Source organism: Nerophis lumbriciformis, linkage group LG34 (assembly GCF_033978685.3).
Source record: "Nerophis lumbriciformis linkage group LG34, RoL_Nlum_v2.1, whole genome shotgun sequence".
NCBI lineage: Eukaryota > Metazoa > Chordata > Actinopteri > Syngnathiformes > Syngnathidae > Nerophis > Nerophis lumbriciformis.
In genome coordinates, this window is record NC_084581.2 from 9,290,001 (window position 1) to 9,352,500 (window position 62,500).

Here is a 62,500-nt window from a genome sequence, read left to right on the forward strand (position 1 = left end):
AGTAACTAGTAACCGTAACTAGTTACTGCTTTTCAGTAACTAACCCAACACTGTATATATATATATATACTCACATACATATATACATATACTGTATACACACATATATGTATATATATAGATATATATATATATATATATATACATATACACATACATATATACACATACAGTATATATATATATATATATATATATATACTCACATACATATATACATATACTGTATACACACATATATATGTATATATATATATATATATATATATATATATATACATATACACATACATATATACACATACAGTATATATATATATATACATATATATATATATATATATATATATATATACATATACACATACATATATACACATACAGTATATATATATATATATATATATATATATATATATATATATATATATATATATATATACATATACACATACATATATACACATACAGTATATATATATATATATATATATATATATATATATATATATATATATATATATATATATATATATATATATATGTATATCTAATGTTAAACATTATTCCAACTGACCTCTTTTGTAACACGATTAGTGAATGAAGCGTACTTTTGTAATTATTTCCCCATATTTCTACAATAACTCAGATATGGTAACATAATACTATTAATACTAAATACTATATATCTTTATTCATTATTGACATATTTCTTGCCACCGTATGCGGTATGTATTTTTTTTAGATTTGAAGTTCATTTTATCAATTAATATTCCACCCAAAAATTTGATTTATTTCACTCATGTCGACACCGTCTATTTGTATTTGTATTTGTGTTTGACTTTTTCTTCTGATGTTACTGAATAGCATTATTTTTGTTTTACTGAGATTCAAAGATAGTCTGTTTTTGTCGAACGATCTCTTTAATTTGTTTATTTCTTCTGTGTGTTCTCTCCTGAACAAAACACAGCCGTGTTATCTACAAATAATACTAACTTTAAGTCTTCATAAATCTAAAAATGTCCTTAATGGAGAGATTGAACAATTTTGGACCCAGATTCCTGGCAAAATATACAGTATTTATCTCTGTAGTAGACATATGTTGGCCTTGCTTCATGTATTGCTTCCTATTGGTTCAGTAGCTTCTTACCCAGTTCAAGACCAGCCTTCTGATGCCATCCATCCATCCATTCATTTTCTTCCGCTTTTCCGAGGTCGGATCGCGGGGGCAGCAGCCAAAGCAGAGAAGCCCAGACTTCCCTCTCCCCAGCCACTTCGTCTAGCTGCTCCCGGGGGATCCCGAGGCGTTCCCAGGCCAGCTGGGAGACATAGTCTTCCCAACGTGTCCTGGGTCTTCCCCTTAGCAGGCGGGAGGCCTTCTGATGCCATACTGTCTAATTTGTTAATTAAAATATTATGATTAATTGTGTCAAATCCTTTTGTTATAGCCATAAACATTGCATTTGCACAATGCATACTTGCCAACCCTCCCGATTTTCCTGGGAGACTCCCGAAATTCAGCGAGATCGCTCGCCAGGACAAATTTTCTCCTGATTTTCTCCCGATTTCCAGCCGGAGCTGGAGGGGGCGTGGCCTCCATGCGGACGAGGAAGATACAGCAATGGCGACGCCGACGACGAGTAAGATGAAGAAATATGCTTGTAAGTTCCAAAACGAATGGAAACAATAATTTCAGTTTATCCAGGGCAGTTCGAAGGGGAAGGGGTATGCTGCCTGTAAATTTTGTAGAACAGACTTCTCCATTGAACACGGTGGCCGAACGGGTATACTCAGTCATGAACGGACAGCGAAGCACAAAGCGGCGTCAGCGCAGCACCTGTCCCAGCCCAGTATTATGGGCCACCTCGCTAAATGGAGATCCGATGGTGTAACTTATGCCGAGACAAAGATGGCTATGCTGATAGCTGGAAGCAACATCCCGTTCTCATTTGCGGATGTCTTCAACAAATCCGTGAAGGATATGTTCCCGGATTCAGAGATCGCTCGCCAGTACGCAAATGGCAGAACAAAGGCTACGCAAATAGTGAAAGATAAGTGGTGGTGTTTTTTTTTAGTAAGTAAGCAGCAAGCACAGTACAATTAGTAGAACAACTGTGTTTTCATTACTGTGTATTTAGTATGTATGTAGTATATAAGGCTGTGCTTCTGGCTGCAAAGCATTGCACTTTCAAGTACAACAATGAGTAGATGAGTGTTATGTGTCTGTATATGTGTAAATAAATGAACACTGAAATTCAAGTATTTCTTTTATTTATATATATATATATATATATATATATATATATATATATATATATATATATATATATATATACATATGAATGAAATACTTGACTTCTGGTGAATTTATTATTATTATTATTCTAGCTGTAAATATACTCCTCCCCTTTGACCACGCCCCCAACCACGCCCCCGACCACCCATCTCCCGAATTCGGAGGTGTCAAGGTTGGCAAGTATGGCACAATGTTTACCATTAATTGCATTAGTTATCACTTCAGTTATTTCCATTAATGCCATTGATGTCGAGATGCTGGCTCTCTATCCATATTGGTTTTTGAATTTGTCCAATCTGTTGTTAAAATCGTTTTTCAATGATTTTAGAAAATTGTGGAAGTAATGATACAGGTTAATAGTTTGTAAAGTGGTGTTTTGTCTCCAGTCTTAAAAATAGTACAACTTTTGCTATTTTCATTTAGTTAGGGAGCTGATATGCATTAAAGGTTCTGAAATATCTTCAATTACCATTGTTATTGTTTGCATATCAATGCCTTTACAATCAGTTGAGGTCTTAAATGTACATTTATACACAATTTTGATGTTTTCCTTTTTCTGTCATGTCCGTGAGGAACATCGAGTAGGCATTTCGGTCTTTAGTATCATTCAGGTCCTCAACTGACCTCCAGATTTGGTCCAATATTAATGAAGTAGTTATTAAACTTTCAATTACTTTGTTCTTATTGTAATTTTGTTACATTTTGGTCTGGGAAGTATTGAGGGCAATCCTCCTCAGTTTTTAATGATGCTGATTAGGATGCCTCATGTTGCTCTCATGTTAATTTTGCTTTTGTCTAATAATTAACTTAATATTATTTCCTACATGTTCGTAGTATGCTAGTCATACTTGCTAACCCTCCCGATTTTCCTGGGAGACTCCCGAATTTCAGTGCCCTTCCCGAAAATCTCCCGGGGCAACCATTCTCCCGAATTTCTCCCGATTTCCGCCCGGACAACAATTTTGGGGGCGTGCCTTAAAGAGACTGTCTTTAGCGTCCTCTACAACTTGTCGTCACGTTCGCTTTTCCTCCATTCAAACAGCGTGCCGACCCAATCACATAATATATGCGGTTTTTACACACACATGAGTGACTGCAAGGCATACTTGATCAACAACCATACCGGTCACACTGAGGGTGGCCGTATAAACAACTTTAACACTGTTACAAATATGCCCCACACTGTGAACCCACACCAAACAAGAATGACAAACACATTTCGGGAGAACATCCGCACCGTAACACAACATAAACACAACAGAACAAATACCCAGAATCAATCAATCAATCAATCAATCAATCTTTATTTATACAGCCCTAAATCACAAGTGTCTCAAAGGGCTGCACAAGCCACAACGACATCCTCGGTACAAAGCCCTTGCAGCACTAACTCGGGCGGTATAGCTCGGTTGGTAGAGTGGCCGTGCCAGCAACTTGAGGGTTCCAGCTTCGATCCCCGCTTCCACCATCCGAGTCCCTGCCGTTGTGTCCTTGGGCAAGACACTTTACCCACCTGCTCCCAGTGCCACCCACACTGGTTTAAATGTAACTTAGATATTGGGTTTCACTATGTAAAGCGCTTTGAGTCACTAGAGAAAAAGCGCTATATAAATATAATTCACTTCACTTCACTCTTCCGGGACGCTACAATATACACCCCCCGCTACCACCAAACGCGCGGCCCCACCACCTCAAACCCCCGCCCTCCATCTCCCAAATTCGGAGGTCTCAATGTTGGCAAGTATGATGCTAGTTAGCCTTTTTATATATGTGTTGTACAATATTTGTATGCCTGTGTGGCTTTTTGTGTTATAAATATTCTATACAATGTAGTATACTTGTTATCAATCATTTTTAAATAATTTAGTCAACCATGGTTGACTGTTCTTCTTCTTTTGCTTTTTACTAAGTTTTTTCCATACACAATATTTCTCATTAAGCATCATGAAAGTCTATATCATTGTAACGTAGGCTCCAGCCACCGATAGAGACAAGCGGTAGAACATGGATGAATGTATGGATGTACACATTGTCCCAATTTTGCTTTTCTAGATCATTCTTAAAAGCATTCATTCTTTGCTCCATACTTAGTCTTTGGAAATGTCTTTTTATCATTATTATTCCTCTTCCTGGAGTTTCTTTCATAGATTCTGGAAACTGGTAGATGATCACTGATATTGGTTATTAGCAGACCACTTTGTAGTATAATTATCAAAATCCATCAATGGATGTGGCACAGTGTCCTGGGATTCTGCCTGTCATGAATGTGTTTTTGTCCAAGAGGTCAACGTTGAAGTCACAACATAAGACAATTACTTTTTGACTGATTTCAGTCAAACTTTCCGTAATCAAATCCTCAAACATTTCAATACTTGACTTCTGTGTTCTATATACACAGCTGATCAATATGTTATTGCTTTTTTCATGACTGTTTTCAATGATTATACATTCTAAAATATTATAAAATGGGTTGTACTTGTATAGCGCTTTTCTACCTTCAAGGTACTCAAAGCGCTTTGACACTACTTCCACATTTACCCATTCACACACACATTCACACACTGATGGAGGGAGCTGCCATGCAAGGCGCTAACCAGCACCCATCAGGAGCAAGGGTGAAGTGTCTTGCTCAGGACACAACGGACATGACGAGGTTGGTACTAGGTGGGGATTGAACCAGGGACCCTCGGGTCGCGCACGGCCACTCTCCCACTGCGCCACGCCGTCCCTTATTATCAATAGCAAATGACATGTTTTTCACCACTTTGTAGTTCAGGTTCTTATAATTATGCCGGTACTCGAAAATGTTATTTGGATTTCATTTTCCAATTACTGGCTTTCATGTTCTATGTTGCAAAAGCTTTCAAATTCCATATTTTCCTGTTCAGCAACCTTTTGATCTTTTGTGTTGCTTCAATAATGTCCAGGAGTGTCGATGAATGTGGTCCTAAAATCAGATCTTCTTTTTCAGTAATCTCTTACAACATTGTAGTGTTGATGTGGAATGTAGATGTTAGTTTCCGTCAGACTTCATTATTGTTGTTGTTGTTGTTGTTGTCAAAGCTTGGCAAACTTTAATATTTGTCCAGATCCTTGATGTCTTTGACAGCAAGTACTCTTGCTTCTGGACCGCCAATCAGCTTAATGTAGATTTAATGTAGAGTTTGCAGTTGGTGCTCCGAGTTCCCTGTATTTTCCCCTGCTTTCTCAAGTCGTGTGCTTTCTTGGCGATGTCATTGCGTTTAGTTAGGTGGTCATTCATGTACACGTTTGTACCTTTCAGCTTCTTTTCCTGTTTCAGCTGTGCAATTTTGGATGTCCTGTTGGTGAATTTTACAAAGATGACCGGAGAGGTGGTATGTTTCCTCCATTCAGTGCATGTGTTGATGTCAACATCACTTTTCTTTGATTGCAGAAAGTTACCATATGTTGCTCTGCTGAGGCGACATCCATTTCATTTTGATCTACTCTATTAGAATAGAATAGAATATATCTTTATTGTCATTGTACATTGTACAACGAAATTGTAAGCAAAACTAATTGACTAAAACTAATTAAGCACAGCTATGGCATAGGAACTAGGAACGATATGCAGCTCTGTCATGATTATATAATTAATTAATTTATCCTGATCCATACCATTTATAAAATTATTTAGAGTGACGTTATCTTGTTGCAGAACCTTCATTTTGTGACGCATTGCTACATTTTCCTATCAGAGAACCTTTATCTCTTCGTATTTCTTTGAGATCACAAATCTCCCTTATCAATCTGTTATGCAGGATTTGCAGGCTTTCTACAGTCGTGGTCAAAAGTTTACATACACTTGTAAAGAACATAATGTCATGGCTGTCTTGAGTTTCCAATAATTTCTACAACTCTTATTTTTTTGTGATAGAGTGATTGGAGCACATACTTGTTGGTCACAAAAAACATTCATGAAGTTTGATTCTTTTATGAATGTATTATGGGTCTACTGAAAATGTGACCAAATCTGCTGGGTCAAAAGTATACATACAGCAATGTTAATATTTGCTTACATGTCCCTTGGCAAGTTTCACTGCAATAAGGCACTTTTGGTAGCCACCCACAAGCTTCTGGTTGAATTTTTGACCACTCCTCTTGCCAACATTGGTGCAGTTCAGCTAAATTTGTTGGTTTTCTGACATGGACTTGTTTCTTCAGCATTGTCCACATGTTTAAGTCAGGACTTTGGGAAGGCCATTCTAAAACCTTAATTCTAGCCTGATTTAGCCATTCCTTTACCACTTTTCACGTGTGTTTGGGGTCATTGTCCTGTTGGAACACCCAACTGCACCCTAGACCCAATCTCCGGGCTGATGATTTTAGGTTGTCCTTAAGAATTTGGAGGTAATCCTCCTTTTTCATTGTCCCATTTACTCTCTGTAAAGCACCAGTTCCATTGGCAGCAAAACAGGCCCAGAGCATAATACTACCACCACCATGCTTGAAGGTAAGCATGGTATTCCTGGGATTAAAGGCCTCACCTTTTCTCCTCCAAACATATTGCTGGGTATTGTGGCCAAACATTTTAATTTTTGTTCCATCTGACCACAGAAATTTCCTCCAGAAGGTCTTGTGTTTGTCCATGTGATGTCAGAAGTAAAAAAAAAAAAAAAGAGTTGTAGAAATTATTGGAAACTCAAGACAGCCATGACATTATATCCTTCACAAGTTTTTGTACACTTTTGACCACAACTGTATGTGTGCTTGTAGGCATATCATATCTGTTTTTTTGATCTGATCTTAGACTTGCTGTATATGATCTTAGACTTTCCACATGACTTGCCACATCTGCTTTCAAGGGAGACATGAAGAAGTGACATGGCCTAAAAGCGTTGTGCCTGGAGGCCAATGAGCGTCCTCATAGCTCCTAAAAACCAGCGCTTGGCACGGAAGGATTTCAAAAGGAAAAAGCGAGAAGTGAAAAGTTATGAGGACATACAGATGCTGCAGTGCATTACTTCTAAAGTGTCAAGGTTGAAGAAGTACAGATTTATGTCGTGGTGGTGGTAGTACATCTACTAATTAAAGGAAGCTCCTTATAGGAGCAGGTGCAGACAGCAAAGTAGTCGTAAGTTATGAACATGAAAGAACATCAACATGTACAAAACGAGGCAAGAAGGACCAAATGACCGAATATTGATTCAAACATGCTAAGAAATAAAATGGTGTCCAGGAGAGTGCAGACCTTCAGCTAGGCTACAAATTGCTAAACTCAACACCTTCAAAGATACATACTGTACTTCCTGCATATGCTTCCGTTTGTCATTCGTATTTGTGCATTGTTCGCTGAGAAATTATTAAGCAAGTTGTTTAACAATCGATTTTTTTGTAATTTGTTAACCAGCAGCAATTAATATCACTCTCGTTTTGACCGCATAATGAAATGCAGAGTATCATCTTGTGATAATGATATATATCTTGAAATATTATATGGCTTATGATATGATAAAACAATCATTTTAAAACCAGTTCTAAAGTTTCCTAATTTGTTTACCGTATGCTGTGACATATTTTCTCAAAAACATTACTAATTTGCCAGCTAACTTACTGTTCATAGTTGGTTACTTTCTGTTGTAACATGGTAACCAGCTATGAACAGTATATTAGCAAGAAGATTAATAATAGTTCTGACCAAATAGAACAACTGGAAATGACGCAATATGTAAACACATATGTCGGCAGCTAAATTAGGAACATTTGTAATCTGTTTTGAAATGTTTCTACAGTAGTACTACAACTTACAAGCTCAATTGGATCTTTGGTGGAGCTCTTCATTTAAAACACTTGTATCTCAAATCAGCATCTCCCATTGAAATTCATTTAAACCAACTTATTCAGTGAAGCCCCAAAACAACAAAATTTGTAACATGTATTCAGGGCCTTAATGCACGGGGCTTATCTGGGCTGAAGCCCAGGGGCCCCCCACCCTAACATGGGCCCCCAACTTTGACGGCGGAATGCAATGATTGGTGTTTATAGCTACCTGAAGCGAATGTGTACTCTTTTTCTTGGCTGCGTTGTTTTGTCCTACTGCTCCGAGCGCGGCGTGAACCCAGGTCGCCAGTGTGAGAGGCCAGCGTGCTGACTGTTGAGCTAAAAATGCGGGCAATCGCCATGTACAGCCATGTGGCCAGCGCGAAGGAGGTGTACTCATGGACAAAATCATTTTTAAAAAGGATGATATGTTTGAATTGCTGCTTTTCTGTTAAGTCGTGATTTTTTTGGGGATGTTTAAATCTAATCAATCATGGACTTTGCTGCTCAGTGCTTTTGAGCAAATGTGCTAACAGTTACTGCACACTTCTGAGAACGTTAGTATGCTAGCTTTTTTGCTACTTTCTATGTTTACGCCTACAGATAGTGCATTTTGGATTTTCTTCTTAACCAGTCATGTGCTAGCTTTATAACATTAGCATGGTACCATGCTAGCATGCTAACATTAGCATGCTAACTTTTTCAGCTAATTTTTACACTTTTTTCTTTAATTCCGCAGCCATATACCTTAGAGTCATATAACTTGGTATTTGACACATGCTAACTGTTAGCATGTTAATGTTAGCATGCTAACTTTTTCAGCAAATTTTTACACTTTTTTCTTTAGTTCCACTGCCATACACCTTAGAGTCATATAACTTGATATGTGACACATGCCAACTGTTAGCATGCTACCGTTAACATTAACATGCAGCATGCTAATGTTAGTATGCTAACTTTTTCAGCTAATTCAACATGGATTTCTCTAATTCCACTGCCATACACCTTAGTCTAGTCATATAACTTGGTATGTGACACATGCTAACTGTTAGCATGCTAACTATTTAAGTTAATTTTCCACTTTTTTCTTTAATTCCACTACCAGACACCTTAGAGCAGGGGTCGGGAACCTTTTTGGCTGAGAGAGCCATGAAAGCCAAATATTGTAAAATGTATTTCCGCGAGAGCCATATAATATTCTTTAACACTGAATACAACTAAATGTGTGCATTTTTAAGTAAGACCAACATTTTTAGAGTATAATAAGTCTCTTTTTCTTTTTAATAACATTGTTATTCTGAAGGTAACCAATAATAAATAAAATACTTCTTACCATTAATGCGACTTCTGGTGCTGTATGGTTTTGCTGATGGCTTTGTAGTCTGGTTGATACGTGGTTATTTTTAACACTGTGATTACCAGCAGAATTATTCATTACTTATCGTGTTAAGCAATGTCAGCTAGGATTTATCTGAGAGCCACATGCCGTCATCAAAAGAGCCACAGGTTCCCTACCCCTGCCTTAGAGTCATATAACTCGGTATGTGACACACGCTAACTGTTAGCATGGTAACGTTTTAGGCTAACTCTTTAGCTCAGTTCGTACGGTTGCTTATTTTAAGACCGTTTACTCAAGAGTCCTGTAACTTGGTATGCGACACATGCTAAGTGTTAGCATGCTAATGTGTAAGCTAGCTCTTTAGCTCATTCTGTACAGTTACACTTAAAAATCACGGATTCGGACACTCAACACCATCTTAAAAATAAGCTGGCTCCCACCGACCACCAGCCAGAGGACCAGGGTACAGATAGCAGACGTATCAAAATTTCCGTGGAAATGTTCTAGTTCAATTAATATCATCCGCTCCTTATCCTCAGTAGTCTTTCACACTCACTTTCTACCTTCCCATGGTTGGAAAATAAAGTTAGGTCCATCTTTAGCTATTGAATAAGACCAGGAGCCTCATGTATTAAGTGTGCCTACACCCAAAAACCTGTCATACGCCGTTGTTAATGGCAAAGTAGAGATGTATCAAGAGTAAACCTATCATAATAATATGTGGTGCCTCACGCCAACTTCAGGGCTGTCGTACGCAAATTTCCACAAGCTGTGGATACTTTGGAGACACACAGGTGATGCTGGGTAACTGTTCAAATAAGGAAATGTGGAAAAAATGACTCCTCAAAATGTTTGATATGCACATCAGAGACATATGAACAATTAACACACCCCATGTGAGCAATTGCAAGAACTTGCAACAACAGTGGAATAGAGTACCAACTCAATGTCGGTGAAGTTTTATTTTTATTTTTTTTGCCGTCTTAATTATTATCTTTGTGTTTTCACGCAGTTCGAGTGGGAAATCTCAGGCACCTGGCTAATTTAAATATACTTTGGTTATTTAAATAGGGGCGTGGACAAAGAGTCGCCCAGTCATTCCAACATGTGCGCTCAATTCCACTTTGACTGGGATGTACAAAAGATAAAGATTTGATTAATAAGTGCGCACACTTTAATGCATCTCAATTTTTTTTATGTAATTTGAGCGTACACCATTTTTTTGTGGGAAATCCACGCAAGTCTTAATGAGGCCCAAGATGTTTTGGACACATCTTACAGTGACATTTGCTACACCAAGTATTTTTTGCTAGCAACTTAAAGCATAACAATTAGCCAAGAGACAGCTTTTATCTCCAAACACTCTTAAGTTGGGGCACTCTTAAGACAGACTTAGACTTAGACTTGTTTTTATTGTCATTCAAATTTGAACTTTGCAGTACAGATAAGAACGACATTTCATTGCATTAGCTCATGGTAGTGCAGGATAAAAGAGCAATAAGGTGCAGATATAAATAAATAGATTACTGTACAGATAAATATATTGCACTTTTGCATATACATCCACGTTTATGGATGTACAAACGTATGTTGTCTTTATATTCTTTTTATATTTTTATATATACTTTTTATATATACTTTATATTAAGTAAAGGTACTTCTGTATTATTATTTATATGCAAAAAATTAAATGTGAAATATATCGTTATCGCAAGGGACTGCAATATATACAGTATCGCGATTCAATTTTAGGCCATATCGTCCATCCCTAATACAAACATCACGTTGGGGTGTAGGGTAGATCTTACCGTTGGTTCATGGTTGAGACCAGGGATCTTGGGCTTATGAAAAAGGTAGGTGAACACTTTAGAAACTACAAAAACAAACGCACATGCTATCGTTAGCTTAGTGCAAGGTTGTCCAAAGTGCTGCCCGAGGGCCATTTGCGGCCCGCAGCTTATTTTTTCTTATTGGCCCGGGGTACATTTTAAAGACAAAATAAACACATTCCAGCTTACAACACAACACAAAAAACAAAAATTTAGTTTGCAATTTCAGGATAAATTGCCTGTGGATGCTGAAATGTGCAAGCCAAACTTAAATGCTAACGTTACCATGCTGACATTTTTATTTAGGTCAAGTGCCAAGCTACGTGACTATGAAGCATATACATGCAAAATTAAAACATTAAAAAGTTGGCATGCTAACAGTTAGCATGTGTCAAGTATAAAGTTATATGACTCTGAGGTGTTTGGCTTCAAAATTGGCTAAAGAAGTTAGCATGTTAACAGTTACCATGTATCAAGTACCAAGTTATATGATTCTGAGGCGGTCGGATGCAAAATTGGCTAAAAAAAAGTTAGCATGGTAATGTTAGTAACGCTGCCTGAGGCTGAGCTAATCAGTGGCCACGATACTGAACAGCGTGGGCGGATTGTTTTGGTCTCATCTAGTGGCCAATACTGGAATATTGATAATTTTTGTTCACTTAGCCATTTTTGTGCTTGAAAATCCATCATTTAGGACAGAGTTACATAATATATGTTTTGTTACTGATAACGCAAAGACGATATGAATGTTGTGCCCAGATACTTCAGCAAATACTGATTGACCTATATTGTATTGGTTGTAGTACCTTTAAAATGTACAAAATTGATCTAAGTGGCCTCCGCAGCCGTCAACTTGTATGTATGCAGCACTCACTGGTAAAAGTTTGGATACCTCTGGCTTAGGCCCCTTCTACACTAAGGTTATCCAGGGTAAATCCAACCTAACCTTATCCTTGTCCACACACACACAATGGTCGTTTAAGGCCCCCGCCCCCCTTCTTCCGCCGGCGCAACGCGACCTAGTACGCATGCACGGAAAGTGCGCGCGTCATCTCCAGTGTTGCTTTGTGTGCAAGTTCTTAAATGTAACTTATCTGAACAATATCCAGTGTTGTGGTATTTCAATTAACTGGAATCCAGTGTGCTGTGGGGCCCTATTGTAGTGAATCACACTTGAGCCATCATAAATGAATACAATTTTTAATGGACACGTGAAAGTAAACAATGTGATAAAGAATATTTTACAACAATCAATCTAGGGATCTAGATATCTGGTCCAAACACTCCTCACTCTTTTGCCTTCACCTTCATTGTCCGTTAGTTTTTGGTGACTTTATATACTCTGGACCTAGACGTTAAGTCCGCAACATACATGGCAGACAATAACTGATACAGTCTGCTTTGCCAATCGTTTTCCCTCGACAGCCAGGTAATACAAAGCACACGCTACCTTTTTTTAATCACATCCACGTGAGCCCGCATTCTCGTTTTCTCTTCTTCGATAAACAGACAAAATTTTTCAGTAAGTAGAATCACAGCTTACGTAGACATTCGAAAGTTCTCTTGCCGTCTGAGAAGTGTTGTATCCAAAATAGCTGCAATCGCGCGTTTTTTTCTCTTAAGGTATTCATGTGTGATTTCCACAAGCGTCTGTACAGAAACACGGGCATGTCTGGATGACTCGCCTCCATATTTCCAGTGGTTAGCTCCGAGTTACTAAACCCCTTTATTTTGAAGCTGGCTGTGGCGCTCGTTCTGACGTCACTTCCTGTGTAGGGCGTGCTCTTTTTGACTTCACTTCCTCTCCGAACTCAGTTTGTAAAGATCAATGAGTCCATAAAAAGCTAAGAGTCGGAGATTTAAGAAATAGACGGCACTTACCCTATTAAAAAATTATCCAAGGAGGAGGACCGTAAATGATGAATTAGTGGGGCGAAACAAGGCTTAGGCTAAATAATTATTCATTTAAGTGTAGACATAGCCTTGGCAAGGCAATGCAAATGGATATGGTATCAATTTATTCCGAACATGCATACATTTACAATGTGATACATCATATATTTTGCTAATTCTTATTTGTTTTTACAACATGTCCGAAAAGGAGTAGAAAAAGCAACGATAAGATTTGCTTCCCTCACTTTTAAACCAAGCTTTCCCAAGTTTGTACACTGACAAGGGTTTCCGCAAATGTGACCGACCGGCCCCTCTGCCGTAAAAATCAAGCATGATGCATGTAAACGTTCTGTCTTTCCAGTGTGGGAAAAGCTATAGAGGCGCTTGTTTTGACAGAGCTGCATTTCACTTGAATGGTGTTTCCTTGAAGCATGGAGAAGACAAGGCTGCAAGAAAAGTAAATCACTCCGAAACCCTTAACTTTTATAGCCCCCCCGCCCGGCCCCCCCAGTGTGACCTTATGTTTCGGTGCGGGGAGGGCGAGGAATATTTGTGGATCTCATATACAAACAAATGCAAGCTGGAAGGGGAAAATAATCACAGCAGCGATGGTGGCGGTAGGCCCGAGTCACAGTTTAACCTCCTGGAGCACTCCTCGCGAGGTCGTTCATTTGTGTCACAGATAAGATATCAGCGCCGCCTGCCCTGGCTGCCACAGTCTGCTCTGAAATGTTGCTCTTTCAATCAGCGTGTAATTAGATCAGCGGGGGAGAAGACTAGATGAGTACTGTATATCTGACATAGAAGAAGTTCACTGAAGACAACGGCATAATCTCCTCAAAAACACACTGGTGCTTTGTGATCAGGTCCCTCATCCTGGCAATGGACTCTTGTCAGGTGCTCACATGGCGATATACGTAGCGGCATGTCGATAGCATTCAAATCAGACTCACGGTCGAGAAGAAAGGCTAAGATAAAGCACCTTTCGCTTTCTTTTGGTCATTCAAAAGGTACTCACTTCACACGTTCTTAACCACCAAAATGTAAACTAAAGCAGTTATACTTCCAGAACACTAGTTTTATGGTAACGACGCTAGAAAACAACACAGTAAATCAACGCAACAATTTTAACTCAAGTTGGATTAAAACTTTTAGTATAGCCACCTGTTTACGTGACTGCATAGCGTTTTGTAGTTAATCTGAGTGCGGTAGTAAACAAGTTTTTCAGAATACAAGCTGTCTATTGGCTAATATTTATGCTTTAGGTTGCGAGCAAAAATGTGTGTTATGAGCCTCCCCTCCACTAGTTGGTGTAGCAAATGTCATAGTGAACCCTAAAAGATTCCAAGTACATCAAGCTGCGGCCGCAGACTATCTAATGCCCCTTCTACACTAAGCCAGATAAGGTTATCCAGGGTATATCCCACCTAACCTTATCCTTGTCCACACACAACAATGCCACCGTTTAAGACCCCCACCTCCCTCCGTCCGCCGGTGCAACACAACCTAGTACGCATGCGAGGAAAATGCACACGTCATAGTCACCTCCAGTGTTGCTTTGTGTGCAAGTTCTTAAATGTAACTTATCTGAACAATATCCAGTGTTGTGGTATTTCAATTAACTGGAATCAAGTGTGCTGTGGGGCCCTATTGTAGTGACTCACACCTGAGCCATCATAAATTAATCAAATCTTTATTAGACACGAAAACAATGTGATAAAGAACATTTTACATCAATCAAACTTGGGATCTAGATATCTGGTGAGGAAACTCCTCACTCTTTTGCCTTCACCTTCATTGTCCATTCCTTTTTGTTGACTTTATACACTCTGTACCTAGACGTTGAGTCGGCGACATACATGGCGGACAATAACTGATACAGTCTGCTTTGCCAGTCCAAATGCATAGTTTTCCCTCGACGGCCAGGTAATACGAAGCACACGCTACCTTTTTTTTTTATCACATCCACGGGAGCTCACATTTTCATTGTCTCTCCTTCGACAAATGGACAAATTTTTTCGCTAAGTAGAATCACAGCTGACCCGGACGTTCGAACGTTCTCTTGCCGTCTGAGATGTGTTGTATCCAAAATAGCTGCAATCGCGCGTTTCCTTCACTTAAGGTATTCAAGTGTGATTTCCACAAGCGTCTGTACATGTAGAAGAAAGAGAAACACGGGCATGTCTGGATGACTCACCTCCATCTTTCCAGTGGTTAGCTCCGGTTGTTATGAAGCTGGCTGTGGCGCGGTCTTTCTGACTTCACTTCCTCTCTGAACTCAGTTTGTAAACGATCAATGAGTCCATACAAAGCCAAGAGCCGGAGATTCAAGAAATATACGGCGCACTTACCCGTGTAAACAGTTATCAAAGTAGGGTTTCCTTAAATGATGGTTTAGTGTGGCTGACACGAAGCTTAGGCTAAATAATTATTCGTTTAAAGGGGTTATCCGGCTTAGTGTAGGCAGCCTAAGTCGCGCCCTCTTTAAGTTGTGTCCACTTTAAGCCACGCCCCCCTAAAGACGTGCCCACAGGGGTGACAACAATGGCAGTGATGCGTGTCTAAACGGAAGTGAAGCTGGAGAGTAGGGATGATGTTTGATAAGAAATTATCGAGTTCGAGCCCATTATCAAATCCTCTTATCGAACCGATTCCTTATCGATTCTCTTATCGAATCCAGAAAGGTTGTTGTACATGGAAAAAAACACAATATTTGATTTAACAAAAGCTCACTTTTATTTTATAAAAAAATAAAATAAATAAAATGAATAAATAAATATTGACTGTTACCCCTCTAAAAAAAATTAAAAAAAATTGACTGTTGTTACCCAAAGTATATTAAGTGGGATTTTTCAGAAAAACAAATATAACACAAAAACAACCTGTCTCTGTGATCACTATAGGTGTATAAATAATATTATAGTGTTAAATAAAATCAGTCCCTTGGGCACAAAACTGAAAATAATACAGCTCTCCAAAAACTGCACTTCTGCTGCTATTGGAACATACTAACTACACACACTATGACACTAAGAACACCACAGTCATCAATCAACAATTCTTCTTCCAAAAAATTAGCATGTCTGCTTTTTCAGGATCAAGTCTGACCCGCTCTTCGCTAATCGTGTTGCCAACGGTGGAAAAAACACGTTCACTTGGCGTGGAACTAGCTTGGACACACAGATAGGTTTGACGAAATCCTCCTCCAGTCTGTATCTAAACCTTCTGGGGTCCATCAGTGTGGCCTCCTCCAGGAATGACTGCACGTCCTTGTCCTGGAGGGAAAATGAGGGACAGATAAACCATAGAATTAGGGGGAAAATTAGCTGAATGTGAAGACAAGGGTGTCTGTTATTAAGTCTTTAGCATTGGTATGTGGAATTAAATGATGGACTGGATTAAGTCATGAAGTTAAACATTGTACTGATATGATCCACTTCAAGAGGTTGTTCAAATTAATAGTGCTTACAAAGTACAAAGAAGAATTATGAGAAATACTTTCAACCTTATTGAAAATAAGATTCTTCATCTCAGTATATTAATAATGATTGAATTAATTAATTACATATTACACAACTGTTGTATATACTAATTCACAGATGTTATTTTATTATAAAAAGGTCAGTAAATGATGTATATATTTGTAAACGCTCTAAAGTGGGAAAGGGGTAGGATTAAATAAGCTTCACTTCTTCCTACTCCTTTTCGGACATGCTGTAAAGTGAAATGATATGAAACTGTGATGTGTTATGCTGTAAGTGTGTTCATGCACAAAATAAACTAAAGAAAGAAAGAAAGCACTAGTTTATTAGACAGACCTGCAAACTCTGGAGTGGTGTAGGCTACAAGATAACGTTAACGTTATCAGACACATACAAAAAGGCTAACGTTAACGTTACCGTTAGCCACTGACTATGCTTAGGTAACGTGAGTCTAGCTAACATTACTGCAGTCCTGGTTGACATAAGAGGTAACCTTATTTTAGCCTAAAGGCTACGAGTGAGCAAATATGGAAATTAACCGGCAACAGTTAACGTTAGTTACTCACCGCCACTATCACTGGAGCTGGGGCTGCAGGTTTGAAGCAGAGGAAGAGGGGCGCGCTTCGTCATCTCTGTCGCTGCTTCTCCATGTGTCGAAGACACGACACGGTTCTCGAATGTTCAGGTTATGTGCAGCCTGAAAATGTTTCAACATGCTTGTTGTACTTCCCCCCTTACATGAGAGTGAAGCCTGGCAATAATTGCATATTGCCGTTTCCTCGTCGTATTTTTTTGTAAAATGAAGCCAAGCCTTGAGGCGTTTTTTCCGGTCCATTATTTTTGCTGCTTGTGTGACATCACAGGAAATGACGTAGCTCAGTCATTAGACTGAGCTACGTCATTTCCTGTGATGTTCCACAAGGGCATTTCCTGTGGAATGGGATTCGTTCCCAGGGATTCGAATAAAGAACCAACTCTTTTTCTTTACTATAGTGGCCTCGATAACGGGAACCGGTTCTCAAAAAGGGATTCGAGTCCATGGAATCGGTTCTTTTCTTATCGAACAACCGGGAGAACCGGTTTTGAACGTCATCCCTACTGGAGAGACAATACATAACATGGAAAACAGAATACAATTTTTAAAAACTGCTTAAAATAAGTTAGGGTCAGGGTTTGGCTTAAGTTTTTGTTAGGGTTAGGGCTGCATATAATCAGCCGAAAAAGCAATTCAGTCAACAACCGAAATAATAACAACAAATGGCGTGTTGCATTAGCCATCTTGGATCATGATACAACACTCTCGCGTTGTCAGCGCTTCTGTGGTCACGTCTTTAAATCACGGTTAACGACATAGAGTATCGGCGGCTACAGCTAGACCCTTCTCCAAGGTCCACCCAAAAGCATCAGGTCTTACTCACCAGCATTAGCTTATAGCTAGAGATGGATCTAACTTTATTTTTCCAAGCATGAAAAGGAAGAAAGTGAGTGTGAAGGACAGTGCTGAGAAGAAGTGGATGATATTCATTGAATTAAAGAAAGAAATCATCAAAACATGACAGAACTTAAAGCTAGCTAACTTGGTGAAGCAGATTGAGTGTAGCACTGACTGCTCGTCTGCACCATACTGCAGCAGAATGAGTCAATAATGCTAGGCAAGGACATTAAATAGATATCTAAACGGCAGACATTTATCCATGAAAATATGGATAAGCTGCTGATAGTGTGTTTGACGTAGGGGCAACTGGAAGGATATTCCATGTAAGTCCACCCTCAAAGGTAAATGCTGTTCATTATTGTTACATTACTTCATAAAACTACTATTGTTTGAACTACATTCTATTGTATTGATTTTGATGCACTACAGTATAAGCTTGTTTTTCTTTTTCAAACCAAGCACTGTTTGAATTAATTTCAATTAATTTCAATGGGTGACGCTGTTTCACAATACAAGTTTTTCACTGTACAAGCCTCATCACAAAACAAATTAAACTTGTAACCTAAGATACCAAAGGGTTTTTTTAATCTTGAGAAAAACCTAATACATATGTATGTGTGTTTATAGTTCAGTACAGGCAATTCATGTCTATGTTGCACATACTAACAGATGGCAGACAATGCCATTTTTTTTTTGCACTGTTAACTACACCACATTTAATGTGAGGCATTATAAACAGGTTCAAAAGCCATACATACGTTGACAAAAATTATTGCACTTATTGTGCAAACACACATACATATGATACATTATACAAATTTGTCCACATCATTTAACTTACTGCGCTTGACAGAATTGTGGAAACTAGGTGTCGCCAAAAAAACAACACCACTCCACTTCAACTTAAAGACAGCATAAGTCCATTCCAGACTGTACATAATATAAATAGGGTAGTGTTTTTCATACCTAACATTGTTGTCAGGAGTAATTTCACTTGATCCAGCCTTTTCTAACATTCAACACTACAAAATAAAAGTATGTATACGATAATAGAACGGATTAATATTTGTATCTGCCAATACTCAAGACTCCAATACCGGTAACGTATTTGAAGTTAAGAAGTTGTATCGGGACACGATACAACTAGTTACTAGTTTGTAACTCGTAATTTAATGTTTTAAACACTATTGTTGGCAATTACATTTACTTTAGGGCTCTTGACAGATAAACAATGTATGGCTAATTTGTATGCATTAAAAATTGACACAGTGACATTTTATTAAGGGAGATCAATAATCTACAAACTTTTGTGGCAACTGAATACATTAAAGCGAAATAAACATTGTTGTTGCCGTCCAATCAAAAACCCATAACCCCAACGCAACTTTGATTTTTGTTTTATTCCAAAATATGTGTTGTTTTGGATTAAAAAGTAAAGTTAAGATGGTTTTGTTTTTGTTGGCCAATATCTAAGGCCATGTCTACACGAAGTCGTTTAACCCCTTAAATGAATAATTATTTAGCCTAAGCCCCGTTTCAGCCACACTAAACCAGCGTTTAAGGTCCCCCTCCCCGGACAGATTTTTACACGTGTAAGTCAGCCGTGTAATTCTTGAATCTCTGGCACTTAGCTTTGTATGGACTCATTGATCGTTTACAACGTGAGTTCGGAGAGGAAGTGACGGCAGAAAGACCTCGCCCACACAGGAAGTGACGTCAGAAAGAACTTGCCACAGCCAACTTCATAATAAAACGGTTTCGTAACTTGGAGCTAACCACTGGAAATATGAAGGCGAGTCATCCAGACATGCCCGTGTTTCTCCTTCTTCTACATGTACAGACGCTTGTGGAAATTACACATGAATACCTTAAGAGAACGCGATTGCAGCTATTTCGGATACAACACTTCTCAGACGGCAAGACAACTTTCGGATGTCCAGGTCAGCTGTGATGCTACTTAGCAAAAAACTGACATTTGTCGAAGGAGAGACAACGAGAATGTGAGCTCCCGTGGATGTGATAAAAAAGATAGCATGTGCTTTGTATTACCTGGCCGTCGAGGAAAACGGCGAATGCTTTTGGACTGGCAAAGCAGACTGTATCAGTTATTGTCCGCCATGTATGTCGTCGACTCAACGTCTCGGTCCAGAGTATATAAAGTCACCAAAAACGAATGGACAATGAAAGTGAAGGCAAAATAGTGAGGAGTGTCCTGACCAAATATCTAGATCCCTAGATTGATTAACGTTAAATGTTCTTTATCACATTGTTTACGTGTCTACGTGTCTAATAAATTAATTTATGATGGCTCAGGTGTGATTCACTACAATAGAGCCCCACAGCACACTGGATCCCAGTTAATTGAAATACCACAACACGGGATATTGTTCAGATAAGTTACATTTAAGAACTTGCACACAAAGCAACACTGGAGATGACTATGACGTGCGCATTTTCCGCGCATGCGTACTAGGTCGCGTTGCGCCGGCGAACGGAGGGGGTGCGGGGGTCTTAAACAGTGGCATTGTTGTGTGTGGACACGGATAAGGTTAGGTGTGATTTACCCTGGATAACCTTATCTTATTTTAGTGTAAACGGGGTCTAAGACATAACAAAAGTAGTTAGGACCTGTCTGTAGAAGGTCTAACACTCCGGTGACTAACGGTATGCAACCGCAAGGTCTCTCTGTATTTTAATTGCTAAGTGGATGATCTGGGATTATCCCTCATTAAATGTTTTTGTCCTGGAAGGAGACAAACATATCTTGTGATCTCTTGGAGCTTTAATCTATTGTCATCACTAAGGATGAAAACACAGAGGGCTGCTTTGGCCAAAACAGTGCCTTGCCTGGCCCGACCATCATGGCCTAATGGACACCACTAAGGGGGATCAATGGAGGCTTTTCTTATGGAGATGCCCCAGCAAACAGTTAACACCCCATAGGTTCAGCTCAATGCCGGTGACATTCTCACCTTGTAGTAATCAGTCCCTCCAGGATTTTGCTATGGGGCCAATTCACGCAAATTCAACCAATCCCTGCAAATTATGCGTGGCCTCGCAACTGTGTCTAATGTCCACAACTATTCTACCCCTTTGGGCCAATCAAATTTGTCCCTTAAACATGCACGTTGACTGTCTAATCAAAATTTATGTTGGCTTCTTCTGTAGATGAAGCAGGAACGGCAACAAGTAACAATATCAACTATTTACTGCTCAAACTGCACAATTGCTGTTTCGGGCAAGTTCAGGCCAACTTCCGGATCCTGTCTATAGCACTGAACCTTCTGGGTAAAGTAGTATAAAAACATTTACATCCTAGTTTACATGTATCAATACAGGTAAAAGCCAGTAAATTAGAATATTTTGAAAAACTTGATTTATTTCAGTAATTGCATTCAAAAGGTGTAACTTGTACATTATATGTATTCATTGCACACAGACTGATGCATTCAAATGTTTATTTCATTTAATTTTGATGATGGCAACAAATGAAAATCCAAAATTCCGTGTGTCACAAAATTCCGTGTGTCACAAAATTAGAATATTACTTAAAGCTAAATAAATAAATAAATGGGTTGTACTTGTATAGCGCTTTTCTACCTTCAAGGTACTCAAAGCGCTTTGACACTACTTCCACATTTACCCATTCACACACACATTCACACACTGATGGAGGGAGCTGCCATGCAAGGCGCTAACCAGCACCCATCAGGAGCAAGGGTGAAGTGTCTTGCTCAGGACACAACGGACATGACGAGGTTGGTACTAGGTGGGGATTGAACCAGGGACCCTCGGGTTGCGCACAGCCACTCTCCCACTGCGCCACGCCGTCCCTAGACCCCAAACCATCACTGATGGTGGAAACTTTACACTAGACTTCAGGCAACGTGGATCCTGTGCCTCTCCTGTCTTCCTCCAGACTCTGGGACCTCGATTTCCAAAGGAAATGCAAACTTTGCATGGTTGGGTGATGGTTTGGGGTGCCATGTCATCTGCTGGTGTCGGTCCACTCTGTTTCCTGAGATCCAGGGTCAACGCAGCCGTCTACCAGCAAGTTTTAGAGCACTTCATGCTTCCTGCTGCTGACCTGCTCTATGGAGATGGAGATTTCAAGTTCCAACAGGACTTGGCGCCTGCACACAGCGCAAAATCTACCCGTGCCTGGTTTACGGACCATGGTATTTCTGTTCTAAATTGGCCCGCCAACTCCCCTGACCTTAGCCCCATAGAAAATCTGTGGGGTATTGTGAAAAGGAAGATGCAGAATGCCAAACCCAAAAACGCAGAAGAGTTGAAGGCCACTATCAGAGCAACCTGGGCTCTCATAACACCTGAGCAGTGCCAGAAACTCATCGACTCCATGCCACGCCGCATTAACGCAGTAATTGAGGCAAAAGGAGCTCCAACCAAGTATTGAGTATTGTACATGCTCATATTTTTCATTTTCATACTTTTCAGTTGGCCAACATTTCTAAAAATCCCTTTTTTGTATTAGCCTTAAGTAATATTCTAATTTTGTGACACACGGAATTTTGGATTTTCATTTGTTGCCACTTCAAATCATCAAAATTAAATGAAATAAACATTTGAATGCATCAGTCTGTGTGCAATGAATAAATATATTGTACAAGTTACACCTTTTGAATGCAATTACTGAAATAAATCAAGTTTTTCAAAATATTCTAATTTACTGGCTTTTACCTGTATATTTATTTAACATTTAATTATCCAAGGTAATGCAATTAAGAAAATATTTAAGTTTTCAATGCTAAACGAGCAAAGAGGCAGCATTTATAGGACAGAGATGTTAACGTGTGAAGATAACAAAATAGTCTCTCTCTTTTTGATGAAATAACAGAGGAACTATTACAGCGTGTAAGTGGGATAAAACAAACAACATGTTTACGTGACCCACTTCCTGGGAAACTTATCAAGGAGCTTTTTGTATTATTAGGTCCATCAGTGCTAAATATTATAAACTTATCACTTTCCTCTGGCACTGTTCCCCTAGCATTCAAGAAAGCGGTTATTCATCCTCTGCTCAAAAGACCTAACCTCGATCCTGACCTCATGGTAAACTACCGACCGGTGTCCCACCTTCCCTTTATTTCGAAAATCCTCGAAAAAATTGTCGCACAGCAGCTAAATGAACACTTAGTGTCTAACAATCTCTGTGAACCTTTTCAATCCGGTTTCAGGGCAAATCACTCTACGGAGACAGCCCTCGCAAAAATGACTAATGATCTACTGCTAACGATGGATTCTGATGCGTCATCTATGTTGCTGCTTCTTGATCTTAGCGCTGCTTTCGATACCGTCGATCATAATATTTTATTAGAGCGTATCAAAACACGTATTGGTATGTCAGACTTAGCTTTGTCGTGGTTTAACTCTTATCTTACTGACAGGATGCAATGCGTCTCCCATAATAATGTGACCTCGGACTATGTTAAGGTAACGTGCGGAGTTCCTCAGGGTTCGGTTCTTGGCCCTGCACTCTTTAGTAGTTACATGCTGCCGCTAGGCGACATCATACGCAAATACGGTGTTAGCTTTCATTGTTATGCTGATGACACCCAACTCTACATGCCCCTAAAGCTGACCAACACGCCGGATTGTAGTCAGCTGGAGGCGTGTCTTAATGAAATTAAACAATGGATGTCTGCTAACTTCTTGCAACTCAACGCCAAGAAAACGGAAATGCTGATTATCGGTCCTGCTAAACACCGACATTTATTTAATAATACCACCTTAACATTTGACAACCAAACAATTACACAAGGCGAATCAGTAAAGAATCTGGGTATTATCTTCGACCCAACTCTCTCGTTTGAATCACACATTAAGAGTGTTACTAAAACGGCCTTCTTCCATCTCCGTAATATCGCTAAAATTCGTTCTATTTTATCCACTAGCGACGCTGAGATCATTATTCATGCGTTCGTTACGTCTCGTCTCGACTACTGTAACGTATTATTTTCGGGTCTCCCTATGTCTAGCATTAAAAAATTACAGTTGGTACAAAATGCGGCTGCTAGACTTTTGACAAGAACAAGAAAGTTTGATCATATTACGCCTATACTGGCTCACCTGCACTGGCTTCCTGTGCACTTAAGATGTGACTTTAAGGTTTTACTACTTACGTATAAAATACTACACGGTCTAGCTCCGTCCTATCTTGTCGATTGCATTGTACCATATGTCCCGGCAAGAAATCTGCGTTCAAAGAACTCCGGCTTATTAGTGATTCCCAGAGCCCAAAAAAAGTCTGCGGGCTATAGAGCGTTTTCTATTCGGGCTCCAGTACTATGGAATGCCCTCCCGGTAACAATTAGAGATGCTACCTCAGTAGAAGCATTTAAGTCCCATCTTAAAACTCATTTGTATACTCTAGCCTTTAAATAGCCCCCCTGTTAGACCAGTTGATCTGCCGTTTCTTTTCTTTTCTCCTATGCTCCCCTTTTCCTTGAGGGGGGGCACAGGTCCGGTGGCCATGGATGAAGTGCTGGCTGTCCAGAGTCGGGACCCGGGGTGGACCGCTCGCCTGTGCATCGGCTGGGAACATCTCTACGCTGCTGACCCGTCTCCGCTCGGGATGGTGTCCTGCTGGCCCCACTATGGACTGGACTCTTACTATTATGTTGGATCCACTATGGACTGGACTCTCACAATATTATGTCAGACCCACTCGACATCCATTGCTTTCGGTCTCCCCTAGAGGGGGGGGGGGTTACCCACATATGCGGTCCTCTCCAAGGTTTCTCATAGTCATTCACATCGACGTCCCACTGGGGTGAGTTTTTCCTTGCCCGTATGTGGGCTTTGTACCGAGGATGTCGTTGTGGCTTGTGCAGCCCTTTGAGACACTTGTGATTTAGGGCTATATAAATAAAGATTGATTGATGATTGATTGATAACCTCTCACGGATTCTCATTTACCAATAAAAATCAGCGCTATAAATCGCTATCAACAGTTCACAGATGCTCTTTAAGGAGAACTGCGCTTTTTGGGGAATTTTGCCTATCGCTCACAATCATTATGAAAGACATGACGACAGATGGATTTTTTTTTAAACATTCTAAATTCTAAATAAACGTAAATAAAAGTTTGCTTACAGCTAAGCCGATGGAAGCTCCATTATTCCGCCCATAAAATTTGATAAATAACCATTTAAAAAGTGCCAACTCCATTTACATTTCATGATTTGAATATCAACCAAGTATTAGTGATATTGTTATTATTAGGGCTAACGCAGACAAACTATTTAGAGCGGCGCCGTGATCACTTCCGGGTGTGCCAATGTTTACATCATTCAGTGGTCTGCTGTTTCCTCGCTTCCCTGCTCTCTGTAAATTTATTGTAGATCACAAATCCTGCCTCTCACGTTAAAAGGAGATGGCTAAGAATATAATCCGACAAATTGGGACACTTTGACAGCCATTAGACACCTGGAACTGGCAAGAACGACACTAAAAGTGCTTGTTCCACTCTGCCTCCCTACCCCGTTTCTTCGTGAGGATTATGAGACATTCTTCACCTAAATGGGAATATACAAACATCCGAGCAGTCAGCATCCTAATGACAGAAACTTTTATAGAGTAAGTGATGTTTCAATATGTTTGTTGGCTCTCATAAAGTCTGCAGTGAGCAGAAAGCAGTGATGAAGAAAAGTTTTATGCGCCACAAATGCTTAAAATGATCAAAATACGTAAATATCAAATGTTATTATAAATGTGTCCATTACGGCATTACATATATACTTACATCATGTACAAAGCCTGTTTCCATATGAGTTGGGAAATTGTGTTAGATGTAAATATAAACGGAATACAATGATTTGCAAATCCTTTTCAACCCATATTCAATTGAATGCACTACAAAGAGAAGATATTTGATGTTCAAACTCATAAACTTTTTTTTTTTTTGGCAAATAATAATTAACTTAGAATTCCATGGCTGAAACACGTGCCAAAGTAGTTGGGAAAGGGCATGTTCACCACTATGTTACATCACCTTTTCTTTTAACAACACTCAATAAACGATTGGGAACTGAGGAAACTAATTGTTGAAGCTTTGAAAGTGGAATTCTTTCCCATTCTTGTTTTATGTAGAGCTTCAGTCGTTCAACAGTCCGGGGTCTCCGCTGTCGTATTTTACGCTTCATAATGCGCCACACATTTTCGATGGGAGACAGGTCTAGACTGCAGACGGGCCAGGAAAGTACCCGCACTCTTTCTTTTTGAAGCCACGCTGTTGTAACACGTGCTGAATGTGGCTTGGCATTGTCTTGCTGAAATAAGCAGGGGCGTCCATGAAAAAGACGGCGCTTAGATGGCACCGTATATTGTTCCAAAACCTGTATGTACCTTTCAGCATTAATGGTGCCTTCACAGATGTGTAAGTTACCCATGCCTTGGGCACTAATGCACCCCCATACCATCACAGATGCTGTTTTTTTAACTTTGCATCGACAACAGTCTGGATGGTTCGCTTCCCCTTTGGTCCGGATGACACGATGTAGAATATTTCCAAAAACAATTTGAAATGTGGACTCGTCAGACCACAGAACACTTTCCACTTTGCATCAGTCCATCTTAGATGATCTCGGGCCCAGAGAAGCCGGCGGCGTTTCTGGATGTTGTTGATAAATGGCTTTTGCTTTGCATAGTAGAGCTTTAACTTGCACTTACAGATGTAGGGACGAACTGTATTTAGTGACAGTGGTTTTCTGAAGTGTTCCTGAGCCCATGTGGTGATATCCTTTAGAGATTGATGTCGCTTTTTGATACAGTGCCGTCTGAGGGATCGAAGGTCACGGTCATTCAACGTTGGTTTCCGGCCATGCCGCTTACGTGGAGTGATTTCTCCAGATTCTCTGAACCTTTTGATGATATTATGGACCGTAGATGTTGAAATCCCTAAATTTCTTGCTATTGCACTTTGAGAAACGTGGTTCTTAAACTGTTTGACTATTTGCTCACGCAGTTTTGGACAAAAGGGTGTACCTCGCCCCATCCTTTCTTGTGAAAGACTGAGCATTTTTTGGGAAGCTGTTTTTGTACCCAATCATGGTACCCACCTGTTCCCAATTAGCCTGCACACCTGTGGGATGTTCCAAATAAGTGTTTGATGAGCATTCCTCAACTTTATCAGTATTTATTGCCACCTTTCTCAACTTCTTGGTCACGTGTTGCTGGCATCGAATTCTAAAGTTAATGGTTATTTGCAAAAAAAAAAATGTTTATCAGTTTGAACATCAAATATGTTGTCTTTGTAGCATATTCAACTGAATATGGGTTGAAAATGATTTACAAATCATTGTATTCCATTTATATTTACAAACCCCGTTTCCATGTGAGTTGGGAAATTGTGTTAGATGTAAATATAAACGGAATACAATGATTTGCAAATCATTTTCAACCCATATTCAGTTGAATATGCTACAAAGACAACATATTTGACGTTCAAACTGATAAACATTTTTTTCCACATTTTCCATGCAATCCAAACATTGTGGCGGCGTTGGATCAGAGCGATTGACGCCTTTTGATCGATTCTTACCGGCACTCAGCAGGAAGCGGACAGCTATTAGGAAGACAGCAAGGAGCGTTAAGCAAACACACTGCTGCTATTTCTATGTATGCACACATTAGCAACAGCAGTATGGTTTCCAGGTGTTGACTTTAGGAACTATTTTTGTCGGGCCAAATGTACGGATGCATTCAATGCTGATGGTTGTCAAACAATTTTGGGGAATGAAGTAGGGGGCCATATTGCACCGCGGTGTATTGAGTAATGCAGCATACAGGAAATATATTCAACCGGCAGCCCACGGGCCAAATCTGGTCAATGAATGACAGACTGCTCTCGAGTTCAGTTAAAAAAATAAAGGGCCTTATTATGCAAACCCATCTTTTGTTACCTGTTGGCACCTATTTTGGTGTATTAAAACGGTAATACTAAACGTCTGGAGTTTTACTGATGTTAAATGTTATGTATGTAATGTTGTGTAACATGCTGGTTCGTCTGTGAAGTCGTTCATGTTCCGTTCTGAGGGTTCGCCTCCATCATGATATATTTAGTTCACTTTTATTTATCCAGAGTAAGACAATTGAGAACTGATTTTCATTTGCAATGCTGACCTAACAAAGAGGCAGCATTTATATGACAGAGATGTTGATGTCTGATAATAATCTCTGATCGTCTCTCATTTACCAACAAAAATGACTGCTATAGATTGCTCTCAACCGTTCACAAATGCTCTTTGAGGTAAATGTTTGAAACATTAATGTTTTTTGTTTTATTTCGGACATTAATAAAATAATTAATATGATTGAATAATAACAATAATGATAAAATAATATAATAATAATCCATTCATCCATTTTCTACCGCTTGTCCCGTTCGGGGTCGCGGGGGTGCTGGAGCCTTCCACTGCATTCGGGCGGAAGGCGGGGTACACCCTGGACAAGTCGCCACCTCATCACAGGGCCAACACAGATAGACAGACAACATTCACACTTACATTCACACACTAGGACCAATTTAGTGTTGACAATCAACCTATCCCCAGGTGCATGTCATTGGAGGTGGGAGAAAGCCAATAATAAACAATAATAATAATAATAATAAAATATTTAATAATAAATAAAACAGGAAGAGAAAAAAACAACAACAAAAGAGTAATGAAAAAAAACAATACAGTGATGTGTTTTAAATACACTTTTAAAATACTTACATCACATGTTTAGAGTTTTACATTCTAAACACACACAATCATTTGACAGTTACCTCTGAGTTGATGCTTTTACTGCAATCTAGCTCTACTTGTAAGTCTGTATGGTATAAAATGAATAAAACATTCACTACAGTATTTGTTTTCCAATTTTTGTTATGCCTTTTGAGGTTAGGTTAAAAGGAACACATAAACCACTGATAACACATTTATAAAATCCCAAGTTGATTCCAATGTTTTTGAAAAAACAAACATTGCCACATTTGCTGCAAATTTCTGAGAAACCGCTGCAAATTCAGACCTTTTTGGTTGCGAAAATTCACCAAAATACTTGACTGATTTGTTTTAGGCATACCTTTTTATCTAAACATGTTGTCGATGGACTCAATGAACTTTGGTGCTGATTCTGGAAGGGTTTTTTGTACTATTTAAAAATTGCAAGATAGGTATATTTACTGTAAACATTGCATGTGTTTAAAAAAAATAATGCATAGATCCCCCAAATCATTACAAAAAAGGCATATATGATGGTGTGGATTCCAATGTTTTTGGAAAAACAAACATTGCAACATTTGCCTCAAATTTCTGAGAAACCACTTTGATTGTGAAAAATCACCAAAATACTTGACTGATAGGCTCCAGCACCCCCCACCCTCAAGCGGGTCAAGCGGTAGAAATGGATGGATGGATGGACATTGTCCTGGGAGGTGCAAAAGGAAGGACTCAATGAACTTAGGTGCTGATTATGGAATGTTTTTTTGCTATCTAAAAATTGCAAGATAGGTATATTTACTGTAAATATTGCATGTATTTAAAAAGAATAAAGACAAAATCAGTAAAAAAAAAAAAAAAAAAAAAGGCATATATGATGGTGTGCAGTCCTAATTGTGATTCCTTCAGGTGTTATTCGTTGTTCCTGCAGGGAAATCTGACGGCCCCCCAACCCCCCCCAAAAAAGTGGAACGTGTGCTTATTTTACACGAGAAAAAAAACAACCCAAAAAGCTGTGGTGAAGTGGAGGAGGGACTAGGAGAGGTGGAAGTCCGCGGGAGGTGCTTTTAATGGTCGGCCGAATGATTGACAGCCCCTCGGTGACATCACCCGACGACAAAAAGAGCCGCTCGCGCAGGCGAAGGCGCCAATCAAACGCAGACTCCGACGGTGGCGCACGGCGGAGACGCACGACAAAACCCCGCCGCTCCATTTCACATTTTAATTCTCTAATTCCCCATTTTTTGCCGGGGGAAGATGTTCCATCGAGACTCCTTATACTTCGCTCGCTCCCTCCAGCGCAAACAAGCCTGGTAGAAAAAAAAGTTACCGAGAGAACTTTTTTCTTTTTTTTCTCTCTCTCTCTCTGCGCGCGTAAAAAAGTGTGCGAAAGAGGAGCGAGTGCGGAGTGTGCAGCCTGGCTGGCGTGGCTGCGGTGACAGTATGAGCCCGAGTGGACGGCTGAGGGGAACGGGCTGGCTGGCTGTGGTCCTCCGCGGAGAAGCAGCGCGGATTTAATGCAAATTCATGTGGACTTTATCGGAGCGCAAAGGTGGAACGACGAACGGACCAAGGTGAGCTCTTATAAAGTCAACTAATGATGTGACTTTACAACCACTTCTTAACGCATGTCTTGTTTGAATACGATTGTCATGCTTTGTGGAGGCAGTGTGTTTTTTTTCCAGTCGTGGATGTGTTGTCTACATCTGGCCTTGGTGCTCACGTCAGATCTAACACCTGCAAGCCTCTTGAAGTAACCCTATCCCTTATGATTATACACAGCGTCAAAGCCTCCGCAAATTGACACTTGTAGCACCGGCTGGCGGCCTCTCCTCGCCTCTTCTTCTTTTCCCCCTGACAGCACTCTTTCATGCCTCTTCTGATCTCCAGGGCTGCCGCATTCCTTCGCTGTATCACTTATTTCTAATTGTAGACTTCAGTTTCGCCCGCAACCTTCTTTTGATTTGTCCCTTCCTGTCCCCACTTTCTTTTATGGACCTACTCCATCTTTATCCCAGATCAATGTTCTGCTGGAGTTAATTCCCAACCCCCTCACCTTTCTTTTTTTGTTCTTTCAAAGCAAAGAGGTGTCTTCCCTCCTCGATAGTATTGACAGGACCCCGCTTTCTCCTTCCTCAGGGACTGACTGATCATGGTCGCCGTGGTCAGCTCTCTCATGGTTCTGCTGCTGGCTGAGGTGTTGATGGAAGGTGCGACGGGGCTCATCCCTGAGGTGGGCCGGCGGAAGTACAGCGACTCGGGGAGGCAGAGCCCGCAGCAGTCGGAAAGCTTCCTCAACGAGTTCGAGCTGCGACTCCTCAGCATGTTCGGACTCAAGCGCAAGCCGGCGCCGGGCAAGCACGCCGTGGTGCCGCAATACATGGTGGACCTCTACCGCATGCACTCGGCAAACGGCGACCATAGCACCAGGCGGCCCAAGAGCATGGGGAAACACGCCGAGAGGGCGGCCAGCAAGGCCAACACGATTAGAAGCTTTCACCACGAAGGTACGTATTAGAGGCATACCTTTACCTGTCAGCCGCAGCGCTCCTGGGCTCCCTCAGACAGCCCCAAACATGTACTTAAACATGACTCAGGTTGTCAGCAGAGCCTCGGTTGTTTTACAGCGCGTTAGTCATTCGCAGGTGACACGCGCCTTGCCACGTTAATGTATGTTTTGGAGGGACGAGGCCTTCTGTGCCTGCGTGATGCAAGCCTTAGGCAAACATTAGCCTGGCGCAACTGCCATCAAAAGCCTCCAAGTGGCCATGGGATCCCCAGGGTGAATTTGTTACTTAATAATTGATGGTGTTTTCGGTGGCTCTGAAAACAGTTTTTCCAGACACGCACCGCAGGAGCGGGATAAAAGGGCGGAGAGGCTTTGTGCAGGTGACCTCTGTTACTTCAGTGACACACTACATGCATTGATGGGAAATGAAGTCATGGTGTCAGGCACTATACCTAATTGGCTGTTACTTATGTTCCAGTGCGTGTCACGGCGAGACAACGTGCTGATTGTTTTTTTGATTCTGTGGCTTGAATTAAGTGCAAAACGATCGGCGCTGCCTTGAAATACCCCCCAAAACGCCACCACACTGAATTATTCCTGTTCTATTTGCCTTGTTGGTGTGCTAAAATGATTTGACTTTTATGAGTACTCCTCCAGACCTGGGCAATTATTTTGACTCGGGGGCCACATTGAGAGAAAAAAATGTGTCTGTGGGCGGCCAGTGTATGAAATATGCAACTTTAATAAGGCTGAGAATCTTTGGGCACCACTCGATTTGATTTGATTCTTGGGGGTAACGATTTGATTCAGAATAGATTCTCGATTCAAAATCTATACTTTTTTAATAACATTGGACGCCAGTTCTATGATTAACTACAGCCCTCCATAAAAAAGATAAACAGCTCTGATCAATTTGTGTATTACTTTAAACAAACCTGTGGTAACACTTTAGTATGGGGAACATTTTCACTAATAGTTAGTTGCTTATTAACATGCAAATTAGTAACATGTTGGCTCTTAGCCATTATTAAGTACTTATTAATGCCTTATTCTGCATAGCCTTATTATACAACCAGTAAGCCATTAACTAAGAGTCTTCCCTCAATAACCTCAGAATTATTGCTTATTAGTAACCCTAACCCTTATATCTTCCCCTAGTGTCCCAATAACTCTAAATTAAGTCTTTGTTACTTAGAATATGTTCCCCATACTAAAGTGTTACCAAACATGTTTTGTTTAATAAAATGCTTCCCAAACATTTAATAAAGTCAACTACAAATAAGGCAACAAGAGAAGTATCCAACACCTCTTTTCTAAAGTAAATCTGATATGAATCTAGGATATGGGCATTTACATCAACAATATGATTTGCCTGAGTGGCTGGACAGGACAGATTGAAAAAAAAAAAAAGTAGAATTTTTGGAATTGATTAAGAATGGTTACAAATCAGAGAAGATAAGAATACAAATAAATAAAAAATAATCTGAAAAAAAAATATATATATATATAATAGAAAATAAACTGCTGTACAGTATGTGTGCTTGTATGCAAAAAGCATTATGACAAGACCACCTCAAAAAACGGAACAATTGTATTTATTTTCTTACTGAATGAAACACCCGAAATGTACATGATAACTATGAACAATAAAACACTGAATATTAAGAACATATGAACAGCGCTCCTCTTTTACTTCTCAGACCTCCACCTCCATCGACATATTTTACAAACAAGCAAAACGCAACAAAAATGCAACAAACCGTATGGAATATGAATGCGAAGGGTAAAAAACACCTACAATCGGATACAATATTACTTTTGTTGTAAAAATCTGCATCCACGTCTGTCCCTGACCACTGTGTTTCAGGCTTGCTGTTCTGTAAACAAACCCCGCCCACACTGCTTGGTGCCTCTTCTGCCTGGAGCTGCTGTGACGTAAATGACTGTAAAAACTCGTATACCACCCAAAAGCGCAGATTCCAACCATTGAAATACTTTACATCGTTCAAGACTTAAGGTAATTTGAAAACAGCACTGCACATCATATTGGCAGCTACAGTTTCAATGTTAAAGGTCTAAAAAAAAAATTCTTTAGAAAGGTCCGGCGGGTGTGCGTTGGTGTATTTAAATATTCAGTTTCCATCGTGGGTGAGTCAGAGAGGCGTTTGAGGGACTGCTCTCCAGAGGATGAGAGCGATGAGACTCGGTGGGGACTGTGACACATTGCAAAACAAGCCTGACTGGGGACCTATGATGATTTTCATCTACATTTAACAAGCTTCTTTGTGGCCTAAACCAGGGGCGTCAAACTCTTTTTCATCGTACAGAAGCTCGCTTCATGATATTGTTACACAATTGCCCCTTTATTTTATCATTATCATTGTTTGATATCAAACTGATGGAAAACTTGCAAAGTGACAAGCAGATAATTAAAGGGGCTGTTTGCAACATTTACAGTAACACGGATGTCTAGAGGGCGCTAACTTTCCAATCTATTTTACACAGCATATCCCGCCCTCTTACGGCTTCTAGGACATAATGACGTAATTACGTACGTACGTAACACATGCATGCGCATTAGCTTTGGGTGTTGTTAGATAATGATAGCGATTTGGATAGCTAGCGTTAGCTGTCATTGAATGTCTATTCTATCATAACAACATAACTGCAAATTGTTCGTTGCTTCTCCTGGACTGTTTATGCGTTTCCCTGCTCCTACATGTTGAAGAGACAGGGTGAGTGACCGTTGTTCACGCCAACAGACCCTTTAAGTTCAGCTAGTGTAAAATTAACATTTTAAAATGGTTTAAATGGCATAACAGATTGGATTAGCTTGTTGCATCAAATAATACCAAAACTCCATTTGCATGTTTTGCATCTTTTTTCTGGCAAAATTTAAATACATGTGTCATTAAAGATGAAATGCCTTTTTGAGGCACAACATTTCTAGGCAATCGCGAGCCACTTAAAATGATGTGGCGGGCCATCTGTGGCCCCCAGGCCTTGAGTTTGACACATATCATCTAGATAATATGTATTGGATATGCTTTGGTATAAATTTTGCATAATGTCTGCTCCACCGTTACATTTATAACTTACTTTCTGTGTTGGACTGCGAGATGTTTGTGGAGGCGTTTTCTTGAGATTGCAATGGAAATCCTAGATACCTTGCTCTCCCCAACTGTATCATGATTTATCTTTTGAAAATGTAAATGAAAATATATCATAGTAGAAAAAAAACTTCATAAACATTATACATTATATATATATTCATCGATCACAACATTAGGTACACCTCCCCCGCATAAAAAGCTGCTTTAACCAAAATATTTGTCACTACAGGCATGTCACGATTAGATGAAGATAATACTGTTTCCTACCTTCTGTGTTTACCTTAATAAAGTTGTAATGTTGGCCTCTTTTTCCCTCGTAGTTGAGCGGCGAATCCAATTTCGCACCGGTCCATGTTGACAAAACAGTCCCTTGTGAATATGTCGTAAATCCAAATAAATACGATAGTATTTATTTTATAGACACCAGAGCAGTCGGGAGGGCATTAGATGAGAATGAATAAAATGCGAGGCTGCAGGCAGAAGCCATAACATTCTCACAGCCTGAACCAGATGGGGAGGAGCTCCTTCGTCTATCCTATAGCTTATAGGTGGAAGCTTGAACTAGATTGTTTCTTGAACAAGGTTCGCCAATTCATCCATCCATCCATTCGTCTAACCCTAACCCATCCATTTTCTACCGCTTGTCCCTATCGGGGTCACTGAAGCCTATCTCAATAGTTTGTATATTGAAGCAAATTTCTCCATTAGAAACACTGTAAACGTTTATAATTGGTTCCAGCCTCGACAAAAAAGTCCATATTTCAGTAAAAGTGTGTACACTTTGAACACAATATAAAGCTCTACACAGTACTGCAGGCCTGGGCAATTATTTTGACTCGGGGGGCCAAATTTAGAGAAAAAACGATGTCTGGGGGCCGGTATATCTGATTTTTTGGAACACTAATACAAAACCTCACAATAATGTCTGATTGAATGCTAAAAACGTTATGACAGACCACCTTAAAAAACAGAATGGAATTTAAAGTTTTTTTACTGGGATTTACAATATTAACTATGACCGATAAAACACTGAATATTGACAACATATGAACGTCACTCCCCCTCTCGATCAACATATTTTACAATCAGCTTTTTAAACATCACAAAATGCTTTTCTTTTTGAAGAAGTTAGATTTTGTTTTCCTTGCTGCAATTTTAACTGTTTTTTTTTAATACATAAACAAGGTTAATTGTTTGTTTGTTTTTTAGCCATTTGCCTTTCCTGTCTTTTAAATGGACAACATTTTAATTACATTTTTTATAACAGGTGAATAAGCAGCACAGTTACAGTAAAAATAAATATTTATGAATAAATTAGTCATCTATGTTGTTAGTAAGCACATGCCTAAAATGATTAAAGCTGCATTTAAAAGTCGTTAAAAAAAATTAGAGCCATTAAATGTGTACACTTTATTATCCAACTAATCGACTGATTGTGCAGATTATCGTTGACTAATCGACTATCACAATAATCGTTAGTTGCAGCTCTAATATCAAACATACATAACAGGGTGATGGATCAACTTTCTATTTAATAACAAAGTTTTAAAAAAAAAACACTAGCTGAACTGTCCTCATTTACAGCCACCCTGCCAACACACACACACACACACACACACACACACACACACACACACAAGCCCTGTGGTGCACTCACAATTTGAAATCACAAAACTCCTTCTTAACTTAACAACCAGGTCACTACAGTAATTTGGATTAATTTAAAAAAAAATCAGGGTAATCTTCATTGTGTGCAGCATAAGAGCCAGAGACACAGGAAAGGCAGTGTCGACAACACTGTGAATATTTCCTCAATGTTTCAAATCACACGTCGCTTGTCCGTTGCTTTCTTTGGACTTATATTGAGCAAGAAAAACTACAAATGTTGTCCGTCCATCCATCCATCCATTTAAAAAAGCTAAAAAAAAATAAACTTAAAAGGCACACGAAGTAGCATAGTAGCTAACAGCAGCATTGTGCTCTGCTAACTGAATGAGCACCAGAGATCAACCCGCCCACATTCGCTGTGCTGCGTGGCACACAGATGGTTTGTATACTGAGACAAGGTTCAAGCACCAAAGCATATTTTTATTCGGTCTGTGGTTCAGAAATCAAAAAGTTTGTACAGTTAAGAGCTTGTAAAACAATGTTCCACTGTACTTAATGTCCAAATAAGTACGTCCACCTCACTATGATGTCACACTGTAGCAATTGTTGGAAAAAATACTCCAAAACACTGCGGTCAAAGACATCCAAAGCTGCATGCGAGCTCATGCCCAAATGCACGGACCTTATGATTTGACTCTTTGACATTGTTGAACACAAGTATCCAACATTTATAAATCAGAGAAGAGTAAAATCATTATAGGTCCTTTATAAGGCCACCGATCTCGTATTTTGAACTTATGAATTGTGAAACCACTTAGTATGCTCATCTAAAGACTAGAGCAAGCAAACAGATCACTCGACACATCTGCTTACGATAATAACTTTGGCTTTGATAAGTGCTTTCGCTGCAATCAAGAGTAAAAACAAGCGCCAAATAGCATGCCACTAAACAGGAAGTGGCCTCAGCGAGACAGCGCTACGACAAATAAACCTACACATCGTGCCATCTTTTTTTTATGCCCCGTTTTGGCACACAGCACAAAAGTAAATTAGGAATGTTGTTACTCTCAATCTATGGTTCATAGGTTTTTGACAAGCCCCGACTTGTTAAGCTCACTCTGAGGATGAAGAGACCAGGAGGGAGTGTGAGTGCAGCACCGATGATGTAGGGAAGGACTAAAGACGGCGTGACGGCGAGCGAGACGGAGAAAAGAGGATTTGGGATGTGGGGAACAGAGCAGGACGAGGATTTGAGTTGAGGGGAAAAAAGAAAAGGCGGATTGGAGAGAAGAGGAGACAAGGGGGTGGGATGGGGGGCTTTCCCACATCAAATAAGGAGAGATATGCCTAATTGATGTCTTTGTGCCTCTGGTGGGAGCTTTAGAATAGGCTGGTGAAATTTCGCAAATGGCTCCTTTTAAAAAGAATGCACCTTTCAAAGTTTGTGCAGCAGATCAGCAATTGTGAGCATCGCCGCTCACCTTCCTGAGTAAGAGTTCAAAGTGGGACTGCAGCACAGAAAATTGCATCTGGCTAAACTATAATTTGTGTCACTTAGACACAGATGAGAGAAGTACACTGAGGCTAAACGTATAGGCTGTGTGTTTTTCAAAAGGCCTCAGGGTAGTCCTAATGTGGCATTTGAAGGCACTTTCACAGAACGACTCACAATTTTCAGGAAAAAATACCATCTTTTAATTTGTGTCAGATTCAGAAGTGGGTAGAATAGCCGAAAAAAGAGAAATATTATTTTAAAGTAATATGAGTTAAATGGGCCACATTATGATTTTTTTTTTTACTACATTTAAAACACTTCCTTGCGGTCTACATAACATGTAATGGTGGTTCTGCGGTAAAAAATGTTGCATAGATTATGTTTTACAAATAATCTTCAAGCTGCTTTCTGACCGTCTCTTCAGGATACGCCGTCTAGTGGGCGGTCTTATTTACGGGGCTCCACTTCGACCGCGTCTTCTCCCCGTCAGCCATGTTTTAGTTTTTAGCGCTCCCATACAGTCTACTGACAGTTATTAGTTAAAACTATATGATGTGGATGATGCATGTGCATGCAGGGTGTCCCCCAGATTGCCAACATACCTGTGGTGGTGCTGGTGTGGCTGGGAGGGCGTGGTCAATATGATGCCATCATATACTTTGCAATGATGCATATATATTAAAAAAAAAAGAGGCTAAACAAGTTACAAATACATTTAAAAACAACTGTGGTATTAATTAGTATTAAAATGTTTTCTTATATCATTTTACTCTGTTTTTCAATTTTTGCTGCTTATTATACAATGTATTTTGTTGAGAATTTTTGTCAATATTTCTCCAATTATTTTAGTGACCTGTTCTTTATTAAGGCGTGTTCTTATTAACAACGATTAGAAACAAATCTATCATCTGTTTGTAGTTTTTTTGGAGACTAATCGAGTTTGGAGACTCTTTGACTTCTGTCGCTCTATGTCCGGGACAAACAGCGAGCCTCATAGACGTTACCCTTGCTTCTCCAGCGGCATTTTCTCTTTTTAAAAGCCGCCACTGTCCTCTTAATAGTTGCACATTGCACATTTTGCAAATTGCTGTCTGCAAATATATCTCTGCTATATTAAAGCAGGGGTTCTTAACATTTTTGATCTCGGGGCCCAACATTACCACTACAGAGGGCCCCACTCAAATGATTAGTCATCTTACTCTTGATTGATAATTACATTTAACTTACTTACCGTTTACAACATTGTCAAATGATATAAAACCATGCCTTAATCACAAAGATGATTAATTCATATAACACATAAACCTAGACATACAGTAAGTCAGGCTGATTAGAAAAATAAGTACTTACCAAATATACTTCGTAAGAAAGGACTCAAATAACTGACCAAAAATAAATGTACATACAATTATGTTTTGCTAAAATAAAATAAAAATAAATCAATAAATATGTTTCTTAAATAAATTGTCAATAAAATTAAAGTGCAAATGAAAATACAGCTTCACCACTTAAGTAATATTTTTTGCGCTTAAATTTCTCTATGACTTTAGTTACAAACTTCTTCTGTTTGTTTGATATTGTCAACACTTGCACTTGCTCAACAATGGGCCCCCGGCCCTATGGTTAAAAAACACTGTATTAAACCACAAATATGCTGCCTCCGCTCCAGACAATCGCGTGCGTATTGGTTACGTCATCACAACAGCCAGTTTTGGCAGGGCTGTTTCGGTGATCAAAGTTTGGTCCGCCCTGAGATCGGTAGGTCGTGAGTTCAAACCCCGGCCGAGTCATACCAAAGACTATAAAAATGGGACCCATTACCGCCTGCTTGACACTCAGCATCAAGTGTTGGAATTGGGGGTTACATCACCAAAATGATTCCGGGGCGCGGCCACCGCTGCTGCTCACTGCTCTTCTCACCTCCCAGGGGGTGATCATGGGTGATGGGTCAAATGCAGAGAATAATTTCGCTACACCTAGTGTGTGTGTGACTAGTGTGATTAATACTTTAACTTAACTCTAACTTTATTTGGGGGGCCTAATTTTCAGTTGTCAATAGTGCACAAATAGGCTATATATATGTATCGATTTATATATATATATATATATATATATATATATATATATATATATATATATATATATATATATATATATATATTTGCGCACTATTGACAAGTGATGTACCAAAAACTCGACCACTGAAAAAAATATTTAATTTACCGAAAACAGTGAAACAAGATGCATGTCAGCATGTCTACGATGTGGACTTCATTAGATATACCCATGAACAACGATCTACGACATGTGCAAATATTAAGAGGATAGAGGCGGCATTAAAGAAGAGAAAGTTCAAGTGTGACATCATGCTCGCTGCAGCTAATAGGGAATGTGAGCTGGGTTTAGACCGTTGTGATTGTGAGACAGGTTAGTTTTACTCTACTGATGATGTGTTGTTGCAATGGCAGAGTCTATAAACAGAAGTACAGTCTCTAAACAAGACTGCATTGTATAATAAAGTCAGAAGAAGATGCTAAAGTTGTTGCAAGTTTTTTTTTTTTTTTAAGTCATAAAAAATCTGTAAACACTTGAAAAAAATCTCAACAAAGTACATTGTACAAAAAGCAGCAACAATTAAAAATATGGCAAAACGATAATTTTTTTTAAGACTATTTAATAACAGATGTGTTTTGAATATATGTATGCATTTTTTTAGCCTTTAAAAAGAAAATCATCTCATCATAGCAAATTATGCAAATGACTCGATGACATCACTGTGACCACGCCCCCACCACCACAGGATCTTGGCAGTTGAGGGGAAACCCTGAGATTATGAATAATACTAGTATGAATAAATGTAGCCATCGCAAGGAAACTTAATGTATTGGAGTACAAGTAGCATTTGTCCTTCACAAAAATACTTAGATACAAGTAAAAAAGTATGTTACATAAAAACTACTCTGACAAGTAAAATTTTTCCAAAAAAAGGCGTGAAAAAATGTAACAAAGTAAATGTAAAATGAAAGTCTGGCCGTTTTCGGCCACCGAAAGTGGCTTAAATGTGCATTTTAAGCTTTTGGCCAAAAATTGTCTGTGCCTGTGAAAATTGTCAACAGGTCAGTGGTGTGGACAATTTATACAAGAAAGACTTGAGGACAGCCATCTGCCAAATGTGCAATGTTGAAAATATCAAGACGGAATCATCTGCGAAGACGTTCGTTTTTTTAAAAGCTTATCTAATCAAATGTAGAATTTGCAAGAATTTGTTGTCAGATGATACATTAAATGTGTGATGTTAAATGCTACAAACAAGTTTTTGAACAAAATGAAGTGGCTAGTACATAATAACTTGAAGAGCAAAAACTATTCTTGGCTCCCATTTAAGTCATTTTGGTTTTGCCCTGAAAGCCTTCCTGTACCCAGAAACTTACTTCCTGAGTTTGTAAACAATAACTTAACCATATTGTGTAATATTAAGAACAAGAAAAAAAATATTGTTCTAATTCATCTAGTATCATTTTTTACTGGTGCTATACTAGGTATCGATGGTAGTATCATCTGGATCGATCACCCCTACTTTCCATTAAAGCTTTAGCGGTTAGCTCCATTGATAATAGTACTTGAAAGAAACTTTGTTATTTTCCGCCATGGTGGTGAGGATTAGTACCTTAAAGTAATAATACAGTAATGGTATCTCCCTGAGCATGCACCCCCTTTAAAGGAATCTTTCACGCGAGTACAATGTTTAGTGTGTAAATACTAGGACACATCTATGGTAAGGATTGACTGGATTCGGCAGCTTATCAGCCCATCAATTAAGAAAGACGAATATCAGGACGTATCTAGTAATGATAGTAGTATTGTCATAATTTATTTTGGTGTAGTTCAGTTTTCGGTCTTGGGTTTCCTCAGTCTCATTTGCATTTCGGTGCATCCCTATTTGATATCTGTGGATTTCTGGGTGTGATGGATTCAAACAAGACATATGTGCCAATTGTTTTTATTCCCGCATGACAACTTTACTAACAATGTGGCAGCCTGCAAAAAATAAAGGGTGCAAAACTACAAGTGTGTGGGTTGCTCTGCCAGCTCACAGTGAACCCTAAACAGTTGTAAATCAGACAGGACGTGTCATGTCTAATCCCTCCAGCACGGGCTCCTTAATTACAGCAACATCTCACTCTGTCTGATCTGTCTTTTCTAGAGTCTATGGAGGCCCTGGCCAGTCTGAAAGGCAAAACCACCCAGCAGTTCTACTTCAACCTCACTTCTGTCCCTGAGGAGGAGCTCATCACCTCCGCAGAGCTTCGCATCTACAGGGATCAAGTCAGGGGAATCCCTCCCCCCAGCAACAGCAGTAACAGCACAACTGCGGCAGGCTTTCATCGCATTAACATTTATGAGATATTCGGGGGCCCTAAAACTCACAGTGGGGAACCTCTGGTTCGCTTGCTGGACACTCGGCTTGTCCAGGACTCTTTGAGCCGATGGGAGAGCTTCGATGTCAGCCCTGCTGTGTCTCAGTGGACCACTGGGAAGGGCCAGAACCACGGCTTCATGGTGGAGGTGCACCACCCAGAGGACCGGGGGGTGAACAGCGAGCACACCCAGAGTCGCACTAGACACGTTAGGGTGAGCCGGTCCCTGCACCAAGACCAAGACTCGTGGTCTCAAGCAAGGCCCCTGCTGGTGACGTATGGCCATGACGGCCGCGGAGACTCTGTGCTGCACACGCGGGAGAAGCGTCAGGCGGCAGTCCGCAAGCAGCGCCGGAAGCACCAGCACAAGGCCAGTTGCAAGAGGCATGCCCTCTACGTGGACTTCAGTGACGTGGGCTGGAATGAATGGATTGTGGCGCCCCCTGGCTACCGCGCCTTTTATTGTCATGGGGATTGTCCCTTCCCCCTCGCAGACCACCTCAATTCTACCAATCACGCCATTGTGCAGACGCTGGTCAACTCGGTCAACTCCAACATCCCCAGAGCTTGTTGTGTGCCCACTGACCTAAGCCCCATCTCTCTGCTTTACCTGGACGAATACGAAAAGGTCATCCTTAAAAACTACCAGGACATGGTGGTGGAGGGATGCGGCTGTAGGTGAGAAAGGGAAAGTGGAATGGATGGAACAACAGAAGCGCCCAAAAGGACTAAAAGAGACATCAAAGGTTAATATGGACACCCGGTTTCCCAATGAAGACATTATTTATATGAACAAAACAGAAAACTATCCTAGAAGAAGAGAAAAACACTGAATATATTTATGTCTATGTAAAGTTGGGAAATAAATATTTTAATCAGAGGAATATATTCCTTTTACTGGTTTTGAAAATGTATTACTGATGTACATTTCTAAATGGGTGCAATACCACATGAAGTATATTGCTCAGATTTTTATTTTGTATTTATTTCTAATATAACCACTTTATTTGTAAATAAATAATGTGTATTTATCATGAAAACTGTGGTTGCTCTAGTTTTGAGTTAAGCTGAGTTCAACGGCGTACAACGCAAGTGGGAACCCATGGACAGAAATATACACAACGTACCAAGCGTGTTTTCTTACAAAGATTGCAAAGCAAGCAGCAAGCTCTTTATGGCGAGTGTAACAGGAGCGCAACAACAATAGTGCAGTCGGCTGAGGTCAGTGTGCCACTGCTTGCTCGTAGGGATGGCAGAGACAAGTTACATGAGTGTGATAGACTCCCACGGGAGGATTACAATAACACTGGGGCTTGTTTTCAGGAATGACAGCCCAGAACCCCCAAGATGCATGTGAAAACTAGTTTCAGTGTTTTCCCTTGTCAAATTAGCAGGTGAAAAGTCTCTTATAGTGTTAACGCTTGACAGGTTGTTTGGTTTGCTTCATACAAACCCTTGTTTGGTAAAGTATGAATGCTTCTGTTAAAGGCAAATATGGTACAATTTATCAGTTGCTATCATTCCAAATGACTTTTGGGTTAAAACAATAATTCGATTTTTCCTGTGATACCATTTATAAATGCATTTAAATAATTTGGGAGCGCTTCTGATATGAAGAAATCGGGAGCAATTCTTAAGTTGACAAGATAAGGGAAACAAATTTAGGTGTGATTTCTCATTCATTTGATCGAGGCTATATGGTTTGATTGAACTGAACAGTGATCCTGGTGCCCATAATAGTTTGGTTATAATGAAATTGTGTGATTTCTTCAATCATTTGATTAATCGTAGATGCTATCATTTGAGGGCTAGTGAACATCAAATTTGAACGTTATACAGAACAAAACTGTCAAAAAGCTAGGGAAATTCATAACAATTTAGTGCAGTACTATCGTTGGCAACATAGCATATTTTGTAATACAGGGGTACCTCAGGATTTGAGTTTAGTTGGTTCTTGCTACTCGCAACTTGAAAAACACTTATTGCGAGACAGCGTCCCATTAAAACCGATTTAAATCAGTTTAATCGGTTTTTGGACCGCTAAATTAGTATACTTTTAACATGTGACGTGCTTTTTAAAAGAAAAAATATTTTTTAGTTAAGAAATATTGTACAACAACAAAAACAATAGAATATAGTCGATACAACTTTAGCAGTTTAATGAAGTAATGTAATAATAATATGCAGCACTTGGAGAGTGGACTTTTATAGGCTTTCCTTGGAGCTGCTTCACCCTCATAACACACCATTAGCAGCTTCTCTACATTTTCATGGAAATGTTCGCCGTTTGGATATTATTTTAACATCCTTGGGTGGCGCTATCGACTCATTTAATTCTGCTTCAGTATGGTGCCGAGTACTAGTAGTGCTAAACTTAAACCGCTTCACGCTTGCTCTTTCTTTCTTTAGTTCAATGTATTCAATAGCATTTATTTCTTCTCAGCACTGTCCTTTTCACTCACTTTCTTCTTTCCCATGGTTAAAAAAATAAGTTACTTGCATCTGTCGCTGTAAGCTAATGCTAGCGAGTAAAACAGAATGTTTTGGTCGAATCTTCAAGCAGGGGTGTCAAAACTTTTTCCATTAAGGGCCGCTTCCTGAAAAATAAAAGAATGCGGGAGCCACCTTGGTATATTTTGCATTAAAAAAAGCAGGGCTGTATGCTTAACTTTTTCACTATGAGCGCAGATGCTACTAAATGAAAAAATTTAGAAGCACAGAAAAATTTTAGTCGCACAGGAAAAAAATAGGAGCAATAATTATGAGATGTCCTAAATAACACAATTTTACCAATAGCGCTCAAACAATGTACACAGTAACACACGTGCACTCAAACATATAAACACAGTGCTATCATAAGGCCTAATGCAACCCTCAATTGAAAATCTTTGTCTGACGCTATTTTTAACTTTTATTACCAATCTTATGATAACAAACAATGGGACAATTCCTACAGGTTTTACCTACCATTAAAAACAATTTTGTCTCTTTGAGTCTTTGCTTCCCCACTGGACACACAATAAACCTTCCTCATTCTCCGCCAATCACCTTTCAGGCACAGACGGTGTGTTTGTAAACATGGAAAAAACTGACATCAAATCCAAACCACACATACATAAAACATAACAAATAGCTGGTCATTACAGTATAATTTGATATGCATATATATATATATATATATATATATATATATATATATATATATATATACATATACATATACATATATATATATATATATATATATATATATATATATATATATATATATATATATATATATATATATATATATATATATATATCCTATTATGTATGCACCATTGGCAAGTGATGTATCAAAAACTTGACCACTGGAAAAATACTTTGATCACCGAAAACCGTGCTACCGAAACCGGATGTAAACAAAACACGCACGCCATTCTCTGGAGCGTTGTCATGTCTGCAATGTGGACATGATTTTTATATATATTGCAGATACACCCGCGCGCACAGCCATCTACATAATGTGCAAATATAAAGAAGACAATGGCGGCTTTTAAAAAGAGAAAGTCCAACTAGAGCAACCGGGCGAAGCGAATGTGACGTCATGTTTGCTTCAGCCTCTTTAGTCAGGTTACATCGGGGGACAGAAGTTAGGAGTCTCTAAACACGAGCACATTCTATAATAACACCAGAAGAAGATGCTAGATTCAATGCTAGTTGTTTTAATTTTAAAAAGTCATTAAAAGTCTGTAAACACGAGAAAACATCTCAACTGGAGTTGTCCCGATACCAATAATTTGGTACCGATACCAAAATGTATATCGCTACTTTGATACTTTTCCAAATAAAGGGAAATACGAAAAATTTCAATATTGGCTTTATTTTAACAGAAAATCTTACAATACATATGTTTCCTATTGCACTTAAACAACGATTTTAGAAGGTTAAAATATAAATTAAAATGCATTAAAAAACATTTTTCTTTTCTTGTTGCACTCAAAGAACAATTTACAATTTACCATATTGCATATAGTCTGCCATAATCAAAGATATGGTTAGAATAAAACATAAAGTTTATGTTGCCACTCCTGGTCTGTGCTTTAAGAAAAATATAATTATTAGTAAGTACTAAAAATTAAACTATGGATGAATGTACACAAATAAGCCATGTAGCAGATAAAACACATTTGTTAAAGATAAAACACCAACTATAGCAATTTGTTATAATCTTCAGTCATTTCACTTGCATGAGTTGATGTTATGATTGGGCGGTTTTAACTCTGCTAATATTTGGCATCAAGCCAAGCAGCTGTGTGCGCATCTATGTATCTACATGTGCACAACAGAGGAGCTGGTTAACTCATGAGTGTATGTGTGTTTCTGAGAATGGCAACTTGTTGGCTGAGTGACGTCAGTGAGTGAGTGAGCGAGTAAAGAGAGAGAGAGGGAACACTTTAACTGCGCAATACAGTGATGAACCGGTCCAGTTGTGTCCTGCAAAACTTATAATAAAGCAACTGGATTGTCATGAATCGGCGGCCTCGTCATTCTGACCCAAAAGCAGAGCTTAGCAGACCCATTGCCGGGTAAAATGAAGAGTGTTACCCCCGACGAAAACATCCACTCTGGAAGGAACGTCTGCCCTGTGCTCCTCAATTACGGTTTGCACCGGAGTCGAACAGCAGGACAAGAGTAACAACTACATTATTACCTGTCACTATTTATAACTCCTTGTGCAGATCTGAATGATTATTATTTATATGTTTACCAAAGTTTAAAGCAAAGGAGGTAATACTAATCGCCACATTTGGCGAGGCGTGTTTTAAAGCAGAAATTGCAGCGCGGCGCCTCCCTGTTTAAAGCGTCACCTTTACTGTTAGTTTTGAAGCCCAAATACCTCCATATTGCACTTCATGCAACCTCTTTATTAACCAGTAAAAATGAGTTTTTCTGCCATTCTTCCTCTCCAAGATGTTATTACTTGTATGTCCTTTGTGTGTGCGTTTTGACACACTCAACATCATGCGCCTCGGCTCTGTAGTCACCGCCGCACAGCTGGCATTCGGATGAAAGGACGGTACCGGTACTTTTTAAAGGCAGTAGAGTACCGATTTCAATTGATTAGTATCGTGGTACTTTATAAGTACTGGTATATCGTACAACCCTAATCTCAACAAAGTACTTTGTACAAAAAGCAACAACAATTGAAAATATGGCAAAACGATAAAAAAAAATATGTTAATACTAATTAATAAAAACAGATTTGTTTTAATGGATACATTTGAGTTTTTTAAAAGAAAATCATAGCAAATTATGCAAATTACTCGATGGCATCATTGTGACCACGCCTATAACCATCTTAAATGTTAAAGTTAAAGTACCAATGATTGTCACACACACACTAGGTGTGGTGAAATTTGTCCTCTGCATTAGACCCATCCCCTTGATCACACCCTGGGAGGTGAGGGGAGCAGTGGGCAGCAGCGGTGCCGCGCCCGGGAATCATTTTGGTGATTTAACCCCCAATTCCAACCCTTGATGCTGAGTGCCAAGCAGGGAGGCAATGGGTCCCATTTTTATAGTCTTTGGTATGACTCGGCCTGGGTTTGAACTCACAACCTACCGATCTCAGGGTGGACACTCTTGGCAGTTTAGGGGAAACCCTGCTACGTCGTGCCATGTACTGATCTACACATAATATCAGTCACATAACATGACTGACATCACATCACATGCAATTAATGACATGACTGATCTTAATGCTACTTACACAGATGCCGGAATGACTAGTGATGCTGATAGGTTTCCAGTGTAGTGAGCCCCTATGCAGGACCAAAGTTCCTTCTAATTTTTCATGTGTCTGAGCAAACGCAAAAACTCTCCCGAGTATTCCTCGGAGCACATGTGAGCAACATCAGACTTGTACACTGTGGCCATACCAGCATCACACCTGTCCCAAACCTGACGTCATAACAATTGAAACGTCTTATTATCATAATCAAATGAGAATAGTAATTTCCATGAGATAATTTTCTAAGATACAGTACAGGTCAAAAGTTTGGACACACCTTCTCCTCATTCAATGCGTTGTCTTTATTTTCATGACTATTTACATTGTAGATTGTCACTGAAGGCATCAAAACTATGAAGGAACACGTGGAGTTCAAAAAAAGGTGAAATAACTGAAAGCATTTTTTATATTCTAGTTTCTTCAAAATAACCACCCTTTGCTCTGATTACTGGTTTGCACACTCTTGGCATTCTCTCGATGAGCTTCAAGCACACCTGCGAAGTAAAAACCATTTCAGGCGACTACCTCTTGAAGCTCACCGAGAGAATGCCAAGACTCTTCAGTTCAAAGGTTGGCTATTTTGAAGAAACTAGAATATAAAACATGTTTTCAGTTATTTCACCTTTTTTTGTTCAGAACTCCACAGGTGTTCATTCATAGTTTTGATGCCTTCAGTGACAATCTTCAATGTAAATAGTCATGAAAATAAAAACGCATTGAATGAGAAGGTGTGTCCAAACTTTTGGCCTGTACTGTAGGTGATTTGGCACACTTACAAATAAACTAACAAAAACATTTAGTTTTTCATGAGCTGTGTACTAGTACTGTATGGTTGGGTGGAGTCCTGCTTTGGAAAACATATTCACCCCTTTCAGAGATCACATTTAATTTCCCTTAAAACACTCAAATGTTGCACAATTAGATGAAAGCATGGAATAAAGTCAATTCCTGTAACTTTCTGTCTGTAAATATAGTTTTTATGAGCATTGCTGTAATCTAGTAAGAGCATTTCATGATTAATATCTATAAATTAACATTCTTAATGAATGACAGGAGAATAAGCTCACATCTGATTGGCGAGTCTTAGTGTAACGACCAGAAATTTAGACTTTATGTGTGGTGTTGGAGTCGTCCGACTTTTTGTGTGACCATAAACGTATCACTGGTTAAGTGCCATGAGTGTGTGTGTTGGTGCAGGTGAAAGAGAGCGAGCGGCTGCTGTTGATATGCCAGATGACTGCAGCTGAGTTGGTTTTGGCCTGGTTTATATGGCAAACAATAACCAGTTTTGCAAGATAGAAGTAACTGAGAGCAGGTTGCAAACAGCTGAGCCCCTTTGAAATTAATAATTTATTTCTAGTTATTTAAATGTTATTTTTCTAAAAATGTTTTAAATTCCTTCTGTGGTCGTACAGTGTATATATATATGGTTATAATTAATGAATGTATTAATTTATGTTGAAAATGTATCTGAAATTAAACAGAACTGTCACAAGGGTATGAAATACACAATCCTAATAAAATAGCATTTTGTAACAACACAAATACCACATAAATAAATTAGTAAAATTCAAATGAAAACAACTATCACAAAAAATATCAATGAAAGTGCTGATTTTTACACACACAAAAAAACACTCCTAACCGCAATCGATATGCCTGTTTGTTGAGAATAGTGCAAATGTTAAACTACATGAAATTGTCATGTGAAAAGTGCAGACATGTGTATGCATTGATGAGCCACAGCTGGAGAAAAGAAAAGACAGACACCAAAGTTTGTCCATGCGACGTTGAAATATTATCGTCAGTCTGATCATCAGCAGTGGAGGCACATAATATAGGTGCAATTGTCTGTAATAGCAATAATAGCTTTTATCTTTTGCTTTAGTGGCATTTTTGCGTACTTGAATCTTGTGTCACCAGGCAGAATTCAAACTGTAAATACCAACCCCCACTTTGCGCACCTTGCTCATAGTCCCTTCCAGTCTCCTCTTCCCTGGAAGTGCACGAAATTGAGCACAAAAGCTCTACTTGCACACGCATAGGTTGTTGACAGTCTGAAGTTGCATCAAAGGATCCCTAAGTTCGTATTTTGTTGCATACTATCGGTAACACACGGCGCCACGCAAATGGATACACACAAAATATAGGAAAATGGAACATTAGATTACATTTCTTGAAGGAAAAAAATCACTTGAGCATTCAAAGTTAGTCCAGGACAGACCCGCAATGCCCTCCATTTTTAAGGGCAATATTTATACGAGTTTTGGCTCTTTTTTTGATTTTTAGACCTACAACCTCTGTCTTTTCTGTTCTGATTTCCTCTTTTTGGGTTTTTTAGCAGTATATGGTGTAACAGCAAGCGCAGGTGTTGCGATCTTTCCAGGTGGGTGTTCGGCAGCCATGCTTTACACAACAAGTTGGCACTGTGCATGCGCTTCACTATATATCACGTCAGCCAATGAGGAGGCTCCTTCGTGGGCTCTGCTCACCCCTCCTTTCTCCAAATCATGTGGTTGGATCTGGAGGGGTTGACAGCCATGAAGACAAAGTATTTTGTCTTCCAGGGTTTTATTTACTAAAAAAATTATAAGGCATAGACAGCATGCAGACGTACAATTTTTGCAGATATGATTACTGTTACGATATACTGTATGATGCTAATGTGATTTGTTTTTAGTTAAAGGATATAACTTAGGTACCCCAGCTTTAATCGCAATTATGGCTGCCCTCAGAGGGCCGCTTGTAACAGTGAATGTAAATGTATATTAGCCTTGTTACACAATTTGCATATGCAATTTTTTAAAGAGGGAGGCTCATAACCCAAATGTTTTCTCTCATCTTAAAGCATAACAATTACCTCAAAGACAGCTTGTATCATGAGGGACCACTGTACTTTGATTTAATTGAGAAGCCTTTAGGCTAACATGTCTTCCGAGAAATTATTCATATGCATCAATCTTTTTATGCTTTTAAACCAAACCACAAGTGTGAACACTGCCTAAATCAAAGAAGCAAAAGCCCAGTATTGATTCATCAGGAGCTCTCAGAACAAAGACACAACACGCCAACGGGCCCTCTGTGAAAAACAAACTACCTATTTTGACTGGCACTTAAATGAATGACGACGAACACACCTACATACACCTGTTCGTGTAGCGCTCATGCTCAGACAGATTATTCCACCCTCGCACACCTCTGAGTCATTGATGTGTCTCAACACTAGAAGAACAACAATTTTGAAAACAACAATGCCAAAAAATTAAGGTGTCACCAAAGGGCTGCACGGCATTAAATAGAGTAAGACAAGGTAAACAACCAGTATGCTAACAGTGAAAATCTCATGAGAGTCTTATTCGCCAGGACAGTGGGAATGGGCCGGCTGGCAGAATCAAAACATATCATGTGTTACAAGGAGGAAAACAGTCTGAAGCAGGAACCCCTGTGTCAATATATTCCTGCTTGCAGTGTTTGTATGATGGAAGCACTGTCATTTCTGGGCTCAAAATGAAGGAAGAGTGGGGCTACAATGGCAGATCAGATAATAAAGTGTGGATGGTTAGGGGGTAAGAGAAACAGAGATTTGCAGAGTTTTGACAGACTACATTTTATGCTGGGTTTGCATTAGGAAAGGATTGTTGGAAGGATCACAAGGCCGCTGAAAATGCTCTAAATAGAATGTTTTTTAATGTGCGCGCACATTGGGACCGTGGAATGTTGGTTTTCAATCTCGGACACATGAAACGCTTGCGTGGAAAACCAGCACAGTTGTTTTTTCAATCATCTATATTCAAGGGCTTCCTGGTGGGCTTTTTTTTATTTTTCCTCTGCAAAGAAAAACAAATGTGTGTTGAACGAAAATCTGTGTATAACATCCAGCTTCGAAATGATAAATGAAGCCCTTAAGATTGAATTATTTATCCAACTAATAACTCAATATCATCTTTTGTGGATGATGCAACAGCCCAATGATATGATACGCTTCCAAACACACAATCTCTAAACCATTCAGCCTCAATATTTTGCATGTGTTTTTTTATTCCAGCTTGCATCCCCCCTTTAGTCCCATCTGGTGTCCATTTCTGTTCTGTGGAGCCCACCATACCAAAAACCTTGCACATGGGCTTCACACACTGGCCTTAGTAGCAGCTTTACTTTAACGGTCTGGGGGAGGAAGTCGCTTTACAGGCACATTAAATGAACATTTGATAAATTTGATTGGACATTCCAGGTGAGGACTTCCAGGGGTAACGTCGGAAGCAGGATTGAGAAGGTTGGGGGTCGCTTTGTGTTTAAAACAAGTGTTAGATTTAGTGGTTTGTCTTTACAGTTAAAGTCTATAAACCTTTCATGGGTTGAGGGCAGAAATACTGCTCCCTGGATGCGGCGTACACATGGGTTGCACTCATTCCAAAGTCTAGTACCGCCCCCCCACCCGTTGCCTCCAGCGCTCAATGCTAGCTGAATGAGGTTCCAGTTGGAGTTGCTGTGACTGTTCCTCCTCCTCCTACTCGTTTTGGAGTCACGTTAGTATCAGAAAGCTCCTCTGGGACCGCTCCTAAACTTCTCGCTAAGAACAGGTGTCAGGGGTCAAAGTAATAAGGACCTATTATCTTTGCCATTACCGATTTGACTTCCAGGCTCATCACGGACTGCTGGCTTCAAGCACGGTCGGCCACTGGGGGGCGGAGTACTCAGTTTCCATTTAAAAATCTCTTCCTCTTCGTGCACAGTTTTCTTCAATTTACAATTCATTTTATGGTACAACAGAAAAATAAGTTACATTTTGAAAAGTGTGTTTATTAAAGCACAATGTGTTCTTGGCAAGCATCGCCTCACCTGCTGCACAGACCCTCTGAGAACCCCCCTCTCCTAACCCCATCGCCCCCGTCTTTCTCCATCAACATCTGGAGCATCAGTTAAAGGTGTTCTGTGCTTATTTTACATACTCAACAGACCAAAGGCACGCTTCCGATGATTAAAAAAAGCGGAAGTGGGACCTCTATTTTGCTTTTAATTGATTTGGTTTGGGTTCATAGCAATGCAGGATAATCATAGATGATGTATCTTTGTTTTTATCATGTATAACTATATTTTGCGTGTTCTCTTGCACGTCCTGTAAAAAGTTCAGTCGTCTCTCCTTCATCATGGCTAAATAGTTCAAGACCTGACTATGGTATACAAATTTCCGCGAGATAGGATTAGTAATATTAAATTAAATACTTTCATTGGTAGAGCCTAAAAACTGTTTAAGACCTTCAAAAAAGTTTTGAACATAATTCGAGCCGTCTGAACATGAAATAACACCCATACATTTACACTCGTTTCACCCAATATACTAGTAGTAGAATGTGTTCTACTGTAGATTACAGTAGAACACAAGAGTCATTGCTATGGGTGTCGCCCGGTCACTAAAACACGACCACTACGCTGATATACTTTATCACATACTCGGGAATTCCTCAAAGTTAGAACTGGGCTTCCATGTGCTGAAACCACAGGTGTGTGTTGTTTTGCAAAGAAGTGGCCAACTTAACAGTCACAGCTATGATCATTAGCCGTGTTGTTAGCATTTTGTGTTGTCTTGCCTTATCATTCCATGTCGCTCAAGTCAAAGCTGTGTTATTGATGTTGAAGATGAAGTGCATCTTGAATTAACAGAGTTCATCTCCAGTCAGCCCTGACAACTGCTGATTGCTGATATCTGATAGCAGTCTTGTTAGCCTAAGGAGCAGTGCCAATTAGGCAGGAGTTGAAGATGAAGTTCCATCAAAAAGCGCTGCCAAAAGTTGGTAAACTTGATTGTCGCGGTGAAGATAGCGCAAAATTAAGCCACTTGTGTTGTTTAAAAGTGATCAACCTTAACCCGAAAATGGAAGTGCTGCTTGGTGAAAATCTTTATCGATCTACACAACATAATAGAATATTTAGAAAAATACTGCACTTTAATACATATATACACAATATATAAAATATATTTGTACATATAATATATACACAAACAAAACTTAATTTGACCTTAATTTAGGCCCAAAGATGTGCGTGTTTGTGTGTGTGTGTGTGTATATTTAAATATATATATATATATATATATATATATATACACACGAAATATTAATACATATATACATATATATATATATACATATACATATATACACGTAAATATTAATACATATATACATATATACACGTAAATATTAATACATATATATATATATATATATATATATATATATATATATATATATATATATATATACATACACGTAAATATTAATACATATATACATATATATATATATATATATATATATATATATATATATATATATATATATATATATATATATATATACATAAATATATATATATTTTGGGAGTGATATAATGAGGCGAGAGAGAAGTAGTTCTGGGACGGTGAATTTATTATCAGACTTTCCACAACAACAACAACCCTTATAACTGGTCACATCCGACCTATCCACCAATCCCCAATCTGGTGATGAGAACAATTAGTGCCCTGCTACACAGGCCCCCCCCCCCCACCAACACCAGATTCGGCACTAACACAAAACACACTTCAAAGAGAGAAAAACAAACTAAAAAACACCATCCATCCATCCATTTTCTACCGCTTACTCCCACAAAACACAGAAAACACCAAAATAGTTTTTTTCGGTAGTCTAATAGGACACCCATAGCGGCTAATCCGCACAGTATCCATGGGGACAGACAATGTTACCCTTGGGGGCCGACTTCGACGCCGGCGATCCTGGGCCGAAACAGCGGGCAATCCAGACCGTCTGTCAAAGGAGGTAACAGGGTCCAGAACAGATGCAGGTGGCCGGCCCCGACGAGATGGGAGTGCAGGTAGCGTCACGCCGTCCTGGTCCTGATGGGCAGGCTTTATCCGATCGACAGTAACCCGCTCATGCCGACCCCCCAAGTCTATGACAAAGTTCTTGAGCCCTGCTTTCACCACTCGAAAAGGGCGATGGGCCACTTTTGTCCCTTGACCTGAGGTCGTGGGCAGGAAGTCGCCTGGCACCCTCAGGGGGTGACCATAGACCAATTCAGCAGCCGAGGCCTGGAGGTCCTCCTTCGGAGCACTGCGCAGTCTCAACATTACCCACGGTAAACAGTCACTGTCTGTGAGACTAGCCCGCAGGGCAGCCTTTAGTGAGCGATGAAACCTTTCACAGAGCCAGTTTGCTTGAAGGTGATAATCAGTAGTGCGATGCAGTTGAACCCCCAGTCCTACAGCCATTGCGTTCCACAGCTCTGAAGTGGACTGAGCTCCCCTGTCTGAGGTCAGGTCATACGGTGTGCCAAACCGCGAGACCCAGTTGAAAATAAAAACCCGAGCAATCTCGTCCATTGTTGTGGACGAGAGTGGAACTAACTCCGGCCATCTGTTAGTTCTGTCCACCATAGTGAGATGAATGCACCCACGAGAGGAGGGCAGTGGACCCACCAGGTCCACATGCACATTGCCGATCCGGCACCTGGTAGGATTTTAGCGGTGCCCTGATGTGCTGGTGGACCTTGGCCCGTTGGCAGGACACACATGCGGCTGCCCACTCCCTGACATCTTTCCGCATGTCTGGCCAGACGAATTTGGTGCTAACTATCGTCACAGATGCCTTCATGCCGGGTAGAGAGAGAGCATGCATGGCGCCAAACCTCTGCCGGCGCCAAGCCGCAGGAACCATCGGACAAGGTGGACCAGTAGAAATGTCACAGAGCAATGTGGAACCATTGCAATGGCAGGGAACATCCACAAACTGCAAACCGGTTACCGCTGTGCGCCAGACCTGAATATCTGGATCCTTGCTCTGATCCGCTACCATCGCCGCAAAGTCGAGACCCAGGTGTACAGCACTGACAATCACCCGTGACAGATAGTCAGCTACTCCATTGTGCTTTCCGAACACATGCCTAACTTTCGCAGTGAACCCGGAGATGGATGCAAGCTGGCCTTGCTGGCGGGCAGACCAGGGGTCTGAAGTTTTAGCCATGGCAAACGTCGGAGGTTTGTAGTCCACAAAAGCGGTGAAATCGCGACCCTCCAATAGGAACCTGAAATGGCGGGTCGCCAGGAACAAGGCCAGGAGCTCTGTGTCAAAAGTGCTGTATATCCTTTCAGCTGCCCTGAGTTGCCTGCTGAAGAAGGCGAGGGGCTGTCATGTCCCCGCCACCCACTGCTCGCAAACCGCGCCCACGGTTACATTTGAGGCATAAGTAGTGAGAGCCAAAGGAGCAGTAGGGGAGGGATGTGCTAGCAAGGTTGCGCTGGCCAGAGAAGACTTTGTGTCTTCAAACGCTTGCAGCTTGTCAGGAGACCAGTTCACCTCTGGTGAACCTTTTCTCCCCTTTAATGCCTCATACATCTAATCTGTTTGGGGATTATTTGATTTGATTTTTGATTTTTATTAAGGATCCCCATTAGCTGGTTGCCACAACAACCCACTAGTCTTCCTGGGGTCCACAAACTCAATACAATTACAAGTAAAAGCATATAATTATAACTACACAATACAGAAAAAAAATAAAAGCATCAATAAGAAAAAAAGCAAACAATTTACAGTCACAGAATAATAATTACCATATAAATATAACTACACAATATAAACCCAAACAAAATCATCAACAAGCAAACTAATTTAAAGACTCAGATAAAATATTACTTTCTTTTTAAAAACATGTTTACTTTCAATGTCAGTGAGAATTCGAGGCAGGTTATTCCAGAGCTATACAGATCTATAAATAAAAGATTTCCGCAAAGTATTCTTCCTGGGACGAGGGAGTACAAAATGCCCCTCACTAGATGCCCTGGTATTATGATTATGTATAGTGCTACTGTGAACTATTTGGGCCATGAGAAAAGCAGGAGTTTTACTACCAGTTACTGATTTGAACAATATCAGAGTATTAGCTGACAACCTGTTCTGCATTGTTAGCCAGAAAAGAGAAGCATGCATTTGGTTAACATTGGTTCTTAGTGAACAACCCAGAACCAGCCTTACTGCCCTATTCTGGACAATCTGGAGCTTACTGATCTCACCACTTGCAGCAGACGCCCAGACTGTAGAACAATAGTCCAGATGACACAAGACTAAACTCTTAACAATCTGACAAAGAAGAAGTGGATCAACAATAGCAGCACATTTCCTGGAAATACCAACAGCCCTTCTAATCTTTGTAACTATATCACTGATATGATTTGACCAGGATAGAGTGCAGTCCAGCATCACTCCAAGGAGCTTGGCACTTCTGACCTGTTGAACTGTTGAAATACCTAGCCTCAGATCCAACTTTGGGTCACAAGATAACCCTTGCCTAGTCCCCAATACAATACTTTTTGTTTTTGAGATGTTAAGGACAAGTCTGTTACACACTGTCCAGTCATGCACGATGAGATGAGCTGCAAGTGGAATGAAACCGTTATAAAAAATTTACCATTCCGAGAAATTCCTGAAGCAGCTTGACAGTTAGTGGGCGTGGAAACTTGGAAATTGCCTCTACCCGTGTTGGCAGGGGAACAGCACCTTGCAAGGATACCTGGTGGCCAAGAAAGTCAAAGTCTATTACTCCAAATTGGCACTTTGATTGATTGATTGAAACTTGTATTAGAAGATTGCACAGTACAGGACATATTCCGTACAATTGACCACTAAATGGTAACACCCGAATACGTTTTTCAACTTGTTTAAGTCGGGGTCCACGTTAATCAATTCATGGTAAGAGGGTTCACAATCAGCCCATGTTCATTCAACCGGTTAAACAGCAGCCGTAAATGTATCAAATGTTCCCCAGCTGATCGACTGGCCACTAGAAGATCATCCAAATAAACAAACAAAAATGGTAAATCCCGTAAAACAGAGTTCATGAGCCACTGAAAAGTCTGTGCTGCTCCCCACAGGCTAAATGGCATCCTCAAAAACTCAAATAATCAAAAATCTCCGGTATGTCCAACTCATGTACGGGTACCTGGTGATAGCCACGCACCAAATCTACCTTCGAGAAAATAGACGCTCCAGCCAGCCGTGAAGAAAAGTCCTGAATATGCGGGATGGGGTAACGGCGTGGTGACATTATTCAGTCGGCGAAAGTCACCACAAGACACAGCGTATATATATATAAACTGTATGTATATATATATATATATATATATATATATATATATATATATATATATACACTATATATATACTGTACATATATATATATATATATATACTGTATATATATATATATATACATATATACCGTATATATATATATATATCAGTGACGTGCGGTGAGGTTCATGGCTGGTGAGGCACTGACTTCATCACAGTCAGATTTACAAACATATGAACCCTAAAGAGTATCTTATTCACCATTTGATTGGCAGCAGTTAACGGGTTATGTTTAAAAGCTCATACCAGCATTCTTCCCTGCTTGGCACTCAGCATCAAGGGTTGGAATTGGGGGTTATTAAATCACCAAAAATTATTCCCGGGCGCGGCGCCACTGCTGCCCCCCTCACCTCCCAGGGGGTGATCAAGGGGATGGGTCAAATGCAGAGGACAAATTTCATTACACCTAGTGTGTGTGTGACAATCATTGGTACTTTAACTTAACTTTAACTTTACACATACAAACTGTAGCACACAAAAAAGCACATTTAATTTAAAAAAAACGTTATTATGGTCTTACCTTTACTTATAAAATAAGTCCATGAGCCGCTGTTGTGTTGGATTGATGCACCCCCTGACGAGAGTGTCATATCAACTAAAGCCCTCACTTAAACTTTCCACGTGCAAGATTGAATCTATTTAAAAAAGTGTAACCGAGGGTTTATAAATGTCGCCGATACTGTATGAAACTACAAAATAACAAACACGGAGGCTCCAGTTTACACGAGGACCACTTTATTTACCTTCTTTCAAAAACTTCCACTCCACTCCAACGTGTCATCACTTCCGCTCTTAGCGCCTTCAAAATAAGAGCTCAAGGCATATACTGTATAACAGCGCATAACAGGAACTTAACATCACAAAGAGGAAAGCCCATAAAAATAGGTTACAAAAGTTATTTAATAAGAAGCCAAAAAGTGCAAAAACAATAATGTTCGTGTTGGAGGAGTTGCAGGTGTACCTAATGTTGTGGCCCTGCAGTCATTCACAACTCCTCCAACACGAACATTATTGTTTTTGCACTTTTTGGCTTCTTATGAAATAACTTTTTTAAAGAGATTCAATCTTGCACGTGGAAAGTTTAAGTGTGGGCTTTAGTTGATATAACACTCCCGTCAGGGGTTGCCGTGCATTCTACGGCGGGGGTGCAGGAGGCGAGCCTCAGCCAGTGCGTCTTTTGCAGCCGTTTTATGATCGCTCAGCACAAGAAATACGTTACACACATACAGTTGTTGACAAAATACACTGTACATTATATACCTCAGCTAACTAAACTATGGAAATGTATAATATAATTCAAATAGCAATACGGTCTCACTGCACAGCAGACCAGCAGTTAGCCGAGTCCGCAATCCATGGTGAGGCACAACGCAGTGACGTGCCTCAACTGGCTACTGTTCACCGCACCGTCTCTTCTCAGTATTTGAACGGCAAATGTGAAAATTCAGCGATTTTAAATAAAAATAATCTAAAATGGGTGAAGTTAAATGGAAAATAACTTTATAGTATAATCACTGGATACATATAACAATTTAATTAAAAAAAAAATATTTTTAAATTTTTTTTCTTTCCATGATGGCAGGTGAGGCCCCGCCTCACCTGCCTCTAGTGACTGCACGTCACTGATATATATATATATATATATATATATATATATATATATACCGTATTTTCCGCACCATAAGGCGCCCTGGGTTAAAAGCCGCGCCTTCAATGAACGGCATATTTCAAAACTTTGTCCACCTATAAGCCGCCCGATGTTGTAAGCCGCATCTAACTGCGCTAAAGGAATGTCAAAAAAACAGTCAGATAGGTCAGTCAAACTTTAATAATATATTAAAAACCAGCGTTCTAACAACTCTGTTCACTCCCAAAATGTACGCAAATGTGCAATCACAAACATACGTATATCAACATGGACAGAGCTGCGTGAAAAAAGCCACCCGGCCTCTTCGCGTAAACTTAAACTTACCTTAACCACTCGCTCATCTTTTCTTCATCCATCCCTTCGAGTTAGCTTTTATGATCTCTTTTGGCAAGGTCTTCCTTTTGAATATCACCATGGGTGGAAGTTTCTGGCCATTAGCATGGCAAGCTACAACCACAGTGAAGGATGACTTCTCATTCCCGGATGGAGAGATTGCGTCTTTTCATGAACCGGATCCCTGACGCTTAGTAGGAGCCATTTTGTGGTCTTTACAGATGTAAACACACAAAGGAAATGAAACGTACGGTATATCCGCGCGCTTTTTCTTCTTCTACGCGGGCGGGTGGTTGCTTACAGTAGAAGAAGAAGCGCTTCCTGTTCTATGGGGGCGGGTGCTTACCTTGGCGGTTGCTTGCGTAGAAGAAGAAGCGCTTCCTGTTCTACCGGGAAAAAAGATGGCGGCTGTTTACCGAAGTTGCGAGATCGAAACTTTATGAAAATGAATCGTAATATTAATCCATATATAAAGCGCACCGGGTTAAAAGCCGCACTGTCAGCTTTTGAGTAAATTTGTGGTTTTTAGGTGCGGCTAATAGTGCGGAAAATACGGTATATAAACTGTGTATATATATATATATATATATATATATATATAAACTGTATATATATATATATATATATATATATATATATATATATATATATATATATATATATATATATATATATATATACAGTATATATATACAGTGTATATAAATAATATATATACATATATATGTATGTACATATATACTGTTTATATAGATATACATATGTATATGTATATACATCCATCCATCCATCCATTTTCTACCGCTTATTCCCTTTTGGGGTCGCTGGAGCCTATCTCATGACACATATATATATATATAAATATATATATATGTAAATATATATGTATATGCATATACATAACACATATATATATATATATATATATATATATATATGTATGTACATACAGTATATACTGTATATATATAGATATACATATGTATATACATAACACATATATATATTTATATGTACTGTATATATTTACATCCACCATTTTTGAAGTGCGACGTAGCAAGGGACGATTGTATGTAGTAAAAATGACCAAAAACACCATTTTTAAAACCATTATTTCCAACTGGATTGTGAACATAAGGTTTTAAACAAATGACTGACAGTAAAGGTAACTATCCTGGGAACTTTGTCTGATTGAAAGGTAAATATTGTCTAGCTAAATTCACCATTAAACGATGAAATTGACCGATGATTTTAAAGCACAATTTAGATCACGGGCCGAAGAAGATTATGCTTTGCAATGCCTTGTTATTACAATTATCACTTTTAACTGTGTTGTCATGCATTTTACTGTGTTATTTGTAAAGACATGGTTTAATAGTTAAAGTGGTGTTGTTTTTAGTCACGCACAATTAATTTATTGCTAATTTTAGTGGTACCCTTAGTAAGACGGATTAGTGCATCTTATTAATACCACATGTGGGTCGGATGCATGTTGATTTTCAAATGGGGAGTTAGACATCTGTGAATTAGACTTAGTTCCTGTGCAATGTAGAAAGTTAAAGTTAAAGTACCAATGATTGTCACACACACACTAGGTGTGGTGAAATTTGTCCTCTGCATTTGACCCATCCCCTTGTTCACCCCCTGGGAGGTGAGGGGAGCAGTGGGCAGCAGGGGTGCCGCGCCCGGGAATCATTTTTGGTGATTTAACCCCCAATTCCAACCCTTGATGCTGAGTGCCAAGCAGGGAGGTAATGGGTCCCATTTTTATAGTCTTTGGAATGACTCAGCCGGGGTTTGAACTGACAACCTACTGATCTCAGGGCGGACACTCTAACCATTAGGCCACTGAGTAGGAAAGCTATTGTTATAAGCTGAAAATAATAACATATACTTTGGTTCATTACAGAGACTTGCCATTCTGCTAACACATAGCAACATGTGTCTAAAAGTTATCTTCCGGAGGGTGGTTTCGTGAAATATATTTCAACGGAAACCATGAAACAAAACAAACAATCCAAAGTTCGTCTACAAGGAAGGACTGCGGAACTGATTATAACCTTGAGCTGTCTCATTGCACAAGGCCCAATGACTTGTACGTCTGTAATGAGCATTATCACCATCTGTATGCCTGGAGTGGAACGTTTCCCAATTTTCCATCAAACAAGTTGTGTTTAGGATTGTTTAACCTTGGCAGAGGTCGGCTCTTCTGCGGTAGTAGCGGATGTGGAGTCCTACAGGAGTATTGACGTTGCTTCTGCTATCCCAGACACATCAACAAACAGACCTAGCCAACAGCGGGAGCTGAACTGGAGCAAGCGAGGCTGGAAGGCTTAAGGAAAAGTCTGGGGCATTTAGTGGTCAGATGGAAAATGGCAGGGTGCAGACACAAAAGAGCAGGTGCGGTGGGCAATGGGCATGGTTGTGACACAAACTATCCAAATAAAAGGGATATAAAATGGGATTTCCAGATGATCTGGCAAGAGCAAGAAAAGGAAAAAAATGTACTTGCAGCTTTTATCTTTGACAAAAAAGTCACCGTAGGGGATCTCGCTTGGCTCTCGGCCACGACAACTCACGAAAATGTATCAAAGTGAAGAGAGAGGATAACCTCTTAAGGGATTTCTCTTACTT

At 39.7% G+C, this 62,500-nt stretch overlaps 1 protein-coding gene across 1 annotated transcript; it reads left to right on the forward strand.

Annotated features, from left to right (window-relative positions):
• Positions 1-29,963: 29,963 nt before the first annotated feature.
• Positions 29,964-42,885, forward strand: bmp2b (bone morphogenetic protein 2b). Its single transcript, XM_061929099.1, has 3 exons — positions 29,964-30,356; positions 30,922-31,289; positions 41,712-42,885. The coding sequence occupies exons 2-3, from the start codon at positions 30,935-30,937 to the stop codon at positions 42,605-42,607; spliced, it is 1,251 nt and encodes a 416-aa protein (XP_061785083.1). The 5' UTR covers positions 29,964-30,356; positions 30,922-30,934; the 3' UTR covers positions 42,608-42,885.
• Positions 42,886-62,500: the final 19,615 nt, after the last annotated feature.

Bases quoted from the DNA above. Each gene is read 5' to 3' on its own strand.
- bmp2b (XM_061929099.1), top strand. From the start codon at position 30,935: ATGGTCGCCGTGGTCAGCTCTCTCATGGTTCTGCTGCTGGCTGAGGTG. The intron at 31,290-41,711 runs GTACGTATTAGA...TGTCTTTTCTAG, and splicing joins TAGAAGCTTTCACCACGAAG to AGTCTATGGAGGCCCTGGCC.